The sequence below is a fragment of the Rosa chinensis genome, chromosome 5 (assembly GCF_002994745.2).
Source record: "Rosa chinensis cultivar Old Blush chromosome 5, RchiOBHm-V2, whole genome shotgun sequence".
Taxonomy (NCBI): Eukaryota; Viridiplantae; Streptophyta; class Magnoliopsida; order Rosales; family Rosaceae; genus Rosa; species Rosa chinensis.
In genome coordinates, this window is record NC_037092.1 from 26,858,991 (window position 1) to 26,928,839 (window position 69,849).

A 69,849-nucleotide genomic window follows, 5' to 3' on the forward strand; every position below is an offset into this window, starting at 1 on the left:
TCCAACTCTATTATATGCACTTGGGAATACCAAACACTAGCTTGTTTGAATGGATAAACCGGGGATTGGTGTTGTTACAAAGGCGCAAATGGTTTATTATTATGCTCAAATACTAACAAAGGTCTTGGGAAAGTAAGTATATTATTATGAGTTTACTTTTTGATTCCTTCTATTATTTACTTTTGCTTATTGGTGTAATATATTTGTCTGTAGTGAGAAAGATGCACAAATGTGTATATATCATGTTTCCTGGAAATCTTTCTGTTGTGAAATTGATGAAGAATCTACAAGCAATCTGGCAAGTTAGTATATGAACGAAATGAAATTTAGTATGCCCACATTTGGTTTCTTTTTTTTACATGTTGTGGACTAAATGCTCCATATACTGCAGGTGTTCCTGGTGTTTTATCTTTTTAGCCAGACAAGAGTTATGACTCAGATAATAAAAACTATGGAGGTTTTACTCTTTCTTAGCTTGGATTTTACGGTTCATTCGTTAAAATGGTCTGGTTATGTTTGTAATTTTAGATGATTTTGTATCTTAATTGTCATTGCTAGATCAAAACTTTGCTTCTCAATTTAAATGTCTTTTGAACCCATTTGCACCTATATTTACCAACTTGATGTCATGGAATGTCTTGCTTTTGGGATATAAGTAATACTATAGTAGCACTCTGTGTCTTGGTTTTGCATATTTCTGTCAGTGTCAGAGAGCAATTACACCATACCCTCCCAAGTAATTATGTGCATAGATACAATAAAATTCTTGTGGAAATAATTTTTAATGTATCATTGAACACTAGAGCAAGGAAGTAGAAGATAAGTGCATAATGGTGACAGGTGACTTTTTTCTCTGTCTGCAAAGTGAAGGGGAGTTGGCAAGATTGTGACTTTTTCTTCAAACATACAAATTTACTGAAGTTTGATGGTGGTAGAAAAGGGCGTAAACGAGTAAGGAGAAAGCAGAAGGAAATGAGCCAAAGAAATATTCAGCTGAGAGCATTTTAGGATCTTCAAAAGTTGCACGGTAAAAATTATCCATCTATACATAGTATAAATGCTAAACTCTATAGATATATAAGTTCTCCATTATACGCAACATGAAATTTTGAGTTCATTTTCAGTTCATCAATAAGGGTGGTGATTTTAAGTATGTTGACAAGTTAGATGCAAGCTCAATACTAGCTATCAGTTGAGTGACAAGAATAAAAGCTCAGGAGAGAAGAGAAGGACATGGTAATTGAAGCAGAAGCATATTGAAAGGAAACCAGAGGGAGTTATATATAGTATAACACTGAATTAGCTTAAATTCCTTATTTGTAGTTAGGTAACTTCAAATATTTGTTTTAATGAGTTCTACTAATACATTTCCATTTGTTACTTTGTAAATGAAATTAACTATAGTGAGGGTAATATGATTATGACATTTGAGCAAAAAGAAATTTGTTTTTTTTGTTTTTTTTTTGTTTGAACAGACCTTATTTACGGCGCGTAGTGTGTGCCTTAAATAGAAGTTTAGTCACTCTTTTATGGCACATACAGTGTGCGCCTTTAATAGGGAGGTCTTTTACGGCATGTAATGTAGGCTGTAAATGACCTAAATGACATTTGTGGAACCACTTTTACGGCATGCTAAATTATTCTTTTATGACGCTTTTTTGCACGCCTTAAAAGACATGGAGTCTTTTACGGCGCGAGGTTTTACAGAGTGTTTTTGTGCCCTCTAAATAGGCTTTTACGGCGCACATGATGGGCCGTAAAAGACCGTTTTTGGTGTAGTGATCATTGGACGATCACTTTGCAAATGTGCTCTTAGAGGTCATAGTGGAAAACCCTGGGATGTGGAATTAGAGAGGAGAGAGAATGGCCTGTTATTAAATAATGGTTGGCAGAGTTTTGTGAAGGATCAACTTTTAGATAGGGTTGGGCACGGGCCGGGTTCAATTTATCATTTGCTGGGCCCGGGACCGGCCCATTTTTTATGGTTCAAGGCCAAAGCCCGTTTTACATCCAATAGGGACCGGCCCATTTCATTTTGGGCCGGGTTTCAGGGCTTTCGGGCCCAAAATACATGTGTTTTTTTCTTTTTCTTTTTCTTTCCAGATCTCAGCCCTCTTCTAGCCTTCCTCTTGCTCTTTGGTGGTCTGGGAGGACGAGCACATGTCGGAGTCGGCCTTCCCATCAGCAGCCATGGTACGATCTTAACAGGGAGAAGAAAAATTATATTAGAAACACCCAAATGAATTGAAAATTTAATTCAATCTACATCAATTTCGTGAAGACGAAGATGTGAACTGAAAACGAAGTCGAACACATCTGAGATGAAGTATGGAGATGAAGACGATGCAATTCAATTTACATCGTCACTTACCCATCTGAGATGAAGACAAAATTAGACGAATACGATGTGAACTCTCTCCGGTGAAGACGAAGACGAAGAGTCGAAGACGATGTGAACTCAAATGAAGATGAACGCGTGTTAAAGGACTTGCGAGTAAGAAGACTGAGAAGATTCAAGATCCCACTGGGAGATCATGGCTCGTTAAACTTCCTCTAGAAAGGTATGAATCCAAAGGGTACAGATCTAGTTATGATCGCTGTCACATGGGAAGAGGTTGGAAAGATTGTCGCAAAGCCAACTAGATATATCGCATGGGGACAACCTCATTTTTTGAGTTTGTCAAGAACAGCATAGTGCAACTTCATATCTTCAAGAATTGGCATTCCGTAATCCGTGGTACTTGATGCTCCCAACTTCAAAGCATAAAGCTTACTAGGGACCCCCTCATTTTTAAGTTTCAGATTGCATTGCTTTGTGAAATGTCTTGACGTACTGGAAATATTCGATGCGCATCTTGTACTTGTATAATGTTACTTTCAGTCTCTAGAGCCATGTCTTGTACATATAGTTGGTTACTTCCATCTAAACCTTTGACCTTCGCTCTTCATAATAACATTATTCTTTGCTTGATTATTTCATATTTTATTTTACAATTTGATGAATGCTCTACATTTGAGGGACTTTTAAGGAAATCCCAACATTTTACGATTTATGAGGTATAGATCTATGCCACACTTATCTAGCTAGGCTCCAAAATTGGTATTTTTTTTCTTTAGGATTTTGAGAGAAATCATACGTCCATTTCTTGAGCTGTGTAATCAACAACAGTGTGCTTGCTTGACAGGAGAGACCACAGACTAAACCAATCCACAAGCCCTGCACCCAAATTAAACCAAAAAAGCAACCAAAAATATTTTGAATTGAACTGTGAACTAAAAAGCCAACTTTTAAAGCATAGTAACTCAACATTTTACAATTTATGAGGCATAGATCTATGCCACACTTATGTAGCTAGGCTCCAAAATTGGTTCTCTTTCTTTGGGATTTTGAGAGAAATCAGATGTCCATTTCTTGAGCTGTGTAATCAACAACAGTGTGCTTGCTTGACAGAAGAGACCACAGATTAAACCAATCCATAAGCCCTGCACCCCAATTAAACCACAAAAAAAAAAAAAATGAATTGAACTCTGAAACAAAAGAAGAATGAACTTGCTATATAAATTTGATTACCTTGGCATAAAGTTTGAACTCAAATCCAAGAAGACCAGCAATTGTCATGCCAATAAAGTAGAATGTTCCCAAGTTCACATACACAGCCAAGTGCTGCCACCCACATCCTCTTGCCACACCTGAATATAACCATAACCACTAAATCTACACCAAGAAATAACCAGAAAACTAAAGAAAACAAAGCTCAAATAGAAAATCTCGACTGTTAATCTTCACCTGAAAAGACACCTTGCAAGGAATCAAGAATTATTGAAACTGCAAGAAGTGGTGTCATAGAAGCAAAATCCTCTATCAGTACTGAATAATTTGAACTGCTGTCAATGAAGAAGCGTGCCCAGATATTGTGACCAAATGTCAAAGCCAGAACAATTGTGAAAGAAAGAATCAGTGAGAGCTTAAGAGTCACAAGCATTGCATTCTTTGCTCGACCTGGGTTGCCTGCCCCCAATTCATTTGACACCCTTGTACTGCTACCACAATATGTGAACTCTGTTATAAACAATGTATATATCGTAAAACTGGAAGGAATTGAAAAACTTGGGAGTTTTACTCCACTTACCTAGCAGTAACACTGAGGCCATATGTAACCATGTAACCAATTTCTTGTGTGTTCACACTGACGAATAATCAAAAAGTGGCTATTTGAGTTAGACAGAACTAACAGGCTGAAGCAATAAAAACCTACAGAAAAATGTAATTGAAGCTGACCACATTGCAAGTAGTGAAGTTGTTCTCGTCGAGTTTGGCATCAATCCTCCCATAAACACAAGAATCTCGAAAGCCCACTCCTCCAAACTAAAGTGATAAAAGAACAGAAAATGTAATCTTATTTAAACGTCAAGCACTAGTAACAGATGCAATGTTCACAAACAGATACAGTTTCAAATGTTATGTTGCTATACTATCAATAGGCTTTATTGATGATCATGTAGAATCTTGTTTGCATTTGCAATTTTGAATCCCAATACTTGTCAGATATGATATAGTGCAATCGAGTTTATTACTAGATCAAGATAAAGTAATGAAACATATAAGGAGGTGCACTTACCATTCCATTGTTGCAGACGGAAGGGCAAGTTTCAAACCAGTCATGATATATTGGAATGGTTCTAATGAAAATCCTTCCCATGTATGCTCAAAATTCTTTGCAAAACTAACATGGAAGGCCAACATAAGAACCGATATCCACAGAGTAACTGAAGCTGCTAGTGGAGCTCCCTTGAAACCAAGAGATGTCCAATGTACTAAACCATAAGTGATGGCAATATGAATTACAATGGAGATCATGGAGAAGACCATTGGCATGACATAGATGGATTGTGTCTGAAGGAATCTCAAGATGTTTTGCAGGAGGCCATATGCAAATAATCCGGGAATTAGAAATTTCAAGAAAAGAGCTGCAGATTTTGCAATTTGAGGATCTTGATGGAGGAAAATAAGTATTGGTTCTGTATACAACCAAATTACAGATATGATGGAGCAGAATAGGAAAGATATGATACAAGAAGCTTGTAGATAAATCCCCAACATTCTATATGACTTTGCACCAAACCCTTGCCCACAAAGTGTCTCAAGAGCTCCACTTAATCCAACCTACACCAAGAAGTGATACACAAATAAAAATAGGTATATCCCTTGCTAAACGTTGTGTCATGTTAAGTGGTCAAACTGTCTAGCAAGAGAACATTTCGACTGAGAATTTACCACAAATGCAAAACCTGTAACATTGGCCCATGAATTGGCCAAGGTTGCACCAGCTAAGGGAAGCTCACCAAGGTGGCCAGCAAACATGACAGACACCAATGTGATCAAGGAGAAGAATAAATTGGTGAGAATTGCTGGCAACGAAAACAAGACCTGTTCCTTAGCCTCCTCAACGTCTAATAGTATCTTACAACATGTTCCTGTTGATGTTTCTTCTCCATGGCCTTCTTCGTTGACACCTGCCTATAGTATAGGTGCATTAGTAATGTCTTCAAATTGAAACTACTGTGAAAGTTTTGCATACGAATTCCCAGAATACAGAAATTCGTCATTTTCCAATTTCCAATTTTTATTTGAACATATTGGTGCAGCAATTCAAAAACAACAATGCCGACCATGTATTTTTACGCAACTAGGGTTTCGATGTGTATGTCTATAGGATGCATGCAATTACGTGCAACGGTTGTAGTTGGGTCACAAAAACCAACTCAAATTCTTGAAAAGAAAAAAGCAAACAAACAGAGTTAGAAGATGGCTCAGATTTTATGGGGAAGTCTCACTAGTTTAGTATAACGAACTCCATGCAGAAACTGGAAAACTTCCCCTATCATCGATGAAATCAGAAGAGGCGCCATGTTGTTCGATCAAGTCTCCTGGGAATGGATTCTCCGTGAAGCGAATTGAGATGCTCACGAAGCGGCCACGCTTGCCAATCGGATGGCTGGTCTTAACAGACGGGACAATAGGCCATCACCGTCCGTGACTCTGGTGCTCCGGAACGATGGCCTTCCCTGTCCTATTGAGCTGGGGAACCAGCTGTTTTTATTTCTGTTTTTGGTTGTTATTATAGACGGTGTCACGGTGATAAAACAAAACCTTTCTATTTGCTTCGTTGTATCTGGGCCTTTGCAGTGTTGGGCTCTGTTTGGGCTTTGCCCTTTAATGAAATGCTTCTTTCATCAAAAAAAGAAAACTCAATGCATCAACGTACTAGTAGAGCTATATACGACTAATATGTATACGTGCTACTATTGCCACTCTACCATTTTCTTTGTTTACCCTACAAATATTTGAATTATTGAAAGACTATATTGCCCAAATGCAAAATGACTAATAAGTACACTAATTTTCTAAAATTTAAATCTTTAATGAAAACTAAATACATAACTAATTAAATACAAAACTACTTAATTTCTCTTTTGATAACATTAATCTTCATCCTCTCCATCCAAATTTCAATTTCTTTTTGTTTTGCCCAAAAATGGTGCTTCTCTCATTGTCTCGTTAAAAACTTTGCCAAGTAACAAAAACCCAATGGAACAAAAATAACCTCGGTCGAAGGGGAAAAAGAGCACAACACACCCTTCACGTTTCGAGATTTACATGTAGACATCTCCCCCTTATGACTACGGTCATGGGAGTTCGGATAACTTCCGCAAACGACGCTACCAACATGTTCCTCGAAAGTGGAATTTAGGCAATGACTTAGTGATCAAGTCTGCCACACTGTCCTCAGATTGAACCTAGGTCACTTTGATCTTGAGGAGAGTTTGTTGTTGCTAATTATCCTTAGTGATGTCGCTTTTGATGTAGCCTTGCTTCATTTGTTCAAAATAAGCAGCATTATCCTAAATGCTCGTAGACTCATCTGTGGTAGACTTCAAACCACAATTGTTCGAACATGTGTAATTATGGATCCAATCTATAAACATTCACGAACTACTTCGTGAAGAGTAATAATCTGATTAATCTCTGCATTGTTTGAAGATATAGCGACTAGGGTCTGTTTTGTAGACTTCCAAGATATCACGGTCTTTACCCATGGTGAACACTTAACCAGTTTGGGAATGACCTTTGTATGGGTCAGAGAGATACCCAACATCAGCAAAACCTTCCAAAACACATGTTGTTTTGGGATGGGGATAGAGGAAGTAGGCCAGTGTTGGCGGCGTTCTTGGTGTGTGATGGGTCCGAATCCATTAGAACAAGCCCATATCAATCGTACATCAAGTACCGAAAAATATCTTTTACACCAATCCAATGGCGTCGCGTGGTGAACACTTAACCAATTTGGGAATGACCTTTGTGTGGGTCAAAGAGATACCCAACATCAGCAAAACCTTCCAAAACACATGTTGTTTTGGGATGGGGATAGAGGAAGTAGGCCAGTGTTGGCGGCGTTCCTGGTGTGTGATGGGTCCGAATCCATCGTCTCTCTTTAGGGATAGAACAAGCCCATATCAATCGTACATCAAGTACCGAAAGATATCTTTTACACAAATCCAATGGCGTTGCGTTGGCACAAACCTATACCTTAGCTAACAAGTTCACTGCAAATGAGATGTCCCGTCTTGTGCATCGAGCTAAGTACAATAATGCGCCTATTGTACTTAAGTAAGATACTTCTGCCTTTAGCACATCTTCGTCATCATCCTTTGGACGAAGAGGATCCTTTTTAGGATCAAGACTACGGACGATCATGAGGGTGTTTGAAGGCTTGACCTTGTCAAAATTCCTAAGCATCTATCAACACGATGCTCAAGTTCCAAATCGAGACATAATCGTGTTCTCCCAAAATCCTTCATCTCAAACTCGGATTTCAAATGTTCAACGGTTTCCCTTAACTCTGGCTTCCAATGAAGATCATGTCCAACATGAACCGTGATAGAATCGGAAACTTGTTATGGAAACGTGCGGGCATATCCCTTCCCAAGTAGTCACTTTAGTGAGCGTTTCAATCTTATTGCAAACATGCTCCGTGGTCTAGAGCCACTTGACTTAGGTAAACGAAATTCACCATGAACCTTCACGTATATTCCATATCTAGATACCCATAGAGATACGTAGTGACCACATTCGTAAGCTGCATTATCAGTTATTTGGAAACTACCAAACTGACAGGGCAGTGAAGTGCAATGATATCCATTACGAGAGAAGATATCTCATCGTAGTCGATTCCAGGGCGTTTTGTGAGAAGTCTTGCGCCATAAGGCGAGATTACCATCTCTTTTTTCTCATCACGCTTTCAAACGAAGACCCATTAGTCAATAGGTTTTATGTTAGGAGGTATTTGCATCACTGGCTCAAAAACCTTCATCTTCGTTAGAGAATCTAACTTAACCTGGATCGCATCTTTCCATTTAGGCCAAATTTCTCTACATTGGCATTCATTCATCAACGGAGCGTGGTTCAATATCATCGGACTCAACAAACTCATGCACAATGAAATGCGCAACTACATCATCAATTATGATAGAGTTTATATCCCACGTCTCATGTACACTAGTGTAATTTTCATAGAGCTCTATATTCTCAGGAATAGGTTCTGACATTAAGGCGTCCCCCAACGATAACCATAATCCAGAAGATTCTCATGAGACTTATTTTTTTTTTTTTTAGTCTTGATGATCAAAGGATAGGAATGTGCCAAAGTATCCTTTGAATCCACGGGCCTCCCACTCATCCTAGCTGGGGCTAAGGCCTATAACTCTAGAGTGCCACTCTCTTTGGTGTTGGCGTCATGCCTACCTCTGTGTAGGGTGGCGCTATGTCCTCTCGTAGCGACGTACTTCCTTGCAGGCATATTTGCAGCAGATGTGTGATCTCGTCACTTTAGTAGGGATTGGGATGAGACATAGTGGGGACAGACCACGACAATTCCTGTCGTTCCTGCTGAACATCTGTGTTCTTATCTCCCCCTAACGACGGGAAGACTGTCTCATCAAAGTGACATCCGCAAATCTAGCAGTAAGGAGATCGCCTTGTAAGGCATTAAGTGGCGGACGATTGTTGGAGTTTCAAATCCAACTGAGTTGCCCATTCGTTTGTAAGGACCCACCATAGAGCATTGTGGTGGCGCAATTGGCACATAAATGGCACACTCAAATATGCGTAAGTATGATACTTGTACCCAGTCACTAGCTGTAATGCAGAGGTAGATTGAGTGGCAGTGGGTCGTAGACGAATTAGCATAGTTGCATGCAATATTGCATCACCCCAAGAGGATATGAGGAGATTGGTGCGCATTACCAATGTCCGGACTACCATCGTAGTAGTTTCCGCGAGACCATTTGGGTTTGTACATGGGAATATGATGTCCAACATTAGTCCCATTGCAATAACCATCGAAAGTCTTCGATGTAAACTCTCTAGCATAGTCAAATCCAACTGAATAAATAGGATGTTCCGGGGAGTTAGCCCGTTGTTGTATGATATGTGCTAGGAATGTAGCATAAGCAGCATTTACAGGTGGAAAATGGCACAATACGTGACCAGCGTGTTTGCGTGTCAACCAACATTATGAGATATTTAAACGTCAGCAAGTTGGTTGAACTAGTCCACAAAATCCCCATTGATTCTATGTAAGAATAGAATGAGTAATTTTATTGTCTTCGCATAGGACGGTCTCAGTCCTAATTTCCCTAAGGAACATGCTTTGTACATTGAGCGATAGGCCTTAGAAGCAACCAATGAGGATTGTGGCCAGGCCTGCGCGTCTGAAACGCTATTTGAAGCAAAGTTGGGGATTGCAGCATCACCTGGGGCGCCCTCACCATGATGTACGCCATCCATGGAGTCATGGATAGGGACTGTGCCAGCCCTAGGCTGGTGGCGGCGCCATAGGCTGCAGCGGCTGTCACACTTGGTCCAGGAATCAACTTTTGATTCATGCTTCGTTTCGCTAGAGATAATTGATGTCCGTGTGAAGTCTTTAGTAGACGGACCATCATATTATGACTAGGATGACCTATCCTATCGTGACAAAGCCAATATGTATCTAAATCCAAGAGATATTCTCTCATAACTTTATTGGATTTAATAGCTCGAATAGTGACATAGAGTCCACTAAAGAGACACATAAACTTCTCTAAGATGCGCCTTTGTTCGCAATCATTAGAGGAATTGCAAAGGAACTCATTTCCATTCTCTATATGCATTTTCTCATGGAATCCGTTGGTTATTCATAGGTGCGATTTTCCCTAGGAGCGTAGAGAGTTTCTGTGACAATAATCAAGGTGCCATTTGGCAAGGGGAACTTGGGCTATTCCATGTACTTGAATTAATACTGATGGCCCAGCCATCGTACTCACAAAGTCATACGCTCAGAATCAAAATGGAGTCATAATGAAAAGAACTCAAAATTTTATTCATAAGTCAACAGAGTTACATCATTGTCTCTTTGACCAATGAAAATCTAATCCAAAATGCTAGCTAATGCAAAACAATGGTAGTCGTCTAAGTTCTTTCGGTAATTCCAAAATAAATGTGACCAGGTGAGTAGAGAGATGTCGATGGAGCAAGACTCGCTTAAGTACCACTAATCTCAGAACCTTCTTAGACATCACACTTACTTTGGGTTAGCCTACTTTGAAGAAAGACTAAACCATTGGCATTAACTACAAAAATATATGGCAATTGCCTATTACATCTCTTGGAAAATAAAAAGACTTAATCGAAATTGCCAGTCTCTGGATCTTGGCCTTTGAAGTCTTCAACCCTTAGAGCAAGATCATCATCTTGATCTTCTTGCTCCATGTAATTTGTTTCCCTTTCTTCACGATACGTCTTGTACGCGTTAGCAACATTCTAGGGTGCATTACATGCTTTAGCCCAATGTCCGGACGCTCCACATCGAAAACAAGCATCATCATGGTCAGGCTCCCTTGATTGAGGTGCGCCTAGGGCGCGTTGAGGATGGCTATGATCCTTGGTGGCGCCACCACCATAGCCGGAGGCTCTTCCTCTCTCTCTCTTCACACGTTGGCCTCTACTGTTCCGTGCACGCCTATCTTGGCGATTTCCTTCCTCTTTGGGGTTAGAATATGGACCAAAACGTCCAAAATAATCCCTTTCCTTAGGGTTTCGCTCCTGGTACCCTCCCTTAGGGGCGCGACTATAATTAGACTCCGGAATTGGCTTTTCTCCCACGGGTCTAGAGTTATAGTTCTTCACAAGTATGTTTTCGTGCTTTTCAGCTACGTTCATGGCTCCGATAAGCTCATGAAATCTTGTGATGTGTCCAGCATTGACATCAATCCTATAGTTCTTGGCTATCATCAATGCAGAGACGGGGAAGGTAGAGAGAGTCTTCTCGATCAACATCGTATCAGTGATTTTCTGCCCACAGAATTCCATCAAAGACTTGATACGAAGTGCTTCTGAATTGTAGTCAAGTCCAGACTTGAAATCACAGAAGCGGAGGCTATGCCATCTCACTTCTCAATCAGGAAGCAGGGAGTCACGAACGTTGCCAAAACGCTGCTTGAGTTCTACCCACAGTTTTCTGGGGTCTTCCTCATTGAGGTACTCATTCTGAAGCGCGTCATTCTTGTCCCTTGTCATGAGAATTATGGATTTAGCTTCATTGGCCTCTCTCTTAGCTCTATTTGCTTCAAAAGTGGCAGCTTGTTGAGGAGTAAGCAAGTTCTGACTTGGCTCTTGGATCGTACTTAGGATCCCATCAGCCTTAAGATGCTGGCGCACATCACGGACCCACTTGTGGTATCCTGCGCCTGTTGTCTCTAGTGGAGCGAAGCTCAACTTGTTCAGGTTATTCATCCTGAAAAACAACAAAAGATTAGGGTTAGTTTCGGAGAGAAAAGGCTACCACGAAAAACAATAAAAATTTCTGAGCGTAGTCGCTTTCAAAAAATTAGGAATTTCCGAGCGTAGTCGTTTCCAAGAAATTTGATTTCAAGAGGGGTTGGATTAGATCGAAACAATGATGTTTGTGGTTGATCGTTTTATCTCAACAAACTCAAAGTTTGGAGGACTCTACAAGCTCTAAGCTTGGAGTGAGCACGAACCCCCACAGTTCGGCTTAATTTGATCTCCCCTATGATGTAGAAATTGGGGTAGAAGAAGGGAGGTTGCAAGTCCCCGATAAAAAAGAAGAGAAATTGAATTAAAAACTCTAAAAAAAGGGGAACTTTTAGAAAAAAATACCTCTAAATAGGTCGTCTGAAAATTTGGTCTGAAAAAGTCGCTGGAAAAATGCCAGAAAAGTGGCTTAAAAAGTGGTCGGAAAGTTGACCGGTGCTGACGAGGCGCTGGGGTCCGCTGCTGACGTGGCTGCTAACTGAACGCAAGAGCTGACGTGACAGTGCTGATGTGGCGGTGGGCTTCTGGGCTCCTTGGTCTTCTGGGCCGAGTGCTTGGCTTATTTTGCTGTTGGGCCGAGCTGGTCTCCTTCTGCTTCTGGGCCGGACTGCTTCTGATTCTTCTGGGCTGGGTTGCACAAGGCTTGAGGCAGGAGCTGGAGATGCAGGCGGCGGTTCAAAAGTGCAGCAAGTTCAGGTGGCCGGTCCGGGTATATTTTGGCCAGTTCCGGGAATAATTTTTCCGGTTTCGGGAACTTGGGATCAAAACTCTTCTGATGGTGCAGTGTGGCGGTCTGAGGATGAGGAAAAAGCTTTGAACCGGGCAGGGAAACTTCTGTCACTTCCGGATGCCGGTTCAGTGTTTTTCCGACCGGTTCTGGACTCTTGGAGTTGAGAGCTTCAAGGTGGGCGGCGGAGGGTGCTGGGATATGAGGGCTACGAATTTAAGGTTTCAGGGTTAGGGCTTTATGCTGATAACGTGTTGTAGAGAATTGATATTTTAGAGAGAATTGCTGTGTGTTCTCATTCATAATAGTATATAGAGGATTACAAGGTATAGAATCTGAATTGTATAAGGAAATATAATCATACAATCAATAAATATCTCTAAGATTCTCCGAGATTATCTCTAATTAAAACCTTATTACCACTAGGTCAAGTAACCTAGAGTTTGAGGTAAACACAAAGTAGATATTTACTTGAACAAATGAGAAATTTTGGTTAAACAAAATTTCTTTTTTAATTTGATATGTCATATGATGGAGGATATTCCTGGAAAGATAAATGGGTTGGATAAGTAAATTTAATAATTGAAATTAAAATGTAGGGTGTAACGAGCAAGTAGGGTGAACAATTAAAGAAAATTATAGGGTGGTAATAGCCTCACCCAATATGTATCTGGAGTTGATTTTTTTTTCCTTCTTTTCCTGTTACAAACATGAAACATATAAGGAGATTTCGATCCGGACTTCTTAGTAATATCATGATCCTACATATACCAAGTATATGTAGGATAGCAACAATACTACCAGAGGTCTTTTTGTTTCATGGTGATTGTGACGTGATTAACATTACAAAAAAAAAAAAAATTAATGATAAAAAAATTAAAACATACAAGGAGATGATTTACCGGTTAACAGTATAAACTTGGTGGAAATTTTTTAGGAGTTCTGAAATTGAAAGACGATTAGAGAGTGAGAAAGAGGGAGCTTTGGGTTGTCTTTGTAGCATAAAACTCCAGAAACAATGGCACAATATTTGCACAAAAATACATGCGCCACTCTTAAATCGTATGATTAATTTCTCTATATTTATAGTCTTTTACCATTAAAACTTCGTCACATATCTGCAGTAATAGTACTTAGAGAACTTCATAGACTTTAAATGTGATAAACAATCACAAAACCTTTGGCAAGCCAAAGAGGCAGCGGTGGATTTCTTTCTCTAGTATATGTTATGCAAAAATTTCCAATGCTATTCTGCTAACTTTTTGAATTTTGAGAAAAATAATTTAAAGCTGATTAATGAATAATAATTTAAATCTTTGATAGCATAAAAAATGCTTAAATCTTCTTGGCACAATATAGCTAGCAATAGTACCTATAGTTGTATTATGCACTTGGTCTAAATGCTAGAATAGAAAAGGTGGTAATATAGAACAAGGAAGTACGTACCAAAGCAAAGGCTGGAATCTCACTTACATCAGGAATCATTTTCTTCCACTTAATTAGAAATATCAATAGAAATATGATAAAAGTTACTAATAATTTAATAAAACAGCGGAGTTGCTGACGAAAATCGATAAGGTAATTTTTATTTGAAGTAATGCTAATTTCATTGATAATAGCGCATGCCAAGAAGACCATTACATACTCACCTGCTGACACATAACAATGGCCAGAACAAGGATTCGTGGAGGAGCCACAGTGGTATATAGGATAGACCAACTAGATTTGAACTAATCGCTCACTTAAAAACGAGCCTATAAGCTATGAAAAAACATAGCGAATAGACAAGCAAACTACACTAGTTAGGTTCCTAATACAAGAAATTTATTGTAATTAGACAAAAAACTAATAACATAGGTTTGGGCCAAGAGCCTAAACCCTAGCCCAAATTAGAGGCTATTGGACTAGGGTAGAAACCTGAGCCCAACAACCAGAAGCCCAATAGGGTAGTCAGCCAAGAAGATCCACATGGTCCATCAACCTGGCTTGGGCCCAGTCCACCATCTGCTCCCAACCTCGTCGTGCGTCACTTTCCGACCTAGTTTGGTCTGATCCCTGCCACCAACCCGCCTCGTCACGATTACACCACCATGGCAGCGATCCAACCGTCTTGAGTACATCGTCGACCTGCATCACCACCAAACAAACACAGTCCCCGATCCGGTTTCCCACAACCCCGCACCTCCACCGATCGAAAAAACCCAAATCGGCGCCGATTTGTCTGATCCCTGCCACCAACCCTCTCCGACAGAGTCCCAAGGGCAGTAGTTATCGATCTCCCATCCGGCAGCACTCTTCAAGATGGCGGTAAAGCCGAAGGCCACTGCCGACGCCCAGGCGCCGCTGGACGAGACCAATTTTGCACCAGACAACGAACGTGGCCTTAGGGTTTCAGGAGCACTTTAGTTACAGTGCTTTTAATGAGAAAAATATATATCAATAAGGTAATGTTGATACAAACTAAATAGTCGAAATGGGGAGAAAGAGGTTCTTCAACTATAGACTTTTGATTGCTACTTAATAATCTCATCATATATGTACCCTTGTTTTTGTAGGGAGTTTAACAGTCGACTTTAATTTGGTAAGAACTTCAATCACAAACTTTCTTTATTGGGTCCTTGACCCAAAGCACCAAAATGTGACAAAGTTATCCCACTTACCCTAGCAACAGATTTTTATTCCCACTCACCCAATTTAAAGTAAAATCACTATTCTACCCTCAACATAATTAAATAACTACAGCCATGGCTGCTCCTCTCCTCTCTCTCTCTCCAACACGATCCGGTAGACTCTCTCTTCTCTCTCTTTCTCATCCCTCTCCGATATAGATCTCTCTCTCTCTCTCTCTGTCTCTGTCTCTCTCTCCCTTCCTCTCCCTCTCCCTCTCCCTCTCCCCTCCACGCCGTCTCTCTCTCCCTACTCCTCGTTTTTCTCCACTTTCATGGTGCTTAAACGGCGTCGTCGTCTCGCTTAGGATGGGCGCCAACAGTCAAGAGATCGGCCGGAGTGTTCGTCATCGTCGTCTTCCGTCCGACTAGTGAAAGGTGGATCTGCTCCAGTGCCTCACCGTTCTCAACCTCATCTTCGGCACAACCTCATATCAATTCAAGCGATCATGTGTGTCTGGGAGTAGTGAAGACTGTGAAGAGATTGTGGAGAGGGGATCCTCTGTGAGTAAGTCTTCATTAGAGTAAGAGGTGGATCTGGCCAAAGTACGACACTTTTCAACAGCGATGATAGAGAGCCTACGTTGTTTCTTCTCGGTCAAATATACAACGTGGAGGCATGTGATGGAAGAAAGAGCCAAGGTACTCCTATTAATTAATGAACAATCGTGCATCAATATAATCTTCACTTGCCTATTAGCCTATTAATCAATAGAAGAAAGGTCCAACAATATGATCTTCATTTTAATAGAAGAAGTAAGAAGCTAAGGAATTGGATGAGAATGGTTCGAAGGCCTCAAGTGTAAACAATATGAATAGATTTGAGCTTGCAAGGTCACTACGCTGGACCTAGAAAAAAAAAAGAAAAAAAAAAGGTTCTATTGGGGCAATAGAGACCTGTTAAGGGTCTATTGCCCGCAATAGAAATTTTAAAATTGATATAATTTCTTTGTTTTTTTCTTTAATCAAAGTTTTATCTGTCTAGTTTTAGGAAGATTAGTTCATATTCCGGCTACCGAAAGTTTTATTAGGGGACAAACATGGATGATAGTCGTCTATTGGGGCAATAAAAGTCTATTATGGGGCAATAGACCCTAATAGAGGGGCAATAGATGTCTATTGGGTGCAAAAAAAACTTTCCGGTGAGATTTTCAGCAAATTCCGGTGGGCGGTAGTCGGTGACCCAACTCCTGCGATAGGTGACCGGAATTCGGCAAAAGTTGACCTGATTCCAGCGGCTGGTGACCGGACTCCAGCGAAGTCTCCTATGGTTTCTCTCTCTTCCATTTTATCTCTCTAAATAACAAAGGGGTAAGGGTAAAATAGTATAAAAAATAAAAATAAAAAAAATCTTAATGGGGTATTAGGGAAGACCTCATTTAGAGTGTTTTGGGTAAGAGAGAATTAAAAAAAACTTAATGGGGTAGTGGGAAAAATATCTCTAAAAATGGGGTAAATAAACAAAAACCCTTCTTTATTTCCGGTACAAATATATACTTCAATCAAAATTGTCCTTTTTTTTCTTTTGGCGAAAGGGATACAAAGAAAGAAAACAGAAATAGAACAAATGAAACTACTGAGCACTAACAGATCTACACCCTGCACATCAAAACCAAAAGAAGCTAATCGTTAAAAAAAAAAAACAAAAAACAAAAAGAAGAAGAAGCTAAGGGAGCCGGCCAGCCAGCCAGCCAGGACGGGGAGCCCATCATACAATAGAACACTTAGTAAAGAGGAAGGAGGGTTAACCTTTCTAGACGACAACCAACATTGTGATTTTGGGTACACATTTCAATCTTAGAGTATTTTGGTTATATAAACTATGGTATTCCTAGACTCTTTTTTCTTGGGTACATACATCAATCCCATACTCTTTTCTTTTTGGGTACATTCTCCGCTCCTAGACATTTTGCTATACATCGTTGAATACAAGAATTTGGTCCTAATGTTTGGCAAAGCATGATGTAACTTCATACGTCTGTGTCATTGGTGAGAGGCTAGGAGAGAAGGAAGTCGATTATTGTGGATAGCCAATGGGTACCTAATAGACACTTTTATCATCTCTAAATTTCAATCCTATACCAATATACCAAAATAAAGTTTATACTCATAGTTAGTAATTTTTCGTATTATACGCAAATAAAACACGTATTTACGTTTTTTTAAAAAAATACTTCCGTACTTCATATTTTGAAAGAGACTCGTTAAATTTCCTGTACTTTTGAAGCCAAAAGTATTATACACGTACTATACATGATTTTTACGTTTTTTTCTTCTTCATATTTTACACATATTATTAAAAAAAAATGAATATAAATTAATATTTTTAATTAAAAATATTTAATTAATTAAAAATATTTAATTATAATTAATTAAAAATATTTAATTATTTAATTATTTAAAAATATTTTGCCTAACTTTTCAACGAACTATTTGATAAAATGTCCGAATAATACATGTACGTATTTTTCGAGTACTATACACGTCCCCTTTTTTACTAACTATGTTTATAATTAATAACCATGCAATTATATATCTTTTCAATAACTACATTGTTATGGAATTTTATGGCACATTTACTTACTTGAAATTGAAAAAATTATGAATAAGAAACAACTGGAATTAGAGAAGGAAAGAATTGGTATGAGAATATCTCATTTCCATTAATTTGTTTGTTACCATATGTAATTAGAATACAAATGCAATTGATTATAATTGATGTTTACTATTGTTCATGAATCGAAATTAAAACTAGTTCTATTACTAAAATACCTCTACAAAAATAAATGTTCATGAGAGAGAACAGAGAGGTATATATATTTCTAGAGTTATAGGTAATTTGGAGTTATTGAAAATACATAGGATATTTTGGGTCAAAAAAATGCATTCCTGAAGCTTTTATTCCTAAACTCATACGCCTCTTGGTTATCAAACTCCGGGTTATTTAGGAACCGATTTCTGACAATGAGGTGAAACCCACACCAATTCCAATACTCATATATGTTAGTAAACGAATGAAAACTCATACACTTGAATCATTCTCTTCATTTCGATTTTCGCTCTAAATAAGTAAACATATCATTGTTATTCATTCATTCATGTCGGTCAATTACTTAAATGAAAATAATATTTGATGTTTTGTATGACACATGTCTCACAATTGGTGGTACTTTCCTTTTCCATGAGTGTAATCTCTCACCTTGTTTTGTTTGCCGAATTGCCTCTACTCTCGTTTATTTGAGACAATTCGTCAAATATCAGCATCTATTTTTTTGTCTGTACCTAAAATTTCTTCAAATATTTGGAAAAAAAAAATACACAAATCTTCTGTTAGGGGTGCCGGGGAGGTTGCCTTCCTTGACCGTCTTTGTTAACTGGTGCAGTCTTTGCTCTTCAATGGAGAAACTGAGAAAAGCCGTGAATGAAATGGCGTATACTCAACACCACGCTAAGCTCTCTCATCTTCAACTCTCTCTAATCCCCGTCCTCTTCTTGGCCTCATCTCTCTACAAGGCCGCTCTCTCTCTCCGCCGCGCTCTCTACCATTCCGGCTTCTTAAGACAGCACCGGTAACACCTCTCCTCCAATCTCCACCTCATTCCTTCTCTGTTTTTTTGGGTGCTCGGAAAAATAGAAAAAGATCAAAACTTGAACTTTAGTTGCTAAAAAAGTAAGAGTCTTTGACTGAAATGAGAAAACTTATGTGCTCAAAGTTGGAATCTTTATAGTTGTAGCTGTTTGTTTCGATTGCTTTAATTTGAAAACATGATTGGATTGAAGGTTGCCGGTGCCGGTGATCAGTGTTGGCAATTTGACATGGGGAGGCAATGGGAAAACTCCAATGGTGGAGTTCATTGCGAACTATTTAGCTGATTCAGGGATTTCACCTCTCATTCTGACCAGGGTACTTTATGTCTTTGTTGATTTTTCTTTTGAATGTGTGGATCGTTTTCGTGTTGATTTTGCAATGTCAATGGAGGTTGAGCTTTTGTGTGATAGTTCTTCTGTTGGTTGATTGGAGATGTTGGTGTGATGTCTCTGGCAGGGTTATGCTGGTGGGGATGAGGCCAAGATGCTTCATAGGCATTTCCTTGGAAGGCCTGTTAAGATCGGTGTGGGTGCAAAGCGAGCAGCCGTTGCTGCTAGTTTTTTCGAAAGATATGGTTATGTTGAACCTAGCTCTAGTAAACTCTGCCATGGTCAGAAAGTGGGGAGTCATCTTAGTTCAGAAAAGATTGGCACTGTAATTCTTGATGATGGAATGCAGGTAAAATTATATGCTTTCAACATTTTTTTTTTCCATTTTGGATGTATGGCTTGGAAATAGGATGCAGTTTTTGCTTGAGTCTTTAAGTATAACATAGACATTGTGCTATATGATTAATGTGGGACAGCAAAGGAGGCTTCGTCTAGGGTTATTGATTGTGAAGTTTAGGGGACATGCCAATTTAGGTCAAAATCAAACTTAAACAGACTTCAAATGTAATAAAGGGGTTTGTATTTGTAAAGCTCCTTCTCTGCCACTCTTTTTATCTTGAAAGCTGAGCTAGAGAAGTTGTGATCCGAATCCTGATTGCTGTTAGGCTTATAGCCTCATGATGGTCTCATGAAACACATTTACTTTGCTCGTTAAGGTGCTGTACTCTTATTTTATGTTATTAAATATATGGAAGGCAGCACTGGAGCTTGCAGCGGAATCTGGAGATTGTTATGATTAATGGATTAACATTATGGGGCAACTGTCACTTAATCCCACGTGGACCGTTGAGGGAACCTCTCAGTGCACTTAGACAGGCAGATGTTGTTGTACTCCATCACGCAGATTTGGTATATAATTGACCTTTTCCCTTGTAATTGAAAAAGTAGTTTAAAGGCTTCTGCATCAGCCCTCAATCGAAGTCTTCGACTGACATATAAGCTTATGTTGTCTCGCAGGTTTCAGAACAAAATCTCGAAGATACTGACTTAATGCTAAGAGAAGTTAACAAGTCTGTTCCTGTTTTCTTCACAAAAATGGATCCTTGTTATTTCTTTGACGTGGGAAATGCCACCTCTAGAAAACATGTAGGAGATTTGTCTAACACTATTGTATTATGTGTTACTGCCATTGGTTCTGCAAATTCATTTGCAAAGGGAATAGAGAAGGTATCATTCTCGCCCTAAACTCAATCTTGTGCGCAGATGTGTGTGTGTGTGTGTGCATGCACGCGTGTGTCATCTGTTCAATTAAGTTTTAAATGTATTTGTTGGAGTTTTCTATGAAGCTTCATACATGTCCTTTTCTGCTGAGAATCTCATGTCCTAATGGTAATGACTATCAGCAGATTGGAGCATTTTATGTTGATAGACTTGAATTCAGTGACCACCACAAATTTCTGGCAAAGGTAGAGTTAGTTTTCTGCTTGCTCTTTGACATGAGATTCTTGTCATGTGCAGTCTGTTCTGTGTTAAACCAAATCATTGCACAGGCACCTTTTATGCCCTATATGCTATATGCTTACTGCAAAAAGCATGTAAAATGCAAATGTCCTTTGTTATTGCTGTCCAATCTCATCAATATAGTTTAATTTGAATCTGCCGATAAAAGAAATGCTTGGTCAAAATTTTGCTTTAGATGCTAATTGTGGCATGTCAAACTTCTCATTTTTCTTGTTGTTGTGAACATAGGATATTGAGATAATCAAAAGGAGGCTACGAGAACTGGAGGACAGGTTTAGTTCCAAGCCGGCTGTTATAGTAACAGAAAAGGTGAGGAGATAATGAACCTGATGTTCTCAATTGGCTTAAGCACATCATTCTTTTTTCTTGTAAGTTTAAGTTACGAGGGGTGCTGATGATTTCATTATTCTGCATTATGAAATCACATGCATTGTTCAGATATATGAGAGTTGCCCATATCTCGATCGATATAGGGCGATGAAGTGTTGAAAATATGAATTGTTGTGGCTACAATGTTTCTTCTTTTTAATTCAACTTTGATGGCATCAGGATTATGATCGAGACCCATATATTTTCAAGCACTTGGATCCTTTTGAAGTTCTGGCACTCTGTTCTGAATTGAAGATCATACCTAACAGAGGATGCACTGAAGAAAGCTTCAAAAAATTGTTGAAGGAGGTTTGCACATGAATTAAACATGTGAACTCAAGTTAAGGGCGTCTAAGTCACAAATACTGGCAAAACTAACAAGAATGCAGAGAAACATGGTTGGTAAGTCATTCTGGTATTAAATCGATATCCCTATCAATTCTTTGGCCTTGTTGTTAATAGTCTAACATTATTACCAATGCTTTTTGGTTTAATAGTGGTGCAATATCTTTCTGTAACATTAGAAACTTAGAACATTGATGATTTGATATTCGAGGGAGGCTTACTTTGAGGATCTCTGAAAGTCAGAAAGGGCTGTACATTTTTTTTTTTTTTGAAGGGGATGTTCATTTTTTTATTCAAACAGAAAAGGAGTAAATGCTTGACATACATTTCTGTACGGGACTTCATTTTGTTATTTGTAACAGGACACTTCTTTGTGGAATTACCAAATATGGCACCCAAAGATGGTCTCATACTCTATTACAAAGATGGCATTCCCGTAACTTTTGGCAAAATGCCATATTTGAAAGTCTCCCTTTATTTAATAGAAACATATGAGCAACACACCCCAAACGAATTCTAGGCATTTCGCTTCATCACTCATCCTTTGATTTTCCAAGAAAGCCAACATAGTCTTGATTGTCTACCAATACCTAGAGAGATTACCATCAAATCATGTAAGCTTGTACTGCCCAGAAAGAATTATAAAATGTGCATACAAGTTTGGTTGGGTTGACTTGAACCCTAAGAAAGTCCACTTATTGGATTGTTGACCAGATCACTGATTAGGAAATTGATTAACAATTTGATAACCTAACAGATTGTCCGAGGATGTTCGTAACCAAAACAAGATACTAATTCCAATAATTTTTTTTTTGTTTTTTTTGAGAGACTAATTCAAGCCATACGTCGCGTGTGGTTGCGTAAATCTTTACCGAAAATTTTCCTTTTTTACTGTGATGTGTGAATATAATGAAAGAAACCAATAAGAAGAGAAAAGAGAAGGGGTTTAATTACCGATTCAAACCCATCAGAATCAAGGAAGCAGGTGATTTTGGTGTTGGTTTTGGGATTTACAGCCGGGGGTCGAATTATTTCCCCTCCATGTTCCTTGTTAACCAGTTCAACAGCTGCTCCGCTCTTGTATACATCATCAGTGCCGATAGCAAGCTAGAGAATTCAATTTAAAACACTTAAGAGACATCAATGACAAAGGATCGATTTGATTTATTCAACGATATCCCAGGAAAATAAAAATCGAGTCAAGTCAACAAAATTTTTGCTGAATTAATCAAAACATGAAACTGAACTCACCATTGCATATCCATTTCCTTTCGTATACTCTGTCACATTATAGTTATATTTCAACTCGATAATCGTCGTCTGAGTAAAATCGGAACCATAACCCACCATCGCTATAGTATACTGCACGCAGGAGTAAATATCAACACCGAGTCTTAGGGTTAGAGCAATACGTAACTATTGGGTTTACACTAGAACAAGTATTAGCTAATCAATTAGTTTTTACCTGGAACTGAGAAGCGTCGTACTTTGGCAATAGTAGGTTCATTCCCAATGCCTGCATGGTTTGAAAAGCAAAAAGAAATAGATCAGAGTTAGATATGCAACAAAGTACAATACGTCGAGCTCAATATAATCGGTGTAAAATGAATCAAATACTATTAGAAATCTATGCTACCTTTTGGTAGAATTCAATTGAACGATCAATATCAGTCACATTAAGACATATTTGACACAGTGGTTCTGGAGTTGGGGGCCTGAGGATGAGCTCAAAACTGTAGCCGTCGGGATCGTTCACGAAGGCAAAGATGGTCCTCCCACCCTCTGCAATTGGCCCTGGTTCACGTGTGATCACTCCACCTGCCGCTCGGATTTTTTCAACTGTTCCATAAACCTGAACATTGATTACCATACACCAACCCTAATTAGAAACCTCGAAATTGCTACATATCACGAAAGTTCATCAGACAGAGAGTGATACTAACATCTTGGGTTGCAAGTCCAAAATGATTGAAGGCTGTTCCGATGTCTAACTTGTCCGCTGCATCGTCTGTCAATTAAGTAGAAAAGCGCAAGAAAAAGATAGAAAAATTAGTCGCAGAACTGTAGGGTTCTCTTTTAGGTTTAACTTGCAACAAATATTAACTAGTTAAGAGGATATCTATCATACGGTGGTGTGTGAGCCCTAGAACAAAATGAGTCTCTTCGGGTCCATACGCAACGACTGCAGTTGAGTATTTTTGTTCTGGGAAATCTTGCCTGCTCAACACTTTCATCCCAAAAAATTCTGTGTAAAACCTGACCATATAATTATGAGAACAAATAAATCAACTTTCTTAATGATATATGTAGACCTATATAAAGGAAACTTGATCCAAGATTTTGCCAAAATTATGTACTTAATAGTTCGATCAAGATCACCAACTCGGATATTGGCACGTAGGAAACGACGATTATCTTTTTGCACCCATTCCAACACATCGTCATGGGGATTATTTGGAGCTGCCATGCTTAACTGATCCAATCTGATGATCGAGCTTTGAGATTAGGGATGAAATGATCAGTCAAAAATCGTGATTAGTCTTGGAGACTAAATTTGCATGACTGCATACATTCATATATATGTGAATTTTATGGATCAGTACTAGTATATTCTAACAATCACACCTAAATTAAGGAAATTTATTGTTTACAAGTACATCGAATCTGATAACTATCGGTCAAAATTGAAACACATTTCTGTTTTCATCTCAAGGCATACGCCTAGTTGGCAGGCTTAAATTAACAAGATCTATATATCTAACAACGGGTCGAATTTTTCTTTAGGCATTATAACTAGAACAGAAACACAAAAGGGGTTAGAACAACCAAGTACCTATTAATTATAAGAAGATGGGTATGAATCTTTTTGGTTTCAAAACATGGCAGAATAGTAGATGATCCTAATAGCATGCAACTATATATAAATACACCCACGTACTTGTATATAGATTCGGAGCTGGTTATAAACCACAGAGAGCTTACCAAAGAGAGAAACAAAAAACAATACAATAGACCAAGTGCGTAGTACGCTGTTACTTTGATCACCAATTTTATAGGCCTGGATCGTCTTTTCTAATTGATGCTGAGCAAAGCTTAGGAAGAAAATCACTGGTAGAATAGTATTAACAATTCTAGCTTTTGCGTATGTCCTAGAAATGCGCCTGGAGCCTATTTATAATTCTTCGCTGCTTCTGACTTTGATCAGATAATAAACTTAAGCTGTGGGCATCATATTGTTATTTCCATTCCGTGGTCGAAATCTTGACTTAATCAAACTCCATGTATATCCAAGTTCCTTGGTCCAACAGTAGTCTAAACTCTTCTTGTTTAATTTGGTGATTAAACGTTGGACTTTAGCTTGATCTAGTACCCATTTTCTCTGGAGTAATTAGTTGATGATGGTGGATGATGTATATTTTGATCTAGAAGATGATCGATTCTCTTTTCTTTCGAAGAATAATGATGATGGATGATGTATATTTTGATAGAGATGATCGATTTTCTTTTCTTTGGAACAATATATTGTAACTAATTGAAAGAATGGCAAATGACATTGGACCAATTCTACAAAGCATGCATGGTTGATTTGCGAGGACTAATCCACGCGTTGTACAATTCTACGCCCCAAAAGTTAGAAATGTTATAATGCCAATTAAGGTGAAGATGACTGCACTATGATTTGTATAACTCTGCTAGCAATGAGTCAATTATGTTAAAATAAGTGAAGCACCTGATCTGGATGGTAAGAGAAATTCATTCATATATAATTAAAAGCCATCATTAGTAGTTTTGGAGAAAATTAGCAATAAGAAGTAAGATTGAAAAACAATGGATAGTTTCTCCTTGGTACTAATTATACAGCCTTGGTTTGATGATATTTGACTCCTCCCTTCATACTATCATCATGTAATAGTGACCGTTTAGGTCTTTCACCATATCGCGTTTTCGCTAGTTTTGTTTTCTTGTTTGTTTGTTATTACTCACTAGAGATGTATTGACTTCGTCTCACTCTCTTTGCATCACTTTTATTTTTTTTTTCAAATAAACTTTGGGGAGATAAGGAGATTTATTGCCTCTTATATCCCTTTGTTGAGCCAAAAAAGAAATGGATATTTGACTCCTCCCTTCATAAAACCAAAAATCTGTAAATTAAAAATTACAAGCATAAATCTAACTAACTCGTATGCTCTGAGATCCACTAACTTCAAATTCAGCAATCACTGAATCATTATCAATACTATCGGCAAACTCTTTTTCAATGTAGAGATCCATCAAATCATCAAGAAAGTCATCTTCCATCCATTATTTTATTCAATACCTATAATATATATACATACGTTTCAATATAACAATTAACAATTGACAAGCAAGATAGAAATCAGTAATGCAAATATGCAATTATGCAAAATTAAATGGCCTAAGTTTAGATATTCTCTCATTAAATGGTCTAAGCAAAATGAAATCAGTAATGCAAATTAAATGGCCACTAAGCTTACGGACAAACAATTATCAAACATCATGAACAACCGACCTCATGAACAAATAGCAAAAGTCCAAAACAATCAAACAATAAATTATCAAACATCATCAACAACCCATTCCCACTAGCCACTACAAATCTCAGATTCTCATATCAACCAAAAGTCCAAAACATGGGTAATCAGTTTACTTGGGATTCTGGGATTGAAGGAGTCATAGACTCGCTGTGGAGGTGGCTCAGGCATGGCCACGTGGAGCGGTGGAGGTGGTCGGACTGCTAGGACTCGCTGCTGGAAGGCGGAAGCAAAATCGGACAGCAGGAGAATGGGAAAGTCTGAGAGTCGGGAGTGTCAACCTACAGCAGCAAAGCATTAGAGTGTGTGTGTGTGTGTGTATTATTTTTTTATTTGGGCTATACCCCTACTTGACAGATTTTGGCCCAAATTTTTCCTTGGGCTACAGCCCAAGTAGCCTTAGGCTTGGCTACGTCCCTGGCTTCAACTCACAAGAAGCTCATCAACCAACATAAGGTAACCCATTTGGGATTGTGAACGTTCATCAACCACGTACACGTCGCCTATGGACCCCTACTTGACAGATTTTGGCCCAAATTTTTCCTTGGGCTACAGCCCAAGTAGCCTTAGACTTGGCTACGTCCCTGGCTTCAACTCACAAGAAGCTCATCAACCAACATAAGGTAACCCATTTGGGATTGTGAACGTTCATCAACCACGTACACGTCGCCTACTCCATATAGTGCATGCATTAGACAGACAAAGGAAAGAATCCTAGTGACTTGAACATTACTGAAAGAAGAGCCAGAAGAATAGTGGTCTCTAACCAAATGAAGAAGTGAATGGATCATGGATCAAAGGTTGAAGTACATAAAACCAAAAATCTGTAAATTAAAAATTACAAGCATAAATCTAACTGACTCGTATGCTCCGAGATCCACTAACTTCAAATTCAGCAATCACTTAATCATTATCAATACTATCGGCAAACTCTTTTTCAATGTAGAGATCCATCAAATCATCAAGAAAGTCATCTTCCATCCGTCATTTTATTCAATACCTATTATATATATACATACGTTTCAATATAACAATTAACAATTGACAAGCAAGATAGAAATCAGTAATGCAAATATGCAAAATTAAATGGCCTAAGTTTAGATATTCTCTCATTAAATGGTCTAAGCAAAATGAAATCAATAATGCAAATTAAATGGCCACTGAGCTTATGGACAAACATGGACCTCACAGACAAACAATTATCAAACATCATCAACAACCCATTCCCACTAGCCACTACAAATCTCAGATTCTCAGATCAACCAAACCCATCAACATTCAACAACCCATTCCCACTGCAAATCTCCGATTCTCAGATCAACCAAACCCATCAACAACCAATTCCCAATTTCCCACTACAAATCTCAGATTCTCAGATCAACCAAAAGTCCAAAACATGGGTAATCAATTTACCTGGGATTCTGGGATTGAAGGAGTCGTAGACTCGCAGTGGAGGTGGCTCAGGCATGGCCGCGTGGAGCGGTGGAGGTGGCTCGGACTGCCAGGACTCGCGACTGGAAGGCGGAAGCAAAATCAGGATAGCTGGAGACGGGGGAAAGTCTGAGAGTCGGGAGTGTCAACCTACAGCAGCAAAGCATTAGTGTGTGTGTGTGTGTGTGTGTGTGTATTATTTTTTTTATTTGGGCTATACCCCTACTTGCAAGATTTTGGCCCAAATTTTTCCTTGGGCTACAACCCAAGTAGCCTTAGGCTTGGCTACATCCCTGGCTTCAACTCACAAGAAGCTCATCAGCCAACATAAGGTAACCCATTTGGTATTGTGAACGTTCATCAACCACGTACACGTCGCCTACTCCATATAGTGCATGCATTAAACACACAAAGGAAAGAATCCTAGAGACTTGAACATTGCTGAAAGAAGAGCCAGAAGAATAGTGGTCTCTAACCAAATGAAGAAGTGAATGGATCATGGATCAAAGGTTCAAGTCGGAGATCGACTCTAGTCGAGTTGATGCTCGAGCGGCTTTGGTTTTAGGGCAATAGAAACATAAGACTCCTAAGTAGATGTGATTGCGCGACCATTCCCGAAGTTGGAAAAAAGCCTCCTCTGTGGATACAACCATGTGGGAACGTATATGCATGCACCCAGTGTTTGATGTGAGAAACCTTAAGCTCTATTAGCCAGATCCAGAACACGTAATCGGCAACCGTCCCCACCATAAGACCTGTAGTAGATATCAAGCCACCTAAGGCCATCTCCAGTTGGAGAGGGCTATATTGAGGTCAGTCCTATAATTTAGCCCTAAAAAATATTATTCTGTATTGATGAACTAGCAAACCATCTCCAAGTAAAGCAGGGCTAAATTTTAGCCCTTTAAAATATTTTATGGTTTTGCATTATTTTTTTTCAAATTTATGATTTTATTTGATTAATTTTTAGACAAAAATTGATTTTTTAAGGTGTACATTTGGATGAGGTATCTATGTGTTACTATAGATAACATTTTCGGATAAGATGAATAAAAGTTTTATTTCAACATTTTATTTCATAAATTAAATATTACATAATTAATGATACAAAATCGTAAATTAAATCATTGATAGCATAATTGCCTACCGTTGGATTGCAATGGTTGTGGAACATAAGCCATTGATTTTTTTTGTCAAATCAATGCATCCATGCATGTGTCAACCCCTCCCTTTTAAATATGTTGGATTTGTTTGTGGGTCCCGCCAGAGCCCAGGGGTCGTTTTGGGGCTATTTTTAGCCCTCTCCACCCCACTTTGGACCTGGGCCCACGTTTAGCTCTGTGGCAGTTTGCTTGCTAGAGTTTATAATTTGGATTAAATACTGTTTAGTCGTTGAGCTTTTGACCATAAAACACTTCAGTCTCTGACCTTCTAATTTCACATGTTTAGCTCCTGTACTTCAAATTTTCAGACTAATAGGTCCTTGCCGTCTAAAAGTCGCAGTGAAATGTCTATTATGCCCTCAGTTCTTTTTTTTTTTTAATAAATTTATTCCTTTCTCTTTTTTTTATTTATTCTTTTTTCTTTATTTTATTTATTCTTTTTTTTTCAAACAGAAAGAAAGAAAGGGAAAAAAAAATCCTTTTCCAAAAAAAATTAATTAATTAATTAATTAAAAAAAAACTGAGGGCATAATAGACATTTCGCTGCGACTTTTAGACGGCAATGACCTATTGGTCTGAAATTTTGAAGTACAGGGACTAAACGTGTGAAATTAGAAGGTCATGGACTAAAATGTTTTATGGTCAAAAATTCAAGGACTAAACAGTATTTAGTCCTTATAATTTTCATAAAAGAGCTAGAGAGCCCAGTTTGGCCCTCCTATTGAAGATGGCCTAAGACCAAAGAAGTGGAGGAGATCCTAAAGACAGGTTACCGTAGCAAGGTGTTTGTAGTGAAGAGTTTTTCACCAAGTAGAAGGGGTTGCGAGACAAATTAAGAGACAATTTGGGAGAAGAAAGAAGACCTCTAAACAGTTCAACCAAGAGACTGGAGGCTTGAAGACAATGTAGCAGTCAGTCGAGAACACGGACGACTCAAGTGGGGAGGTGGCACTTGCATGCCATAAGGGTGCTCAATTCGGATTTGTTGTTATTGTTGTTGTTGTTGTTGCCAGAAAGCAAGCTAGATAGAAGAGCAGCAGCTCCCTATCATTGTATTTTATAAGACAAGAAAAATACGAATTAATTTGGGAGGAGACTAAACCAAACCTCGGATCTGTAGAAAACAAATAAGAACAAGTTCTAGAAAATGAAATGGATGCGGCTATTGCCACCTTACTAATTATTTTTTATTCACCCTATATTTTCTTCTTACTCTACATATATTTTATTAGTTTCAAGTTTACGTAGTTCATCCATTTGCACTATCCAAAATACCATTTTCCAATGTGGGGTTTAACTCGAATTCTATTTCTATTTGGCTTCCTCCACTTCTCCCTCTTTTAAAAGTTGTTAGCGTAACATGAGAACAATTGAAAATGATGAATGTTAAGAAACAAAGCGTTAGGGTTTAACTATTAATGAAGAGATTAAGAATGAAGTTTAAGTACGTGTTTTGTAGGGTGTAATAAGAAAAATAAATTGTAATTTTTAATAAGATATTATCCTTTATTGTAATTTTATATTAGAATATTTTAGTCTTTCTATAAATCATAAACTTGTAAAGCAACTCCAACAGCTTCCCTATAATTTTTGTATTATAGGGAAGCAAAAGTCAAAGCTTTAGCTATTTTTTCTTCTCCAACTCCAACAGATTCCCTATTTTGCAGCAATCTCTAAAATCTCCATAATTCTTCCTTAAATTTTAGAGATTGCTGTAAATTTAGGGAATTTGGTTTTCTCTCTCTTCATTATCTCTAAAATAGGGATGGTTATAGGGAATGTGTTGGAGCAAAAGAGGCTCATTCTTCCCTAAAATAGAGTAAAATCAAAATATGGGGAAGCTGTTGGAGTTGCTCTAAGGTGAACAAAGTAGTTAGTAGAGTGGTAATAGCCGCACCCCAAACGAAATTGAGGGAGACTTATTTGGTCAAATATTACAATGCAATTAATAAGATAAAAGATAGAAGTTGAGTATCACACTACAAATATATAGTATATAAATGTCATGTCACAATTAGTCAAACCGTCGGCTACCTTATTTTATTCCCTAAAAATATGTGAAACACAAAATGTCATTAGAAAAATCTGATACAAGCACTTAAGCTAACTAAAACGAAGTTACCAGAGAAACATCAAAGAAGTTTTAATAAAATCAGGAATAACAGATTAATCAATACCTCTAGCTATATGCTTCTAATCACGAAACCAAGTCAGCTCAATTGCTTCAATGACAGACATCACTTCCGCTGCAATTGAACTATGAATATCAAGACCAGAAGCAAAATCTCCACACATACACACACACACACACACAAAAGAAACAATGTCTCTACTAATTATCCCTAAAAGTAGCCCCATAACCTCCAATCCCCTCATCACTCCATAAGACTTTATTTTAACTCAAAGAATCAATGGAGGGTGTCAATTAACCTCTATCACTCTAGCATGATCATTAGTAAAGCTTAGAGTAGCTTCCTTATATATGAGAAAGGACATTGTAGTATTTGGGGTCTATTTAAGATTAGAGTTTTTGTATTGAGACCTCCATATTTGCTCACCTAACCTCTCATGCTCTTTACATATCTTTTGTACTTTTAAAAAGTAAAATTTGCTAATTGAACATCTTTCAAATACCCAATTGAACCTTATTCATATAAGAGAATGGTCCAAAGCATTAAACAGTGTGGCCCATAGATTGGCACACCTTACTAGTGTTGATTACTTAGATGATTACTGGTTAGATGAGACTCCTGTGATTATCCGGGATGCTCTCTTTGAGGATTCTTGTACTAGTACTCAAGGTGTAGGTAATATGTCTCCCTCGCTATACAATCATCCTTCTTATTCTATTAATAATATTTTCTGACGTGGGGCTGAACCTCCCAGTTAGGCTGCGTTCCAAACCCGTTCAAAAAAAAAAAAAAGTGAATGGTCCGAAGCATTAAATATAGGCATTAAAGATCATCTTCAATGCAACCATAATAATTTATTTACCAAAAGAATTGACATAATTATTGAAAAATGATAAAAACTCGTAATTAATTAAAAAATAATTATAAAGGCTTTCTTAAGCCTAATGTATCATGTTCAACTAAGGGTTTCCTCGACTTAGTTTTCATGCCTTATGCCGCAGTTTTATATAAGGTTGTGGAACTGAATAGGCTCATTCTCTTATTTTCTGTTTAGATTTGTATGATATGACGCTTCACAAACTTATTTGGTTAGTTTACATGAGGGTTTTCTATCCATCGTTTCTTGAGCTTGTTACATTGATGAGAAAAATCTTTGTCTAATCTTTTTATCGCTTGCATCGTAGTTTTCTCCTTGTATAATTCACCAAGTAATTTTGAATACATTTCCTCTTAATTTTTTTCTTCAAAAGCTTTCACAAAAAAAAAAAAAAAATGAGATTTGAAAATGAAAATGGATAATAAAAATATTGTTTTTTTTTTTTTAAATGAAATATTCTTGATCTATTATTGTTAATGTTGGTATATATACCTCCCAATCACAAGTACCTGAATCACAAGGCTCATCTAGCTATCAAAAGATAACAAAGGAACTCCCAGCCAGGGATCCTGATACCCCTGAATGAAATGAAACCATGCTCCCCCAAATCCATTACATAAGAATCATCTCCAACACCCAAAAGAATTAACTGTTGACTATCGCTTTCCATTATCTTTATTTCATAATGATATTGACTTAAGCATCGGAGCGTCGAAGGCCGGCACACCTGGTATTCTCTCTGACCTCTGTTTGTCTTGCAAATAAACGAGACTGACAGCGATAGTAGCAGAATAAGATATCTCATGATTCAGTAGGACTAGACATCCCTCTATACAGCAGAAACATTTGGCGCTAGAAGGAATCCCCTCGCAGATCCTTGCTGGTAGGACAGCCTACTCTCCCAATGGCTACCAACACACCCGATACACACGACAGCGATCAATCTCGCGAAGGAGCGGCCCGCGAGGTTCAGCGTACACTTGAATTCCTCAGCCCCAACAATGAAACACCTTCGCTCATGACGACCGACCTCACCACAGCACTCGAGATCGCCATGCACACTACTAGAATAAAGTTCATAAAAAAAAAAAAATTCGATGTCTTAGTGGGTGATGTTAAAAATCATGAAAACCCAGACATCGGTTGTTAGCCGATGTTAAAAATGTATCTACACATCGCTTCCCTTTAAGCAACCGATGTTAAAAATAACTCCAGACATCGCTTCCGTTTAAGCAACCGATGTTAAAAATGGCTCCACACATCGCTTCTTTTTAAGCAGCCGATGTTTAAAATTACTCCACACATCGCTTCCTTTTAAACAACCGATGTTTAAAATGCTTCTAGACATCGCTTCCTTTTAAGGAACCGATGTACATTTTCTTTACTAACATCAGTTTACAATCTACTATTATAGAACTGATGTTCTTAGTCATTTATAACATCAATTTTTTTTTTCATGTTGTTGTCTTTTCGTTCTTCTTGCTTCAATTTCTAGTTTAAAGGTGATTTGCTCCCTATGTGCATAAATAAGTTTCATCACTAGAAAAATATCACAATGAGAATACAAGTTGTCAACAAAGAAAATTTTCATTAATACTATTTTTGATAAACCAAGTACAAAGAGTAGGGTGAAGGGGACATATGGCCTAAACTTCTCCATATACAACAACAAAAGAAGACAAAATAACATTCCTCTCCCTACCACATCAAGATTGTTGCAGAAAAAAGATGACCAGGAAAAAATTGTAAGTATGGTCTGTATAGAACATACTTCATGTGATTATGCAGAGCTGCTTGAAAATCATAAGCTTCTGTGCTTTCTCAAAATCCTAAGCCAATGAAAGCATGCCAAAGTCGACCATCTGCATAAATTTAAAAGTAATGATGACCAAAGATGAATTAATAACGGGGGGAGAAAAGTGAAAAAACCCTCTAGGAAGCTTTAACTTGCTTCAAAAGTCTGGCACAAACCTACAGAAGGCAAAGAAAGGTCGGATGATATGTACTGTTGGATAAGGCATTACTGAAAATAATAGAATTTGTTAAAGGGAAATACTTGTGCATGGCAAACTTACTTTCCCAGAGATTGTGCTAAACTGCGCAAAGACTCAACAAAACCAGTCATTCCCTGGGCATTAACACAGCTCCGAAGCCTTTCAAAAAGGCCACGCATTTTCACAGCAGATGCTCGCAGTGCACTGTACTCTGAGGCCCTACGATCAGCAGCAAAAAGATGGGTTTGAGCTTCCTCTCTTGCTTCATGCAAACAGTTCTCCAAGTGAGCACAATTCATCTGGTAAGTACAAAAATAAATACATAATCAGAACATAAAGGATGTCATCAAGTAATACGCACAAGTTGTGAATTATGTGAAATTGGTTAACAGAAGCATCAACAACTCAATCAGAGATATTGGGGCAGGCATTCATCCAATCAGAGAGAATAGACGAAATTGATGATTTTACCAAGACGATATATTGAGGGATATCTATGGCCAAAGTACGAAACAAACATTGTATCCAAATACTGGTTATAGGTTAAAACATTCTTTCTCTATTTATAGGTTACAACATTCCTTTATAAAAAAGAAGAGTAGTTAGATGTACAGGTTGCAATACCTGAGATTCATCAAGGAGCTTCCTATTTGTGTCCAATTCCCAAGCTTGTCGCATTCGCCTAACATATGTGAACGTTTTTCATGCAGCAACACCTTGAAACATTTCATTAGATGTAATTAACAGGCCTTAAATGCAGCAAATTAAATCAACAATTGTTCCAACAAGTTATAAAAGATAAATGGAGCAAAACATAAAAGATAAATGGAGCAATAAAGATCAAGAAGAGACGGAAAGATACCATTCACTCATAGTAAAGAGGGAAAGATCTGAAGTTCTGAACCTTTGAGAACTTGAAGATCGACAAAAAAGCCTTGCTGCAACAAAAAAAAAAAACGAATAGCAACCCCAATTTGTTGAAATTAATTTACAACAAACCATAAGGTATTATCACCTCTGACATCCACCGCGTCGCCCGCCAAGCCTACTCCTCGGAGTCCGTCCCCCATCGGTCAGCGCCTCGCTCTCCTCATGAAGCTCAACCCTCTTGTCTCCCACCTCTCCCTCTACGATATCGCCGGCGTCGCCGTCGACGTCAGCTACGTCAACACCAGATCTGAAGTACTGAATGAAACTTGAGAGGATACAACTGACCGATTTGGGAATTGGGGATTTGGGCTGGAAAAAGAAGATGGAAGGCTACATAGTTCCGTTCAGTCCACCTTCGAGATGAGCCACAAAGAAAATGGGTCAGTGGGTGAGGTAGAGAGAGAGAGTGGACGGGGGGGGGGGGGGGGGGGAGAGAGGGAGAGAGAGAGGGTTTCGGGGAAGAGCAGAGAAACTGACGAAATGTTCAATTTTGTTCCCCGCCTGCACGAAATGTTTTAACTTGGTCTCTCCGCCATTTTAAAATTTTTTGAATCAAAGTATAGACATAAGTCAACAGTAAAAACTGATGTTAAATATATAAATAGAAATCGGATTTTTAGAAACTGATGTTAAAATAACTTTTTAACATCGGTTGAAATCTGGACCGATTTAAATGACGTGATGTCTATTAGCATTATTCTAGTAATGGCACGACCTCATGGAATTGCGTGCACAGGTTGAGGCTGAGTGCCTAGCGACCACAGAAGCCCGTCGGTAGGTGGACAACATGGCTAACCAAAATAGCATCTTTCACGATGCACTTCAGCAACGTACCGCGAACAATGCAGCACTCGACAGGGCTCATCAGCATGAAACTCCCTACCCTTCAAAGGCCACAGTAATACATTATTGGAGATACCCTAGGTCGCCCTCATCTAGGAAAACCTCTGTCATGCTCAGCCCCGGTTGGTCAATAGGCATGTCGTCATTGGCAACCAATGACCGCTCACACGGCGATTGAGGAATCTCTAACAACTCGAAGTCCTCCACCCCAGGATCCTCTTGACCCACAACTTCCTCGGGATGCCCAGCGCCGCTCGAACCACAGCGAAAGGAATCCTTGCCACCCCCATCTCGAGAGGATCCCTTACCGCCCCGCCTGCCACAGAGACGTTGCTCACGAGCCATACTGCGCACGATACACCTAATGTTAGTTAGTCAATTCCTCCCTATCTCCTTCCCCAACCTGCCTTACGACAAAATTTTCAAAATCCAAAGACGCCACCTCGATACCACAACACAGACACCAATCAACTCCAAAATCCACACCTCTAAAATCCAAACTGGCGGCACAAGGACCCAAACTTTTCCAACCACCACCAACCCAAAGCAACGAATCCCCAATCAAACCCACATTGCGTTAATCACATACCCCCATAATGGAACCTAGAACATAAAAAGAAAGAAAATAACATACCTTCCCACTTCGACAGATGAAAATCGCAGCTGCAAACACCTGAAACCTTACTGTAAGCTCGACAACTCTAGCCATGAACCAAAGTTTCACTCTCCCTGGATACCAAAGACTCCTCCTTTACCAGATTTCTTTCACTCCAAACTCAAACGAATCGCAGGAACAGTAACCGCCCCCGTTTCTCTCCTCCACTATATATAGGGTCCACGAGAATACAAGGACCGTTGGACATGCGAGAACTACAGCACCAGATTTCACCACGTGTCAGACATGTCTGAGCGTAATAGTGGTCATTCACCGTCGCCTTGACTCCCTACCCACTACTCCATTATTACCTGTTATCGAATCCAGTACGCTAAACTTCCCGCACATGAAATACGAATGACAACCGGACATGTGTTGCCAGAGCATAGAAAATACGCCAAAAGATGCATGGAACCCTACCTCACGCACCTGATAGCGATACAACACCAAAAGAAAGGAAAGATGGTCCCTTCACCCCAGTCAAAACTCCTCTTAGCTGGGGACTTGAGGGACTGGGGGGGGGGGGGGGGTGTAATGGCCGTACGGAAGCCATGTGGCCGAGAACTCGCCTTGCACTTCCTATATTTTTACCGCAATAAAACTCCTCACCCAAGAGAACTCTTGACCGGGGACTTGGGGGATTTGTTGCTGTATATACCTCCCAGGAAAAAGTATCGGAATCACAAGGCTCATCTAGCTATCAAAAGATAATAAAGAAACTCCTAGCCAGGGATCTCGATACCCCTCGGGGGCAGTATCGGAAACCCAATCGTCCCACACAGAATGAAATGAAACCATGCTCCCCAAATCCATTACACAAGGATCATCTCCAACACCCAAAAGAGGTAATTGTTTACTATCGCTTTCCATTATCTTTATCTCATAATGATATTGACTTAGGCATCGGAGCGTCGAAGGCCAGCACACCCGGTCTTCCCTCTGACATCTGTTTGTCTTGCAAATAAACAAGATCGATAGCGATAGTAGCAGAACAAGACATCTCATGATTCAGCTGGACTAGACATCCCTCTATACATCAGAAATAGTTAAGATTTGGACAGAGAGAAAGAAATTGATTTTTCTCAATAATTTGTTGTCTATGACAGCCATTTTATATGACGTCACATATTTCATTTAATAATGAAAAATGAGGGATGTCTAATGAGCATATTAGGAGGTCCAATATAAACTCTCTTAAAATTATTGCTTCTTTAAATTAACAATAACAAAAAAATAGTTACACATATATATAAACAAATGCAAAAAATATCTAAATCTATCTATGATAGTTTTAGAAGAACTTGAAATAGTTTTGAGAAGCAATTTCCTGGTTTAAAAGCGTTTTGGTCTTTCAAAAATAGTTCCAAACAAACCGTTTAACCAATTAATTTTACCCTCATTGATGAGACATTAATTCCTAATTTCTTCCAACAAATTGAGTGTAAAAACCTAAAATATTAATTATATAATGGTGGAGTAAGGTATGTTACTGACTCACTTAGTTGAACTTGTTTAAGAATATTAGGATGCAAAGAGATCATAGAGAGAATTGTTGTGTCTATTCATTGACAATAGGAGTCCTATATATAGGGATTCTTGGAATACAAGGATTCCTATTCTAACTTGATTTGGGAATCTAGAATCTTCTCTCCCATTACAACAATAGAACTAATCCTAGTTTGACAGGCACACTAAAAGTCAACATTCTTCAACACTCCCCCTTGTGTCACTCAAACTTGGTGATTATGTTTTGATTGTTGCCTTGTTAAAAACCTTGCTTGAGTAATAAAAATCTTGTGGGACAAAAACAACCTCGAGGAGGAGAAAAAGAGTACAACACGTCCTTCACTCTTCGAGATCGAACATGTAGACCTCCAACATATCGCAGTGTTTCCCATAGTAAAAACATAACCTTTTGGGAGCTACCTTTGTGAGGGTTAGAGAGGTACCCTACATCTGCAAAACCCATCAAAACGTCACCATCGTTTTGATGTAAGAGAGGTGGGTGAGGCCGGCTACCCTTGGTGGCGACGGCACCGCCGGTGGTAGTAATGTTGCCGGCCACGGCGTTATGGTTGGTGGCGCAATGCCTAAGGGTCCGATCCCATTCTTATGTCATACCTTTTCTCTCTGTAGGGATAAAATAAGTCCACATCAATTGTACCCTTTAAGTTTCGAAGGATTGTCTTTACACCAATCCAACGGCGGCGTGTTAGCGCAGAACTATGTCGAACTAACAAGTTCACTGCAAATGAGATGTTCGGTCTTGTGCATTCAGCTAAGTACAATAATGCGCACCTTTGCCTCTAATAATTCTCCGTCCTCATCCTTTGGACGAAATGGATCTTTTCCGGGCTCAAGCTACGGCCGATCATGGGAGTACTTACAGGCTTCACTTTATCTTCATTAAAGGGCCTTAGTAATTTTTGAGTATATGCAAACTTATGGATCAAGATCCTATCGCTACGGTGCTCGAGTTCTAAACCGAGACAAAACTGTGTTTTCCCAAGATTGATCTTTCATCTCAAATTTGGATTTCTAGTATTTAGCAATATCCTTTAACTCATCTAGAGTTCCAATTAGGTTCATGTCATCAACATAAACTGTTACAATTGCAAATCCGGAACTTGGTCCTTTCAATGAACACACATGGGCATATTTCATTGTTGACATATCCCTTCCCAATTAAGTAGTCACTTAAACGGTACGGTTATACCACTTCCATCCGAATTGTTTCAATCCATATAGTGAACGTTTTAATTTTATATAAAACGCACTCCGTGGTTTAGAGCTACTTGACTTAAGTAATTGGAGTTCATCTGGAACTTTCATATATATATATATATATATATATATATATAAATCTAGATCCCCATAAAGATATGTTGTAAGCACATCCATAAGCTGCATGTCAAGTTTTTCAGAAACTACCAAATTGACAAGATAGCGGAACGTTATGACGTTCATTAAGGGAGAATATGTCTCCTCTTAATAGATTCGAGGGCATTATAAGAAACCTTGCACCACAAGGCGGGATTTATATCTAACAACCTCATTTTTCTCATTACGCTTTCTAACAAAGACCCATTTATGGCCAACATACTTTACACTTTGGGCTGTATGCGTTATAAGCCCAAATACCAGTCTCTTTCCTAGTGAATCTAAGTCAGCCTGGATCACATCTTTCTATTTAGGCCAATCCGCTCTTCGTTGACATTCTTCAACTGAGCGAGATTCGATATCATCATACTCTATGATTCATTTTGCAACAGAACATGCAAAGGCATCATCAATAGAAATAGAGTTTCTGTTCATCGTCTCATGTACACTAGTGTAATTCATTGAGATCTCTCTATTCTCTGGAATTAGTTCTGACATTGGAACGTCCCCCAATGATGTCTCTTAGAGCATATGCAGCAGTAGGCAGTGCCTATAGGCTGCAAATGTATGAATGATGTTACTATTCACATGAATTGTCTTTGCCTTCATGTTTTTTATGCAGCGGTTGAAGGCAATTGATTGAAGATGATAGACTTGATACCATTATTTTGCAATTTTTTATACATATATGGGTGTGGTCCCCCTTTTCATGTCGGGCAATTGAGAAGGCAAGAGTTGCCTCTTGAATTTGTTGGGCAGGTGGGCCCCACCACCTTTCCTTAGACTATTTCAACCCATTGCATGAGATTTTTTCCCCAAATTGACCACAAGGCAGCCTTTTGGTATTCACTTCGCCTACTGCTGCATATGCTCTTAGACATAACCAGGAATATTCTCATGAAACGGATTATTTGTATCGATGATTAATGAATCGTTTTATGCCAAACTCGCTTTTTTTTTTGGGCGAGAATCCATCGAACCTTTGGATCTCCCGCGTTTCCTTGCAGGGAGCCTAGCTTGAGCCACAACGCCATCACCATTGTGGGCGGTGGCGCCATGCCCAATAATTCTAGGGACAGCGCCATGTCCTCTATTTTTAGGGAATTCAATCCTTGCAGGTACGTTTCCAACAGGTATGTGTGATTTCGTCACTTTAGAGATATCAGAAAACACAACAAGCATCGAATCTGCTACTTTCAACCCAGTAACCATCTGGAACATAGAAAATGGTTGAGTGGCAGTGGGCCTCAGACGAATAAGCACAGCTGCATGTAATATTGCATAGCCCCAAGCAGAAACAGGGAGATAGGTGCGCATAACCAATGCTCGAGCAACCATTTGAAGTCTTCTAATGGCAGCTTCTGTGAGACTATTTAGGGTGTGAACATGAGGAACTGGATGTTCAACTTCAATCCCAATGGACTTGCAATAATCACCAAAAAAAATTGATGTAAACTCTCTAGCATTGTCAAGACGTATTGACTTAATAGGATGATCTGGGTAGTGATCCCTTAACTCACTACAAGAAATCTTAGCTTTTGCAACGGGTTTATATGCAAAGAACCAAAAATTCCTTGTATTTGGTGTGATTAAACAAAGAATGTTACCGTTCCTCATATTTGTTTGAGATAATATACAAAGAAGAGCAGAATTCCTTGCATTTGGGCTCCAGATATTTTAAAACCAATGAAGTCCTTGCAAATGTTTTCATAATCCTTGCATTGTTTTGAGTGGGAGATTTTAGCGCTCAACAAAAAAAACTTAATACAAGGAGTTCATCATTTCCTTGTTTTTTAGAAACTAATATTGCAAGGATATAAGAAATTCCTTGTATGTAGCAAAAAACAAGGGAACCAAGTCCTTGCTTCCTTCGCAGATATTAAATAGAACAGGAAACAGATCGAAGCTTCCTCTCTATTATCCCAAAAACCAAGTCTGAAAGCTCTCAATAATCTCTCAGGATCCCACGACGAACTCTTCCGAGTACCGCCGACGCTTCTTGTTGCCATCAATTTTCCTATTCGTCTTGGGCGCCGCTCTAGAAGAATGCCTTCATCTCTCCTGTCCCTGCTATCAATAATAGTTGTATTTAGGTTCTTCTTCTCTCTCTCTTTGAAGATTTAATCTTTAATAATTATGTTCTTGCGAATTGATGTATGGGAATTCCATTTCCGTGCTCTGGGTTCTCTCTTCTTTATACCAATTTGAAATTTTTATGATGTTTCTTTGTGTATCAGTGGTGATGAAAAGGTTTACAATTTGCTTAATATAAATGCTACAACAAAGACTATTGCCTAACTGTTTCAATTGCAAGTATACCAGAATGATCCTTTGACAATGTAAAGAATGAAAATTGCTAAAAACCCTTGTAAAGTTCATACCTTTGCAAACTCAGAGCTCTATCACAAAGAACTCTGCGGAAACCAAGTCGGCAAATGAGGGAAAGTACGAAAAATTAAGGAAGCTTTGTTTGGTTGGAGAGGAAGATTAAAGTGAAGTGGGGGCTTTCAGTATTACGTTCATGAAAAATGGGGACTTTGAGAACTTGTATGTGGTAGAGGTTAGTTGTGTTGTTGTGGCATATTTCACATTGATTACTAACTACTTATTGGGTTAATCCTACTTGGGCAACTAGCAAGGTGAAAGATGTATGAGAATCTAGAGTTTTGCTGTGTGTATGAGTACTGAAGGAAGGGAATATATAAAAAATTCTCACCTTATAATAGTGTTTGAGCCTCTTTTATGAGATTTTGTTCTTAAAGGTCTGTTTTGTGATTCTTATTTGTGGATATTTTGTGCTTATAATTTTACCTTAGGAATACAGTTGATGCAAACAATAATCACCATCTCAACTATATCCCTAAGGTGAGTAGAAAAAGGTCTTTGCTTTGATCCATATGTTCGGAGTTTGTTTTCCATTGCAGTCCACCATTGTTTTTGCAACCTTGTGTTTATAGTGTTAGACCTACCATAGATGGATCAATTATGTGCGTAGTACAGCTTAGTTATGGCAATATAATAAGTGTGATATTAAATAAGTTCATTAAATTGGAGAATAATGTACATTTGCTCCTTATTTCCTTGTCTGCTAGGTTGATATTTATCTTTAATCTTTTATGATTTACTCGGACTTGGTCATATGAGAGAAATTGTTGCCCTTTTATTCTTTGCATATGATACAGGTAAAATATGTACATACATAAGATAAGAATCATTTAGTTCAGCAAGGTTATGTTGTAAATTCCTCCAAAGATACACTGCAGACTGAAGATCATTGACATTGATTTTGTTTTTCTTTCTTCATTTATTCTCTGTTAATGGTTTAATACTTGGGTTTTTTTTCTCATATTTCTCAGGGGCTGAGTTAAAGATCATTTAGAGCCCTCATTATTGATCTTCATTTGCTTTGCTTTAAAAGGTATGATGTTTATTGTTTGACACTTGCTAGAAAGACCAAAGAAATATACATGTCAATTTCTATAGAGTACTCTATGTTTGGTCAGTGTACCTCTTGTATTTTTTGTTTTTCCTATGGAAGATGTTTATTTGAAAATAAAAGCATATTAGTTTGTATTTGAACTAAAAGGAATATTTATTAATATTGCAGATGGCTCAAGGGAGAGGGAAGCGGATAAGGAAGGTTAAGAAGGTTTCTCCACCTCAACATCCAGCTACAACAACTGTGACAGATAATATGTTAGCTACACCTACTGTGAGTGAGAATGTGCCAGCAACAACTATTGTGCATGCTTATGTGCAAGCAAGAGCTAACATGCCACCAAGAGCTGATGTGCCACTGCAAGCTAACGTGCCACCACAAGCTAATATGGCCCCAACAATGCATCAACCGCCCACCCAACATGGTAAGTTGTATTTGTCTTTTCTTTTCTTTTCTCCGTTTTACACTTAAAAATTTGATATTTCAAAGCCAATTCAATTAGAGATATAGGATAGGTAAATATATAGAATTGTTTTTTATTTGTAGGGATGCATGCCTTTTATGGGCATTGGTATGAAAAGAAAGCGTGGTAAATCAGGTGGTAAAGCTCTTCAAGACCTTATAAAGGCTAATGGTGGACCTCTGCGTGTTGACTTTCATCTGACCATCCATGTCCCGTCTGATGACATAATTTCTAAAATGTTTACTTCTGAGATAGGAATTACTGTCAGAGGTGGGGCACCAGTATGTCAATATGGTTGGTCTGATGTTGATGAAGATGATAAGAGGGACCTAAGAGAGGTTTTGCGGGTGAGTTTATCCTGAATAAAGTTCATGAGAATTAAACTTAGAAGTTTTCTTGTGAGGTGGATTTGTTCCTTGTTAAAAATAAAAAATAAAAAATGGTTTACTAACAATTTTGATAAGTATACCTGTACATGAGGTAATTTTAAATTTCATATACCTGAACTATAGATTCTTGATCAGGTGTTCTTTGTGCTGGATCTACGCGATCCAGTTGTTGTTGCTTATGTCGATTCTAAAATGTCCACTACTTACTCCCAATTCAAGTCTCGACTGAAGAAGGAGTGGCAAGGATTTGGCTCACCTGAGCTGGGACGAGCAAATCTACCTAATGCAGATCTATGGAATGAGAGGCCTGTCTCGCATTGGCACTGGCTTTGTGACAACATATACACCAACCAGTCTTGCATAGTATGCTTACATTATTTTCTTTGGTTTTATTATTCAATTATTCTAACTGAAACTTTTACATTGAATGATAATCGATTTTATATAATGAAGGAAATTGCGGAAAAGAATTCTGCTAATCGTTATATGCAGCAACATACCTATAGGGCCGGTGCACGACCATACGTGCAACATGCTTTGGCAGCCTCTAAGGTAAATATGAATTAGTTTCAAGTTCAAAAGCAAACTTTAGATGGCCAATTAATTGATTATTCTTGATATATGTATATTTGTTTAATGGAGGAAGGGAAGGAGTTGTCGCTCATAAATAACTGGGGAGAGAAACACAAGGATGATAATCATGAATGGATTAATGAGGTTGCCAAGAAAAAATATGTAAGTCACTTGACTAAATTTAGGTTGTGTACACTGCATTATTTTTTGTTGGTGATGATTTCAGCCCTCCATTCCTCTTGGCCCTTAAAATAAGCTCGTTATTCTCTTACCAGATTACTATAGTTTATCATGGATAGTTGAATGTTATCCATTTGGCCAATCTCTTTATCATGTCTTGATCTCTTGATCATTCATCTTTATCTTATTAGTTGCATAACAATAATCTGGGCATCTTTCTTTTTTCTTTCTTTTTATTTATTTACTTATTTATTTTATATGTTCATGTTTCAAAACCATATCATGTCAAACTTTCAGACAATTAAGTACTATGAGGTTATTGCAGTTAATGTAGAAACAGAACATAAGCCAATGAGTAGCAACCAATCTAACTCTAGTGGTAAACTTTTAAGTGTTGAATCATGTTATTTGATTTTATTTATTCATAATTTTAATTTTGTTTTTTAGGAGAAGATGGAGGCTGAGAGGATTGCTCTTATAGAGAAGTTGTACCGAGAGGCTCCCGAGGGTACTCCACATGATTCTATCAAACTGACTTTGGAAGCAGAGTATCCAATAATGGCTAAGGAGCTTGGGAGGAAGGGTAGGATGATCCATGGCATTGGTAACGTCCCTCATATACATTCTAACATACACAGAGTATCTGCATGTGCTGGCACTAATTCTGAGGTACCTGAATTACGTGCTCTTATCAACCAACTTACCATCAACATGCTTAGTATGAAGGAACAAAATGGATAGTTGAAGGCTCAAGTAGAAAGCTTATTAAGGCAATCTCCTGGACAGATGAGTGAGGATGACTTCCCCCACCCCAGCACCAACTTCTAAGACTTTGCTTAAGTAGTTTGGGTGAGCATTTGCTGGACTTTTGGTCTGATGTCCCTTTTTGTGAAGTTATGGCTTTTTACCTTGATTATGGTATTGTCCAGCAATGCTCAAGTAAATCCAATGTGTCCCTTTTGAGAAACGCAAGCTGACACATAACTAAGATGAAGATCGGTGGTGGATTTACTTGAGTTTAGACCTTCTACCTCACTCAATCATATAGGACATCTAACTTAGATTAGTGTAGCTAGTATAGGCTATGCAGCTTCTAACTTTTGATGTATAAATGAACAAATTGATTATATATGAAGCAATTGTTTATATCTAATCTTCTTATAAACTAGTGTATGTCGTAAGCTTAGCTTAAACTTTTAATGTACAATATGAAGAATTTCTTTTATAATTAATTTATTTTTCTATTAGCTAAAAAATTAATTTATTTTTTATTAGAGATAAAATAATTATTCAAGGAATGCTCGTTCTCAAATTCCTTGCAATAGCTTCCTCACAAGCAAATGCAAAGATTAATATGCAAAGAAATTTCCTTGTATTTGTTATTCGCATAATTATATTATTATCAAAATGCAAGGAAATTCCTTGTATATTAATCTTTGCATTTGGGAAAATAATGAAAATTCCTTGCAAATGGTTTAATGTAAGGACTGATATGCAAAAGAGTTATCCTTACATAATGATAAATGCAAGGACAAATTCCTTGCAAATGAGTGTCAAAAATGCAAGGAATTTTAAATCGTTGCATTTTCTCTTTTGCAAGGGCATCTTTGCAAGGACCCCAGCAACGAATTTATTCCTTGCATTTGGTGTTTTGCAAGGAATTTTCACTCTTTTACAAGGAAAAAATTCCTTGCAAAAGGCAATTTTTCTTGTAGTGACTTAATGATTTGTGGTAGGAGTTTAGCAAATGCAGCGTTCCTTGTGGACAAAATCATCACATATGACCAACGTATCGATGCATCAACCAACATCATAAAGTATTTAAAAGGTCCGCAAGGTGGTTGAATAGGTCCACAAATATCACCTTGGATTCTTCGCAAGAATGAAATATTTTCTTTAGTGTCCTTTGCATAGGATGGTCTTGATTCTAATTTTGCTAAAGAGCAGGCTTTGCATAATGAAATATGGGATTTAGAAGCAACCAATGAGGATTTAGTTGAGTCATGGAGTTACAAGTGACATTAGAAGCAGAAAAAGCGGTCAAGGAGGCATACGTGGTGTCAAAGCCAATTTCGGGCTGCAGGGGGAAGGCGACACTAGCCTTCAATAGCCGGACATGCTTAGGTACGGCGCCGTGAGGCGCAAGTGTTCCTCCTTGAACCAAATCTCGAGTTTTACTTCTTTTCGTTCTAAAGAAGGGATGTCCGTGTGAAGTTTTTAATATACGGATCATCATATCACGACCTGAGTGTTCCACACAATCATGCCAAAGCCTATATGTATCAAAATCCCATAAGTCATCTCTCATGACATGGTTTGATTTAATGATTCAAATAATGGTTGCATACAACCCACAAAAATGACACATAAGTTTCTCTAAGACTCGTTTATGTCCGTAGTCATTAGAGGTGATGCAAAGGAACTTTTGTCCATTCTCACAATGTGTTTCTACATGAAAACCATTGGATCTTATATCTTTAAAACTCAACAGGGTTCTTCTAGCCCTAGGAGCATATAGAGCTTCGGTGACATTGATAGTTGTGCCATTTGGCAACATAAATTGGGCAGGTCCTCTACCATGAATCAATTTTGATGATTCAGCCATTGTAGTCACTGAAGATCGAGTTGGCGACATCCAAATGAATAATTGCTTATTTCGAAGTACAGTGTGCGTTGTAGCACTATCCACGAGGCATTCTAGCTCTCCGGAAATCATATTGAAAAATAATAAAGTTTGAAATTAAAAATACATCCAAGACATTTAATAAAATAAATCGAGACTTTATTAATAAAATAGCCAATGTTTACATCAAAATTTCTTGACCAAAATGTAATCCAAAATAAAAAACAAATTTAGACAAGTTGTAGTCACTCAATCTGTTCGGTAACTCCAATTTGGTTGTGACCAGGTAAGGTAAGTCGAGATTTTGGTGGAGCTATGCTCTCTTGTAAAACCGTTCTCTCAGTTCAAACCTTTCCTAGACATCACAATTAATTGGATGAACCTAGTGAGAAAGAGTTAAAATAAAATGTCAATTATTGACTAAGGCATAATTGCCATTACATAATTCTTGGAAAATAAAAAGGACAATACTAATCAAAATCTGCCGCATTCTTATGCACTTCTTTGTCAGATTTGAAGTCCGGTATGGTGAGATTGACATCATTGTCATCTCCATATCTTCTTCTTCTTCGGCAAGATAGGCTTCTTGCTCCTTCAGGTCCCTGTATGCCTTGTATTGTGCAGCTAACTTGTTGCTTGCATTGCATTAGTTGAACCAATGCTCACTTGATCCACATCGATGACACATGTCATTGTGGTTGCCTCCCTTTAATTGAGGTGCACCTTGTGCACATTGTGGACGTCCCCTATAGGGATTGACGCCACCACCACGGCCCATGGTAGCTCCACCACAGCCACGACTTCCTCTCCCACGTGATGCATTGTTACCACGTGACCTCACTCCAGTTTGGCAGTTACCTTCCTTTTCAGGGCGGTCATATAGACCCACACGTCCAATTTGTCCATCAACTTTAGGGTTCCACTCCTTGCGCCCTTCTTTGGGTGCATTATAATTCGCCTCCTGAACACTCTTAGTTCCAATGGGCCTTGAATTATAATTCTTCCCGAGGATGTTATCATGTTTCTTAGCTACAAACATGACATTGATGAACTAATAAAACCTTGTGATTCGTCCAGCATTGACTTCACCTCTATATTGCTTTGATACCAAAAGCGCTGAGACAGGGAAGATGGAGAGAGTTTTCTCAATTAGCTCTTGGTCTATGATGTTTTGTCCACAGAACCCCAACATGGATTCAAGGTGTAAAGCTTCTGAATTGTATTCAGAGACAGACTTGAAGTCGGCAACACACATATTGTTTCATTGAACCTTCAAGTCAGGGAGGAGAGAATCTTGGACATTGCCAAAATGCTCTTCTAGCGCTACCCATAGTTCTCTTGTATCCTTGATCGACATCTATTCCAATCTGAACGATTTATCCATGTGGCATCGCATCAAGATGAGTACATGGGCATGCCTTGTCGGTGTTCGTTCAAATATGAGCTCCAGATTTAGTGCCCAAATTATGGGTAATATCCATTTTGAAGTGAGATGGTTTTCAACATCGATTACCCAACTGTGGTACTCGGAGCCTGTTGAGTCCAATATGGGGAAGTCGAGCTTTGGCTCATTCGACATCTTGAAAAGAAGAAGGAAAAATAGATTAGTTTAGGAGTCAAAGCTTCCATGATAACTAATAATAATCAGATTTCCGAGCTATGTTACCAAGAAATCGATTTCCAAGAATATTTAGATTAGACCGAAACAATGATGTTTATATGCTCAAAAATCGATGCTTGCGGTCACTCTTAGTCCGAAGTCTTACGAACGCTCTTAGTTCGTATATAGCGTGAATCCCCACGATTCCGCTTTTTAAAGAATCGAACCCACCTTATAGAAAGGTGGGATGAAGAAGAAGGGAGGTTGCAGGTTGTCACGCCCCTAATTTTTTACACATATGAAAATCGATATATATATAATTATATATGCGTGAACGTCCAGTCATCAATACAAAATACCTGAAATCTTTTTCCCTTTAAACCAAGTACATACTGATGCCCTGAACCCTCAAAGTTAATATACACTCGCTCCATAGAGTTATATATTACACAAGCTTACGAATTAAATTGTCAACAACAAGATAAAACGTAAATGCTCCTCAGAGCTCACTACAAGCGGAAGTCTTAATAACGGTAAAGTCACAAAATTGACTTCCTACCGTAAAGCTGCTAGCTCACTGCCTCAGCTTCAGCCACAATTACCTTGACCTGCAGGATTAACCCCTACACCGTTTGAATGGTGTACCGGGTTGCCACACAACAAACCCGGTAAGCTTTTGCAAGCCCGTATGAGTAACTCAAAACCACACATGCACAACTCGCCCAATGAGGAAACCCATCAACTCGTAAAAAGGGATACACACCATGTTTTCCCAAAACAGCACATTCTTTTCCCAAAAGAAACAATAAAGGTCACACCGTGACCAAATCATATAAATTGAAACTCTGACAATTAAATATGATAAACAAATCCTCCCAGGACATTTAAAAGAAAGAATCCCCGAAACTCTCTTTTAAAACACATTCTCAAATCAACACAAGTCACCCCGTGACAAAATCATAATAATTGAATCTCTGACAATTAAATATGATAAACAAGTCCTCCCAAGACATTTAAAAGAAAGAATCCCCGAAACTCCCTTTTAAAACACATACTCAAATCAACACAAGTCACCCCGTGACAAAATCATAATAATTGAAACTCTGACAATTAAATATGATAAACAAGTCCTCCCAGGACATTTAAAAGAAAGAATCCCCGAAACTCCTTTTTAAAACACGTACTCATGAGCATCAGATAGCTCCCCGCTACCCCCATGATGTAACATGGCAACAAACTAGAGCTCTAACTGATCGTATCCACAAACCCGGCCAAAGGCGTGAAGTCCCGATATATATGCCTGAGGTCACTCCCAACAACCCCGAATCCTCAGACCTCCCCGGTCGTCAGATCAAAACATTTCAAAACGGTCACTCAGGACCCAAAAGTTACTCAACTCACACAAAAGGAGATGTCACCCCGTGACCTCCAATCATCAGACCTCCCCGGTCGTCAGATCAAAACCTTTAATCAAACCAAAAGGAGAAATCACAACATGTGACTCTCACATCCTCAGACCACCGGTCGTCGGATCAAAACGTTAAATCATACCGAAAAGGAGAAATCACAACCTGTGACTCTCAGATCTTCCGACCCCCGGTCGTTAGATCAAAACATTCAAATCACATCAAAGCAACTCACACCAAATCTTGACACTTTTCAAATCCCAATTCCCACATAATGTTTCCCGAAAAGTCAAGCCCCAAAACAATAGAATGAAACTCATCAATACCTATTGCTTCAATTCACTCATCAACCCACAAGAATATACATATTCCATGTAAATATATATATATATATATATATATATGTGGTCATTCACTCAGGAAGGCCACTAATATCAACTATAGTTTGTAGTTAACTAAATAACTCTCAAAACAATAAGGTCAACCCGTTCGTGAATGAACTTCGTGAGATTACTCACCTCGAACTCCCGCTGCGTCTTCAATACAAAACAAGGCAGCCAATCCACAAAATAGCCGTCCAAATACTTCGTCAAGTACCTAATCACATACGGTTCCAACTTAGTAACGATTCATATTTGATTTAAGTTCGAAACCCCTGTTTTGAACTAAAATCCCTAAAGTAGCGCCAATCGAGGCAAAACCACATCTGAGACCTCCCAAAGTCTCCGGAATACGTCCACGATCGATGTGACCAAACCACAAGTCGATCGGACGCTCGAATCCTCAAGGATCGAATAAATCGATCGGTATGAAACTGCAAAAATCATAACAATTCCATACGAACTCCAAAATTTGCATATTATATATCGAAATGCTCGTATCAACGAGTAGAACATATATAATACCAAAAACAGTTCCTTAAGTGGCCGGAACACCACCGGAACGCCGCCACAGGAGGTGGCGCACCGCCGCCGGCCAAAACTCAATATTTCCCAAAACTCCCAACATGAAAGTTCTTCATCTAAGCATGCTTGTGAACTTTCATAACTAGCTCAAAGTCAGAAAACAAGCATAAAGGGTCGAAAACTACCTCACAAGCCGTGAACAGTAATCTGGACTGAGTTGAACCAAGTTTTACGTGAATCGATCCAAACAACCACCAAGGATCGATCAAGGAGGCTGCTCTGAGCTCAACCAAGAAGACTTGAAGCCTCGCCGACGTCGGAACAAGGATTTCCTACCGGGTCCGAAATCCTCAAACTGCACTGCCTTGCAGCGCCGCCGTGGAGGAGAATCGGCGCTAGAGGACACCAGAGGGACGACCAGACGGAGGAGACGATCCTATCTGGAAAGTTTCGTCGCCGCAGTTCGCCGTAAAAGCCGGGTCGGATCGTCCAGGTTCGGGTCTGGTCAGCCGGATATTTTCGATTCTGAAGGTGCAGCCGAGAGAGAAGAGAGAGAAAAGAGATATTCCGGAAATGGAAATAATGAAAATAGTAAGTTTCCAACTTGGGAAACTTCTATTTATACCAAAATGGAAATTCCTTCCAGTGGCCATAACTTTCTCATACGAACTCCGATTCTCGCGTTCTACATATCCACGAACTCGTATAGACGCGCTCTACAACTTTCGTGAAGAAAGTTTTCAGAGAATCCCAACATATCAAAAGTCAACCTTGAACCCCTCCCCCCCTTAAAGTCATACTTTCCAAATAATTAATTCGTCCGAAACACTTCCGCTCAGTCCACAAGCCACGAAATCGTCCAACAACCATAAATTAGATTCCGGAAATTCCTCGGAAAATAATTACAAATTTCCGGGGCATCACACAAGTCCCCAAAGAAAAAGAAAGAAATTTAAAAACAAGAAAGCAAGAACGTTAAATGTAAAACTAACTTGTTGATTTGGAGCTTGAAACCTTAGGAATTTGGAATGCGCAACAGCTTGCATGTGGGTGCTGTCTGAAGGTGGGGGGCCGAGGGCGGCTCCTGGGTGCACAGCGAAGGGCTTAGCGAGGCTAGCAGGGCACGCTGGCAGATGCGGAGTAGAATGCTAGCGAGACTAGTTGATGTTGTCTAGCTAAGCAAGGAGTGAGGGCGCGCTGGCAGATGCTAGCGAGGCTAGCAGGGTTTCGGAGACGTTGCAGGGGAAGCAAGTCACACGTGCATGCAGATGCTGCAGAGGCAGCAAGGCGCACGGACGTGCAGGCGCTAGCGAGGGCGAGCGTAGGGGCAGGCTGCAGCAACAGTGACGAGCGAGGCTTGCGCGGACTAGGAGCTTGCGGTAGCAAGGCTAGTAGCTAGGCTAACTTGTGAAAAAACAAAAAAAAAAAATTAGTTTTTGGGTTTTGATTTTTAGGGCTAGGGATTGTACTGATAACATGTTTATGAATATTAGGATGCAAAGAGATCGTAGAGAGAATTGTTGTGTCTATTCATTGATAATAGGAGCTATATATATAAGGATTACAAAGTACAATTTCTTGGAGTACAAGGATTCCTATTCTAACTTGATTTGGGAATCTAGAATCTTCTCTCCTATTACAACAATAGAACTAATCATAGTTTGAAAAGCACACCAAAAGTCAACATTCTTCAACATAACTAATGGTAAGAACATGTGCTTAATATACCCAGCTACAAAAAAAATAACATGAATGTACCCAGAAAATCTCTTAATATACCCAGTTACAAAAAAAATACCCATTAATTTCCACTTTTACGATACCCCAACTTAAACCCAGCATTCCTACTGCTCACCATTTGTCACTGACACCCAATTCCAGCATAAGTTCTCTCCACATACTTCCTCCTTCCTCAGTTCTCTCTCACTATCAGAAGAAAAATATAAAGATTAATTTCAGTTTACCCCCCTAAGGTTTGGGGGTGTCATCATTTCACCCCCTGTACTTTCAATTTTGAATTTTTACCCCCTAAACTTTCCAATTTCAATCAGTCATGTCCAATTTCTACTATTCCGTCCAAATTGGACGTTAAGTTTGACTTTTGAGGGCTAAAATGGTCATTTCAACATAAAAAAAATTAAAAAATTTCAGTTTTTTAGTTTTTTTTTTAGTTTTTTTTTGTTTCTTCTTTTTATTTATTTATTTATTATTATTATTTTGTCTTCAACCTATACACCACAAGTTATAATAGGTTTATAAAAACAAAAAAATACTCTAGGTAGTTGAAAGCTACTCGCTGGTCTACGATATTTGTGACATATCTCTGATAAAGTGAAGATTTAGGATATATCCCTAATAAAGTGAAGAAATATCTATAAAAAATAATTTTACACTTTATCTGTAAATAAATATCTGTAAAAAATGATTTTACATAAATATTTCTTCACTTTATTGGGGATATACAGATATTTACAGATAAAGTGTAAAATCATTTTTTACAGATATTTCTTCACTTTATTGGGGATAGATCATAAAATTCTTCAATTTATTGGAGATATATCACAAATATCGTAGACCAAAAATGATTTTACACAGATATTTCTTCACTTTATTGGGGATATACAAATATTTATTTACAGATAAAGTGTAAAATTAATTTTTACAAATATTTCTTCACTTTATTGGGGATATATCCTAAAATTCTTCACTTTATCAGAGATATATCACAAATATCGTAGACTAGCGAGCGGCTTTTAACCACCTAGAGTATTTTTTTGTTTTTATATAAACCTATTATAACTTGTGGTGTATAGGTTGAAGACAAAAAAAAAAAAAAACTAAGAAACAGAAAAATAATAATAATAATAATAATAATAAATTTTTTAATTTTTTATGTTAAAATGACCATTTTAGCCCTCAAAAGTCAAACTTCATGTCCAATTTGGACGGAATAGTAGAAATTGGACACGACTGATTAAAATTGGAAAGTTTAGGGGGTAAAAATTCAAAATTGAAAGTACAGGGGGTGAAATGATGACACCCCCAAACCTCAGGGGGGTAAACTGAAATTAATCCAAAATATAATTACTCCATTCAGATCAAGATCAATGCCTTCCGAAACTTCCAACATAATATTTGTTAGTATATCAAGGTTAATTCAAATTTATAACCATGTACAACAACAATCCCGAATCAATTAGGCTATGGAACAGAGTACTTCCTTCCCCCAAATATATTTCCCTCATCTTTGGCAGCGCCTTCAAATTTGTATAATTAGGAATTAAACTCACGTGTGTTCCATTCCCAATAGCTCTATACGAAGCATCTATATGCATCTTCAAACTGTAATTCAAGTAACCACTCTTTTGATCTTCACTTAACTCCAACACATGATCCTCGATAAATGGTTAGTCCCCTGCACACTCATTTCCCTTTCGTTTTCATCACCTCCCTGTCTATTTTCAAACCCAAACCTAGAATTCACAGCCACCTTTTTCTCAAAATCATTGTATCCCTACAAAATTTCAAAGCTTTCACCCATGCCCATCTCCTAAAAATGCATTCTTTGTATACCCATCTGCCCAAAATCGAATCTTTACCTCCTCAAACGCGTGAATCATTTCATACACCTAGTTCTGATAAATGGGCTAGAAAGATGTTCAGCTTTTTAATGACAGGAGCGATGGATTCTTCTTCATTTGGAATTTAGGGTTGCAATTGACTCCCCAACAGGTGCAATATCCTCACGTCGGAGGCTTATTTGCGAGCATTTCCCAAGAGGGAATGGGATACAAAGTCTGGCTGAGCTGGGCCCACAGAACTCGCACGCCGATGGCGGCATGATGTACGCCAACCTGTATGAAGTATGCGGAGGGCATTAAGAATTTTGGGGTGAAGGATGAAGTAGGAGGGGATTTGAAGAAGAAGAAGAAGGGTGATCTGAAGTTGAAGATTAAGACTGCTAATCCTTCTCTAAAAGTGCATGAGTATGATCAGACAGATCAGTGTATGAAGCAAAATCCAAGAGGAAGGGAGGGACTCAGGTGAGACCAGCAAATGAAGTTGGAAGGGAGTTGAGGACCGCTAGGTGTAGACATTTTTTCAAAATATTCAAAATAGGGGTAAAGTTGGAAATATACAAATAATTTGGAATGGCTGAATGTATTTAGATTTTTGCTTAGTTTATTTAGCAAGAGCCTTTTTGAAATTGAGATTTGTTTAAGGAAAACTGAATTGTGAGAGAATTAAGTCGTACTTTCATTGATAATATGGGTCTCTTTATATAGAAGATTACAAGACATAAAATCAGAGTTGTATAAGGAAAGATAATCGTACAATTAATCGGATATCTATGAATATCTCTAATTCAAAACCCTATTACAACTAGGTTAAGTAACCTAGAGTTTGGGCTAAACACATATTCTGGATTTACTTGAACACTCCCCCTAGTGTCGCCTAAACGTGGTGCTCCTCTCGTTGCCTCATTAAAAACCTTGCTGAGTAACAAAAACCCAGTGGGACAAAAATAACCTCGATCGAAGGGGAAAAAGAGCACAACACACCCTTCACGTTTTAAGACCATACATGTAGACTTCTCCCATTGATGTCTGCATCTGCCCCTAATAACTACGGTCATGGGAGTTCGGATACTTTCCGCAAACGATGCTACCAACATGTTTCTTGAAAATGGAATTTAGGCAATGACTTAGTGAGCAAGTCTACCACACTGTCCTAAGATCGAACCTAGTTCACTTTAATCTTGAGAAGAGTCTGTTGTTGCTGATTATGCTTGGTGTCGTCGCTTTTGATGTAGCATTGCTTCATTTGTTCAAAACAAGCAACACTATCCTAAATGTTCATAGGCTCATCTGTGGTAGACTTCCAAGCACAATTGTTCGAACATGAGTAATTATACATTCACGAACCACTTTGTAAAGAGCAATAATCTCTGCATTGTTCGAAGGTATAGCAACTAGGGTCTGTTCTGTAGACCTCAAAGATATTGTGGTCTTACCCATGGTAAACACTTAACCAGTTTGGGAATGACTTTAGTGTGGGTCAGAGAGATACCCAACATCAGCAAAACCTTCCAAAACAAATGTAGTTTTGGGATGGAGATAGAGGATGCAGGCCAGTGTTGGCGGCGTTCCTGGTGTGTGATGGGTCCAAATCTATCGTCTCTCTGTAGGGATAGAACAAACACATATCAATCGTACATCTCAAGTACCGAAAGATATCTTTTACACCAATCTAATGGCGTCACGTTGGCGCAAAGCTATGTCTAGCTAACAAGTTCACTGCAAATGAGATGTCTGGTCTTGCGCATTGAGCTAAGTAAAATAATGCTTCAATTGTACTTATGTAGAGCACTTCCGTGTCTAGCACATCTTCGCCATCATCTTTCAAACGAAGACGATCCTTTTAAGGATCAAGACTACGGACTATCATGGGGGTACTTGAAGGTTTGACCTTGTCAAAATGCCTAAGCATCTATCAACACGATGCTCAAGTTCCAAACCGAGACATAATCGTGTTCTCTCAAAATCCTTCATCTCAAAATCGGATTTCAAGTGTTCAGCGGTTTGCCTTAACTCTTTCAGGGCTTCCAATGAAAATCATGTCCAACATGAACTGCGATGGAATCCGAAACTTGTTATGGAAACGCGTAGGCATATCCCTTCCCAATCAAGTAGTCACTTTAGTGAGCGTTTCAACATCATTGTAAAACGCGCTCTGTGGTCAAGAGCCACTTGACTTGGGTAAATGAAGTTCACTATAAACCTTCATATATAATTCATATCTAGATCTCCATAGAGATACGTAGTGACCACATTCGTAAGCTGCATGTTCAATTATTCGGAAACTACCAAACTGACAGGGTAGTGGAGTGTAATGACATCTATTACCAGATAATATGTCTCATCGTAGTCGATTCCAGGGCGTTTTATGAGAAGCCTTGCGCTATAAGGCGAGATTACTATCTTTTTTTCTCATCACACTTTCTAATGAAGACCCATTAGTCAACATGTTTTATGTTAAGAGGTGTTGGCATCACTGGCTCAAAAACCTTCATTTTCGTTAGAGAATCCAACTTAACCTGGATTGCATCTTTTCATTTAGGCAAAATTTCTCTACGTTGGCATTCATTCATCAACGGAGCATGATTCCATATCATCGGACTCAACAAACTCATGCGCAACGAAATGCCCGATTACCCCATCAATAATTATGGAGTTTCTAGCCCACGTCTCATGTACATTAGTGTAATTTTCATAGATCTCTATATTCTCAGGAATAGGTTCTGACGTTGAGGCGTCCCCCAACAATAACCATAATCCAGAAGATTCTCATGAGATGGATTTTGAGCATCGATGATCCAAGGCTTGGGTTGTGTCAGAGTATCATTCGAACCCACGGGCCTCCCATGCATCCTAGCTGGGGCCATGGCCTGTAATGCCAAAGTGTCACTCTGTGGCATTGGCGCCATGCCTACCTCCGTGTAGGGTAGCACTTACGTCCTCTCGTAGGGTCGTCCATCCTTGCAGGCATATTTGCAGCAGATATGTGTGATCTCGTCACTTTAACAGGGATCGAGATGAGACATAGTAGGGACATGCCACTACAATTCCTGTCATTCCTGCTGAACATTTGTGTTCTTATCTCCCCCTAACGACGGGAAGACTGTCTCATCAAAGTAATAATCCATAAGACATGCGGTAAAGAGATCGCCTAGCAAGGGCATTAAATGGTTGATGATTGTTAGAATCTCAAATCCAACGTAGTTGTCCATTCGTCTGTAAGGACCCAAATAGCACCCTGTGGCGGCGCAATTGGCACACTCAAATTTGTGTAAGTACCAGATGGTACTCAATCACTAGCTGTAACGTAGAGGTAGATTGAGTAGCGGTGGGTCAAAGACTAATTAACATAGCTGCATGCGATATTGCATCACCCCAAGCGGATCTAAGGATATTGGTGTGCATTACCAAATTTCGAACTACCATCGTAGTTGTTTCCGCGAGACAATTTGGGTGTGTACATGAGAATATGATGTCCAACATCAGTCCTAATGCAATAACCATCGAAAGTCTTCGATGTAAACTCTCTAGCATTGTCAAGTCCAATTGATTGAATAGGATGATTCGGGGAGTGAGCCCGTTGTCATATAATATGTGCTAGAAGTGTAGTATAAGCAGCATCACAAGTGAACAATGGCACAACAAGTGACCAGCATGTTTGCATGTCAACCAATATTATGAGATATTTAAGCGTTCGCAAGTTGGTTGAATCAGTCCACAGAATCCCCATGGATTCTATGTAAGAAATGAATCAGTATTTTCATATCTTTTTCATAGGACGGTCTCAATCCTAATTTCCCTAAGGAATGGGCTTTGTAAAAACAGCGAGAGGCCTTAGAAGCAATTAATGAGGATTTTGGTTAGGCATGAGCGTCTGAAACGTTATTTGAAGCAAAGTTGGTGATTGCAGCATCACCTAGGGCGCCATCACCGTGATGGACGCCATCCATGGCGTCATGGATAAGGACTGTGCTAGGCCTAGGCTGGTGGTGGACGGCAGCGGCGGCTGTCACATTTAGTCCAGGAATCAACTTTTGATTCATGCTTCATTTCACTCAAGAGAATGGATGTCCGTATGAAGTCTTTAGTAGACGGATCATCATATCATGACTATGATGACCTATCCTGTCATGACAAAACCAATATGTATCTAAATCCAAGAGATCTTCTCTCATAAATTTATTGGATTTAATAGTTCGAATAATGACATAGAGTCTACTAGAAAGACACATAAACTTCTCTAAGATGCAATCATTTGAGATATTGCAAAGGAACTCATTTTTCGTTCTCTACATGCCGTTGGCTATTCATATGTGCGATTTGCCCTAGGAGCGTAGAGAGCTTCTGTGACAGTAATCAAGGTGTCATTTGGCAAGGGGAAATTGGGCTATTCCGTGTCCTTGAATTAATACTGATGGCCCAGCCATAGTAATCACAAAGTAATATGATCAGAATCAAAATGGAGTCATAATAAAAAGAACTCGAAATTTTATTCATAAGCCAACAGAGTACATCATTGTCTCTTAACCATTAGGAGAATCTAATCCAAATAGCTAATGCAAAACAAAGGTAGTCGTTTGACTTCTTTCGGTAACTCCAAAATAAATATGACCAGGTGAGTAGAGAGATGTTGGTGGAGCAAGGCTCGCTTAAGTATCATTTATCTCAAAACCTTCCTAGACATCATAGTCATTTTGGATGTGTCTATGTGAAGAAAAACTAAACCAATGGCATTTACTACAAAGTATATGGCAATTGCCTATTACATCTCTTGAAAAAATAAAGACTTAATCAAAATCGCCAGTCTATGGATCTTGGCTTTTGAAGTATTCAACCCTTAACTCGAGATCGTCATCTTGATCTTCTTGCTCTATGTAATTTGCTTCCCTTACTTCACGATATGTCTTGTACCCATTAGCAACATTTTGGGGTGCATTACATGCTTTAGCCCAATGTCCGGACGCTCCACACCGAAGACAAGCATCATCATGGTCAGGCTCCCTTGATTGAGGCGCGCTTAGAGCATGTATGGGACGGCTATGATCCTTGGTGGCGCCACCACCATAGCCGGAGGCTCTGCCTCTCTCTCTCTCTTCACACATTGACCTCTACGGTTCCGTGCATGCCTATTTCGGCAGTTTCCTTCCTCTTTGGGGTGAGAATATGGACCAAAACGTCCAGAATAATCCCTTTCCTTAGGGTTTCGCTCCTGGCGCCCTCCCTTAGGGGCGCAACTATAATTAGACTCCAGAATTGGCTTTGCTTCCATGGGTCTAGAGTTATAGTTCTTCACAAGTATGTTGTCATTCTTTTCAGCTATGTTCATGGCTCCAATAAGCTCATGAAATCTTGTGATGCGTCCGGCATTGACATCAATCTGATAGTTCTTGGCTATCATCAATACAGAGACGGGGAAGGTAGAGAGAGTCTTCTCGATCAACATCGTATCAGTGATTTTCTGCCCACAGAATTCCATCAAAGACTTGATACGAAGTAGACTTGAAATCATAGAAGTGGAGGCTATGTCATCTCACTTCTAAATCAGGAAGCAAGGAGTCACGAACGTTGCCAAAACATTGCTCGAGTTCTACCCATAGTTTTCTTAGGTCTTCCTCATTGAGGTACTCATTCTGGAGCGCGTCATTCATGTGCCTTGTCATGAGAATTATGGCTTTAGCTTCATTGGCCTCTCTCGTAGCTCTATTCGCTTCAAAAGCGGCAGCTTGTTAAGGAGTAAGCACCATCTGACTTGGCTCTTGGATCGTACTTAGGATCCTATCAGCCTTAAGATATTGGCGCACATCACGGACCCACTTGTGGTATCCTGCACCTGTTGTCTCTAGTGGAGCAAAGCTCAACTTGTTCAGGTTACTCATCCTAAAAAACAACAAAAGATTAGGGTTAGTTTCGAAGAGAAAAAGGTACCACAAAAACAATAGAATTTTTTAGCGTAGTCTCTTCCAAGAAATTTGATTCCAAGAGGGGGTTGGATTAGATCGAAACAATGATGTTTGTGGTCGATCGTTTCTTCTCAACAAACTCTAAGTTTGGAGGACTTTTAAAGCTCCAAGCTTGGAGTGAGAACGAAACACCATAATTCAGCTTAATTAGGTCTCCCCTATGATGAAGAAAGGGGGGTAGAAGAAGAGAGTTTGCAAGTCACCGAGAAAAGGAAGAGAAAAAGAATAAAAACTTCAAAAACGGAAACTTTTAGTAAAAATTACCTTGAAATAGGTAGCCAGAAAGTGGCCTGAAAAGTTGCCGGAGCTGATGATGACACGTATTTCTATGCATGTAATTATATCTAAATCACTAGAAATAAGCTAATCCTTGAGCCAATTATAATGTAATTAATCCATTTTTATTTATTTTGTAGGAAATAAGCGAAGTTGTGAAAATCACGATAAAAGGAGCAAAATTGAAGTAATTTGGTGTCCTGACAAAAGAACGAAATAGTTTACGTGGGTTAAGCATGGTCAAGGCCATTAAAAGAGTGTCTCTGATAGTATGTGCAGAATTGCAAGAAGAAGAGAAAAGAAATGAAGAGAGAAAGGAAATAATAATAATAATAATGCATCTTAATTAATTAAGTTAATTAATCAATTGATTAGTTACACCATGCCAAAAACCTTATCAGACTACACTTTTTAGACAACGAAAAAAAAATTTTCCGTTGTGTGTTAGTTAAAACTGCTTCACACAACGGGTTTAATGAGATTTAGTTGTATAAGGACATCAGAAATCATATTTTCTTTTGTTCAAGATTGTTGTACAACACTTACAAGGATTTGTGTGTTGTCTAAATGAAAAAAAAATTACCTCCCACCTTTGCTCAAATTTGGGTCGAAAGTTTGACTCAACTTGTACAATAGTATAGTTGTATCCGTTGTATGAGAGTAAATTGCAAAAATATCATACAACACATTTTTTATTTCTGTTGTGCAAATTCGGAAGAAACATAGATGTCCCTTAAAATGAGAGTCAGTACCTCCAAAACGGCCAATTTTTGGTTGAAATGCTTGTAAGCTCCTACAACAGAATGAGCTATTTTTGTTGTGTGAATGTGAGATGGCAATCCTAGGCGGGAGAATTGAGTTTGTAATTCGCACTAGCTAGGCGGGAGACTTGCTTGTTGGGTCTCTAAATTTCAGGTGTAGACTATAAGACAACCAAAATTCATTTATGCGTTGTCTGAATTGATTATACAATGTAAAAAATTACATTTAATACGCCTCTGTCTATGCACATTGTCTCATACCTAGCCGTTTTCAAGACTTAGCTAGTCTTCCAAAAAAACTGCAAAACCCATCTTCTAGCTTCTGAAAGCAGAACCCATTTTCTTCTCTTAAAGAATCGAATCCATCTTCTTTTGGAAGCCCATCTTCTTCTGGAAGCCCATCTTCTTCTGGAAACCCATCTTCTCAAAACACCATGCCATCTTCTGAAAACACTCGACTAGGTTCTATCTACTTGGACAAAGAAAAAAAATTCACACTTCCCCTCTCTCATTTCACTCCTCTCTCTGTGGTTCTCTGAGTCGCAAACCCTAACCTCTCTTTTCTTCGATCTTCGATTTTCGGTTTTCAAGATGTGGGAGATTCTCATGTCTCTACTCTGTCGACTTGAGATTGGGGTTCCATTCGTAAAGGAGGATTTCAGGTTCGATCTGTAAGAGGAGGGTTCTGTGTACTGGAAGAGGAGGTTATTTGATCTACAGGTTCTCCGTAGTGGGAAGAAGAAGCTCATCAATGAAAATGAACACTGGGTCTTCAAAACTCCAACAAATCTCGTGAGTTCATGGCCGAGACATCTAAGACGATGAGATCAAAACAACGGCGCTCAAGCAACAAGATTAGGGTTTGGGAAAAGGAGGAGTGAAACAACTGCGTAAGGTCCTCCGCCCATTTCGTCCGCCTACTCTCTGCATTCATATTCAATTTCGGTAACCAAATTTCCTTACGTTAGCAATTTTGTAGAAATTGAAAGTTGGGTTTCTAGACCTGAAATAGATCTAGAATTAAAAGTTGGGTTTCTGTAGAAACTCGGATTAAAATATTGTGTTCTTGTTAGAGTTGGTTTTTGTATTGGGTATGTGTATCTATTTCTTGATTGGTGTTGCTTGGTATTGGGTATGTGTTCCGGTTAGGATACTATTTTGAATGAAGATGAAGGCCTGAAATTGAAAAGGAGAAGAATTATTCAGTAAGTGAAAGCTGAATGGTTCAACGTATATTCCAGATACTGAATTATGCCTCTTTACCACTTGATGCACGGCAAGCCAAATCTGAATGGTGAGACTTTGTTGTTGTATTAGAATCATGTCATTGTTTCAAGGTCCAAAGAAAGGCGGAAAGCTCCCATTCGCAGCTTCAAAGAAGAAGCCGGTAACTCTTTGCTCCTTATTCTTATGGTGTTTCAGTTTTACAGTTGTAAGATTTAGGATGTTTTGACTGATCGGGGTGGTGGCTTGATAGGAGAAGGTGGTGAACCCACTGTTCGAGAAGCCCCCGAAGCAGTTCGGGATCGGAGGGGCATTGCCTCTGAAGAGGGATCTGACCCGATTCGTCAAATGGCCCAAGGCTGTTCAGATTCAGAGGAAGAAGAGAATCCTTAAACAGAGGCTCAAGGTCCCACCAGCTCTCAACCAGTTCACAAAGACCTTTGATAAGAACCTCGGTATGTATTCCATCCTGTTCTTTTTGTTTTGCATGTTTCGCACATAATTATTGTCTCAGTATTATGGATTAGATTGCATTTTGCTGTTAATTTGTGATTGAGTATTCAATTCATGTGTGTTGTTATGTTGGAAGCAGTGTTCTAAAACTCGGCCGCCCAGGCCGCCTGGGCGGCGCCTAGGAGCTGGGCGGCAGCAGACCGAGGCGAGTTATAGCAAATCGGAAGCTTTAGGCGGATAGGATTTGGGCGGCCGCTTAGGCAGCCTGATCGTCCGCCTGGGCGCTCTGGGCGTCCGCCCGGGCGCTCTGGGCGGTTTCTTCCTCCTCCTCCTTTTTTTTTTTCCCTCCCGAAACCCAAACTGGACTACAGCAAAACCCAAAATCCATTCGACCCCAAAACTGGAAAAATAGACCGCACCTTTATTCGCTCTCCCCACCAAGCCACCGTGCCTCTGCTCAACACCTCCACCGAGGCTCCCCCCGGCCCCTCCAGCCACCGCAGCTCCGCGCCTCTATTCTTGGTAAATGATTAATGCATTCTGTTAATGAAAAAATGGATGAAGAGAGAAGGTGGATATGGTGGCTAACTGGCTACTGGTATCACAAAGAAGAGAGAGAGAGAGAGAGAGAGAGAGAGAGAGAGAGAGAGAGAGAGAGAGAGAGAGAGAGAGAGAGAAGGGAGTGAAGGTAGAGATGGTGGCTACTGGTTTCGCAGAAGAGAGAGAGAGAGAGAAGGGAGGGGGTGGTTAATTATGGAGAGAGAGTACAATTGTGGCAGAGAGAAGGAGGATAAGATGGGCACGTGCAGGCCATCAAGAAGTATAATTGATTAATTGAATAAAAGATTGTTGGATAATTGATTAATTTAACTATTTAATTAAATAAATATTTAGTTTATTTTTTTGTTGAGTAGGATAAATATTTAGTTTATTACACTTTATAAATTTATAAATTTTAGTTTATTACTCTTTGAGTCTTTATAAATTTATATATTTTTAATTACATAAATAAAAACTATAAAAATAAAATAAAAATTAAAAATATATAAAACCGCCTAGGCACCCGCCTAGACGCCTGGGCACTCCTCCCTAGCCCACCGCCCGACTAGCGCCTAGCGATTTTTCGAACCTTGGTTGGAAGAGTGAGTTTTCGGTATTGTTGCTTTGCCAAATATCAAATTGTCGGAAGTCTGATCAGTGTTTTGATGTTGGAACCAACTATGCTTGAATTTGCTCTACTATACTTGCATTTTCTTCCCAATACTTGTATAGGCATTTTTGTTTTGTTTTCTGTAGAGTGAATTGTTCAGTGTTGTTGCTAGATAATTCCAGTGTTTCGTAATAAGTTTTCTCCCCTGGTAGTTTCTTTTCCAAAGTTCATTGCAATTGTATTTCTATGCCCTTGTTAAAATTCAGGGTTATGGTAAACATGTTCATGTGAGTTTATGCTAGTGTTTATAATATTCTATATATGTTCTATTTCATCTTGTTTTTGTGGGGAGCAAGATTGATGTTGGTTCCACTAGTCTGGACTACTTGATTTAATATATCCTTTTTTTTTTTTTTTTGCTTGCCTGTAGCAACAAGCCTGTTCAAAATGCTTCTGAAGTACAGGCCTAGAGACAAAGCAGAGAAGAATGAGCGTCTTTTGAAAAGGGCTCAAGCAGAGACTGAAGGAAAAGACTGTTGAAGCCAAGAAGCCTATTGTTGTGAAGTACAGTCTCAACCATGTCACCCACCTCATTGAGCAGGTATCATTCTCTACCTTCTTCTAATGTTGTATTTCCTTATTATTGATTATGTTTGAGTGACATTGTCTATAATGCATTTATTTGCATAACAAGGCCCAGCTTGTGGTTATCGCTCGTGATGTCAATCCAATTGAGTTGCTTTATGCAAAAAGATGGAGATCCCCTATTGCATTGTGAAGAGCAAAGCACGTTTGGGAGCGGTAATTCTTCTTACATATACATTCTGTTTTTTTGTTCTATCATGCGATGACTGCTTGAACAAACTTTCACTATCTTCTCATAGAATCCTTAACCTTTATATGTTATAACGTCACTTAATTTTCTGTCATGCCTGGCCCACTTGAGATGGCATCAAGTTAGTATAATTGATTCTCTGAAACTACTGCCACTATTTTCCATGAGTTTCACCAGCGTCCATGGTAAGAGTCCGTCCATGGAATATGCAAAGTTGAGGAATGATTCACTAGAAAGTGAATTTGGACATGCTCTTGGAGCTAATTTCTCTAAAAAAATTATGCTGCCTACCGTTTTGGTCCATTTTTAGCTTTGTATAGAGCAGCAATTATTTTGTTTCGTGTTGAAGCTAACAATTTGGCAATTCTTTGTTCAAGACATAAGGAAACGTGCCATCAAGGTAATTGACTAATATTTACTTCTCTTACATGATGCACTATTTCATATGATTTTCTAGTTGTGTCTGTTGATTTAGAAATACCCCAGAAAAATTTATTCTGGTTGTTGGTCACTTCAAATTTAAATTTTCGCATTTCTATCATTTCAGGTTAGACATGACCAACTTCTGACCCTTCTTTTTACTGACTGACTAGCATATGGGAAACTTTGAATGCTATATATAACTCATTTTATGTAACTTATTCTAGTAAACAAGTTTCTAACTGAATTTTACATAAGCTTTTATTCCTTTTCTAGTTCACGTGAGGCTCACTTCTCTATTTAAATTTCCCGAGTTTAGTTGCGTCCTGCTTCTTGATATGTCTGTTCAAAGTTTGAAGTCTTATATATTCTGCACTGGTTATTAGCTTGTAATTTCATTTATACTGTTTTGCAAATATTGTAGTCATGTATTCTTAGCCTCTTTAAATTATTGTTTCGGGAATATTGTGTGGCAATGTGAATATTCAAATGCTAAAGCTACTGAACTGATTCTCCCACAGTTTGTTAACTAATATTACATCATAGTGGTGGCAGAAGCAGAAGAAAGAAAAGAGGAGCAGTAAGAGCAGGCATTACTAGTGGCTGAAGTGGGCAAGCAATCATAAATAGTCCAACAATCACTGTATCCATTTCTAGCACACTTATGTTTTTATCTCTGATGCAATGTAAGACAATAAATTGTCACTGATTCATGACTTTGTGGAACAATGACTAATACAAATGTATATATCTTGGTGGATCCAATGTATTTTGAAGTTTGAAGTATGGGTTGAAGTACTCTAGTTCATTTGATGGTTTGCATCAAATTTTATTTCCATTTGGTCACTACTGTTCATTAGGTAAATGGATGTTTAAATGATCATACAACAGATTTCTCAGATATTAGACAATGATTTTTTTTGAAAAAATAAAGTCTTATAGTTAACTCTCACACAACAGAAAACACTAGAACTCTGTTGTCTGAAAAGCTTAACAAACAACGGATTTAAACCAAGCACTGTTGTTTGAAGGCAGCGCTTCAACTGCTGTGCAGCTGCGCATGGCATCTGTCGAGCCATCTGTCGAGCCATCACACAACAGTTATACAACATACCCGTTGCCTGTTTGTTTATCAGACAACTGTGTTCCACCGTTGTCTGAATTTTCAATAGACAACGGCTCGCTCTACAATGGTGACACTCCAAATCAGACAATAGTTTCTGTTTGTCGTCTGATAAGTTTTTTGGCATAGTGTTACTTAATTAATCAAGTTATGTGGTAGTCAGTCATTCATGCACGTGCAGCATGCAAATTAAGCAAGCTTTTGTTTTCCTTCACGTGGCAACCATCAGATGACCCATCCCATTTCTTTCTCTTCCTACATGGACCAGCCACCAAGTTACACCTCATCATCTCCTCCTTTTCTTCTTTGCCGAGACCACACACAAGCAGAACACCTCAATTAATCATCCAACCCTCTATCTCATGAAACGAATGGCCACCAACCCACTATATATATTGAAGCACGCTCTTTCTGTTCGAGAAGACACTCACCCTAGAGCAGTGCCTCACAGCAAACTTTGGGGAGGGCTGCTGCCCTCTCCCTCCTTCCCTTCCATTTTTCTTATTTTGTTTAGTTTTCTTTTGGAACTTGAAGGGCTACTCACCCAAAGCTTCAAGGATCCATCAAGGGCTCAATCTCCACAAGATTCAAGATTTGAGTATTTTGTGGGGTTGTAATTCAAGGCTAGTCATGCTAGCTTCCTAGCTATTTGTGACTATCCTTGTTTTCTCCTACACTTCTCTACTCTTTGCTATTTGAATTTTATAATTTTGATGTTCATGAATATGGGTTGTGAGTAGTTACTTTTGGGGGCTAGGGTTTCTAACTCTATCTCAATTTTGATATAATTGACATATTTTTCAAGTAATAAATAATATATTTTCATATGGGTGCACTCTAATTACTACGCTAATTGGTTATTGATGCATGAATTTAGAGAATTAACCACTCTCTTTGTTATGCGTTGAGATTTGTGATGTGTGATACAGTTGGTAGTTCTTTTGTTCATTAGCTTCATGTAATTAGTGTGGTGTGTCAAGTAGTTGCTTAATCGAGAATGAATGATTGCCTAAGTTTCTATTTTCTTGTGCCCTTCGCCTTTAATCCTAGACGTTGTGGCCCTAACAAGGCATAATGATTAGGGTTAGAGAGTTCATTCTTGCCTTAGTCGGAAGAATGGATACCATATAAGAGAAATTGACTTAGCGGCCTTAACCGACATTAGGTAGAGAACTAAGTAATCATTACATTTTATGTTGTAACTATTGCATGCTTAAATCCCTAATTTCTAGAGCTCTACGCCTTTAGCTCATGTTTTGGTAGCCTTGATAGGGTACTAATTCATGAGTTAGAGAGTTCATATTTGTCCTAACCGAAAATGTGAATACCCTCAAGGAAATTCGGCTTAGTGGCCTTGACAGGCATTAAGTACGGGATTTGGTTCTCATGAAGATATGTTTGTTTGCTTGAAATGTGTTCGTTGCATTGAAATTGCTAGAGAGTGATCCCTAGTACCCAAATCTATCTCTCTTTTATTTTTCTTCATTTTTAATTATTGTTGTTTATTTAGTTTTTGATGTAGTCTTTTAGATAAATTAAAATCACAATTTTGAATCACAATTTCTACCTCATTGTAAATAACCATCACTAGGCTCTTAGTTTTGATTAGGCTTTTGGTGCAAACCAAAGTCGAGCATTGCTAAGGCTTGGTGCCTTAGATTAGCCTTTTCCTTTGTTTTATTTTTCTTTTGTTTGCTCAGTGACTTTAGTTCCGACTACCTAAGGATTGTGGGTTTGTCACTAATCCCCTTGGTACGATAATCTTAGGCTCAATACTTCCCTATCTTGACAATGATACGTACACTTGCGTAAATGTGTATCAAGTCAGCTGATGTGGCACGGGTTGCTAACGTGGCAGGAGCTACGTGGCAAGATATGCTGACGTGGCAGGGGTGGCTGACGTCAGTGGGCCTGTGGGCTACTGGGTTGGTTGTTTGGGCCGCCTCTTTCTTTCCTTCTCTCTGGGCCACCTCATTCTTTCTTCTTTCTTCTTTCTTCTTTCTTCTGTCTTCTCTCTACTTTCTTCTTTCTTCTGTCTTCTTTCTTTCTTTCTTCTCTCTGCTGGTTCAAGGTGCAGCAGTAGTCAGGTGGCCGGTTCAGGGGAAAAAAAATTCCGCTTCCCGAATTCTGGGATTGAAGCGCTACTGCTGGCAAAATTTGGTAGCAATCAGAGGTCCGGAAGGTGGTGAACCAGTGGAGTATTTGTTGCGGGTGATTTGGAGCTTCCGGTGGCCTGTACGGTTGATTTTTGGTAGGTTCTAGTTGTTCTGCAGCCGGTTTTGGACTTCTAGGATCAAGCTCTTTAATGTGTGAGGTGGAGGCAGGAAAGGCGTCAAGGTTTTGTATTCAAATTTAAAGTTTTAGCTTCCTGAATCAGGGTTTGGCTATTTGTTTCAGGGTTAGGCTTCGTGCTGATAACGTGTTTAAGGAAAACTGAATTGGGAGAGAGTTTTCATTGATAATAGGGGTCTCTTTATATAGAGGATTACAAGACATAAAATCAGAGTTGTATAAGGAAAGATAATCATACAATTCATTGGATATCTATGAATATCTCCGAGAATATCTCTAATTCAAAACCATATTATAATTAGGTCAAATAATTAACCTAGAGTTTGGGCCAGACACATATTCTGGATTTACTTGAACAATATTGGCATTATAGTGTTTATCATCATTTAAGCAAGTTAAAGAGAATAGCCTCATAGAGTAATAATTCTTGTTGGTTTACCACTACTAATTCTTGACAACTAAAGCTTCATGCCCCATAGCTAGTTAGCTAACATTATATGACGAGCGATTTCAAGCAATGAATGCAAAAGCAATTATGGACCCTGTACCCTTCATGGGCTGTTGCCTCTTAATCTTAATGCAACTTTTCTATTTGATCAAAAAAATCCCTATCGAACAAGATCAATGGGAATATGGGATGCCGTGCACAAAGTGATAACAGTACTAGTATGAGAATTAATTTCCTAACAGCTAGCTGCATCTGCATCTTATTATGATCGAATTTATGATGGAGCCCCAAATGACCAGTCGTCCAGTCAAATTATACTGTCTTTTCAGTTTTCACACACAAAAGGGCACAGACACACTCATTTACTATCCTCTTTATGCATAAACCAAACTCACCACCGCCTCACAGAGGCTGCAAATAGAAATAGCATAGTGTTGGCTGTGAATGAGATCACAAACTTCATCTATACAATGGCCTGCAATTCCTTCCTTCCAAGTTTCTGCGTCTTCTTGCTTTTCTTGCTGTACGGGGCTTCGTATACAGTTACTGAGGCTCGTGTGATTCCGGCCATGTTTGTTTTCGGAGACTCCCTAGTAGATGTGGGCAACAACAATTACCTCAGGTATTCATTTGCCAAAGCAAACTTTCCTCACAATGGGATCGACTTTCCGACCAGAAAACCAACCGGCAGGTTCGGCAATGGCAAGAATGCTGCAGATCTTATTGGTAAGTGATCACTATACGTCTTTCTAATTTATGGCGAATTTCTATCTCCCTAATTTAAGTTCAGAAATTTTAATTAGTTGGTAATTGTCGGAAGATTTTAGTTTTTATTGGCTAATTTAACACTGCTAGCACTAGCATGCTTAACT

At 38.8% G+C, this 69,849-nt stretch overlaps 6 protein-coding genes, 2 long non-coding RNA genes and 1 pseudogene across 22 annotated transcripts in view; 6 read left to right on the forward strand and 3 right to left on the reverse strand.

Moving 5' to 3' along the window:
• Positions 1-213: 213 nt before the first annotated feature.
• Positions 214-1,022, forward strand: LOC112167088. Of its 2 annotated transcripts, none has more exons than XR_005799166.1 (3): positions 214-302; positions 392-457; positions 804-1,022. It is a non-coding gene; the product is annotated as an uncharacterized LOC112167088 (long non-coding RNA). The 2 variants fall into 2 exon arrangements; XR_002923591.2 differs by having other exon boundaries at positions 866-1,022.
• Positions 1,023-3,243: 2,221 nt separating this feature from the next.
• LOC112203544 (protein DETOXIFICATION 18) lies at positions 3,244-6,115 on the reverse strand. 2 transcript variants are annotated; one of them, XM_040507218.1, is made up of 8 exons: positions 5,836-6,115; positions 5,276-5,514; positions 4,620-5,164; positions 4,280-4,366; positions 4,131-4,187; positions 3,788-4,038; positions 3,572-3,690; positions 3,244-3,483 (listed from the first exon to the last, which is right to left on the reverse strand). In XM_040507218.1, the coding sequence occupies exons 2-8, from the start codon at positions 5,360-5,362 to the stop codon at positions 3,334-3,336; spliced, it is 1,296 nt and encodes a 431-aa protein (XP_040363152.1). In that variant the 5' UTR covers positions 5,363-5,514; positions 5,836-6,115; the 3' UTR covers positions 3,244-3,333. The 2 variants fall into 2 exon arrangements, with proteins under 2 accessions (XP_040363152.1, XP_040363151.1); XM_040507217.1 differs by having other exon boundaries at positions 5,276-5,518.
• A 12,442-nt stretch (positions 6,116-18,557) lies between these two features.
• On the forward strand, positions 18,558-21,698 carry LOC112167559 (probable tetraacyldisaccharide 4'-kinase, mitochondrial). 3 transcript variants are annotated; one of them, XM_024304587.2, is made up of 8 exons: positions 18,558-18,837; positions 19,049-19,172; positions 19,314-19,535; positions 19,946-20,095; positions 20,204-20,413; positions 20,590-20,652; positions 20,936-21,016; positions 21,257-21,698. In XM_024304587.2, exons 1-8 carry the CDS (start codon positions 18,665-18,667, stop codon positions 21,395-21,397), a joined length of 1,164 nt encoding a protein of 387 aa, XP_024160355.1. In that variant the 5' UTR covers positions 18,558-18,664; the 3' UTR covers positions 21,398-21,698. The 3 variants fall into 3 exon arrangements, with proteins under 3 accessions (XP_024160355.1, XP_024160356.1, XP_024160358.1); XM_024304588.2 differs by having other exon boundaries at positions 20,593-20,652; positions 21,257-21,694; XM_024304590.2 differs by lacking the exon at positions 20,590-20,652 and having other exon boundaries at positions 21,257-21,697.
• A 45-nt stretch (positions 21,699-21,743) lies between these two features.
• LOC112167560 (lactoylglutathione lyase GLX1) lies at positions 21,744-24,570 on the reverse strand. 7 transcript variants are annotated; one of them, XM_024304593.2, is made up of 9 exons: positions 24,404-24,570; positions 23,779-23,904; positions 23,550-23,677; positions 23,365-23,429; positions 23,058-23,273; positions 22,887-22,937; positions 22,673-22,783; positions 22,376-22,528; positions 21,744-22,011 (listed from the first exon to the last, which is right to left on the reverse strand). In XM_024304593.2, exons 2-9 carry the CDS (start codon positions 23,886-23,888, stop codon positions 21,955-21,957), a joined length of 891 nt encoding a protein of 296 aa, XP_024160361.1. In that variant the 5' UTR covers positions 23,889-23,904; positions 24,404-24,570; the 3' UTR covers positions 21,744-21,954. The 7 variants fall into 7 exon arrangements, with proteins under 7 accessions (XP_024160361.1, XP_024160359.1, XP_024160360.1 ...); XM_024304591.2 differs by having other exon boundaries at positions 23,779-23,916; XM_024304592.2 differs by having other exon boundaries at positions 23,779-23,983.
• An 8,579-nt stretch (positions 24,571-33,149) lies between these two features.
• On the reverse strand, positions 33,150-34,955 carry LOC112166537 (autophagy-related protein 11). 5 transcript variants are annotated; one of them, XM_024303409.2, is made up of 5 exons: positions 34,434-34,955; positions 34,196-34,287; positions 33,862-33,870; positions 33,653-33,822; positions 33,150-33,439 (listed from the first exon to the last, which is right to left on the reverse strand). In XM_024303409.2, the coding sequence occupies exons 2-5, from the start codon at positions 34,247-34,249 to the stop codon at positions 33,379-33,381; spliced, it is 294 nt and encodes a 97-aa protein (XP_024159177.1). In that variant the 5' UTR covers positions 34,250-34,287; positions 34,434-34,955; the 3' UTR covers positions 33,150-33,378. The 5 variants fall into 5 exon arrangements, with proteins under 5 accessions (XP_024159177.1, XP_024159175.1, XP_024159178.1 ...); XM_024303407.2 differs by having other exon boundaries at positions 33,653-33,870; positions 34,434-34,509; positions 34,587-34,952; XM_024303410.2 differs by having other exon boundaries at positions 33,150-33,548; positions 33,653-33,870; positions 34,434-34,952.
• Positions 34,956-41,048: 6,093 nt separating this feature from the next.
• On the forward strand, positions 41,049-42,616 carry LOC121053070. The gene is made up of 4 exons (XR_005810642.1): positions 41,049-41,439; positions 41,696-41,744; positions 42,236-42,297; positions 42,487-42,616. It is a non-coding gene; the product is annotated as an uncharacterized LOC121053070 (long non-coding RNA).
• A 726-nt stretch (positions 42,617-43,342) lies between these two features.
• LOC121053143 lies at positions 43,343-44,675 on the forward strand. The gene is made up of 4 exons (XM_040519668.1): positions 43,343-43,533; positions 43,624-43,722; positions 43,813-43,905; positions 44,371-44,675. The coding sequence occupies exons 1-4, from the start codon at positions 43,363-43,365 to the stop codon at positions 44,662-44,664; spliced, it is 657 nt and encodes a 218-aa protein (XP_040375602.1). The 5' UTR covers positions 43,343-43,362; the 3' UTR covers positions 44,665-44,675.
• A 9,640-nt stretch (positions 44,676-54,315) lies between these two features.
• LOC112203545 lies at positions 54,316-65,283 on the forward strand (annotated as a pseudogene).
• Positions 65,284-69,306: 4,023 nt separating this feature from the next.
• LOC112166395 (GDSL esterase/lipase At5g55050) overlaps positions 69,307-69,849 on the forward strand; it is a 2,724-nt gene continuing 2,181 nt past the window's right edge. The window contains exon 1 of the mRNA XM_024303237.2: positions 69,307-69,703. Coding sequence (XP_024159005.1) covers positions 69,448-69,703 — 256 coding nt within the window. The 5' untranslated portion in view covers positions 69,307-69,447. The remainder of the gene's footprint in view (positions 69,704-69,849) is intronic.

Bases quoted from the DNA above. Each gene is read 5' to 3' on its own strand.
- LOC112166537 (XM_024303407.2), bottom strand. From the start codon at position 34,249: ATGCGACAAGCTTGGGAATTGGACACAAATAGGAAGCTCCTTGATGAA. The intron at 33,871-34,195 runs GTATTGCAACCT...TGTACTTACCAG, and splicing joins AGCTCCTTGATGAATCTCAG to ATGAATTGTGCTCACTTGGA. The intron at 33,440-33,652 runs GTAAGTTTGCCA...AAATTTATGCAG, and splicing joins TTAGCACAATCTCTGGGAAA to ATGGTCGACTTTGGCATGCT.
- LOC121053143 (XM_040519668.1), top strand. From the start codon at position 43,363: ATGTCCACTACTTACTCCCAATTCAAGTCTCGACTGAAGAAGGAGTGG. The intron at 43,534-43,623 runs GTATGCTTACAT...TATATAATGAAG, and splicing joins ACACCAACCAGTCTTGCATA to GAAATTGCGGAAAAGAATTC. The intron at 43,723-43,812 runs GTAAATATGAAT...TGTTTAATGGAG, and splicing joins ATGCTTTGGCAGCCTCTAAG to GAAGGGAAGGAGTTGTCGCT.
- LOC112167560 (XM_024304593.2), bottom strand. From the start codon at position 23,888: ATGGCAGCTCCAAATAATCCCCATGACGATGTGTTGGAATGGGTGCAA. The intron at 23,678-23,778 runs GTACATAATTTT...TTATATGGTCAG, and splicing joins GATCTTGATCGAACTATTAA to GTTTTACACAGAATTTTTTG. The intron at 22,938-23,057 runs GTAGCATAGATT...CAAACCATGCAG, and splicing joins CAATTGAATTCTACCAAAAG to GCATTGGGAATGAACCTACT.
- LOC112203544 (XM_040507217.1), bottom strand. From the start codon at position 5,910: ATGGCGCCTCTTCTGATTTCATCGATGATAGGGGAAGTTTTCCAGTTT. The intron at 4,367-4,619 runs GTAAGTGCACCT...TTATCACTTTAG, and splicing joins CCGTCTGCAACAATGGAATG to TTTGGAGGAGTGGGCTTTCG. The intron at 3,484-3,571 runs GTAATCAAATTT...ATTGGGGTGCAG, and splicing joins AGTTCAAACTTTATGCCAAG to GGCTTATGGATTGGTTTAAT.
- LOC112167559 (XM_024304587.2), top strand. From the start codon at position 18,665: ATGGAGAAACTGAGAAAAGCCGTGAATGAAATGGCGTATACTCAACAC. The intron at 18,838-19,048 runs GTAACACCTCTC...ATTGGATTGAAG, and splicing joins GGCTTCTTAAGACAGCACCG to GTTGCCGGTGCCGGTGATCA. The intron at 19,173-19,313 runs GTACTTTATGTC...TGTCTCTGGCAG, and splicing joins CACCTCTCATTCTGACCAGG to GGTTATGCTGGTGGGGATGA.